The following is a 71,350-nucleotide window of genomic DNA, read 5'->3' on the forward strand; positions in this document are numbered from 1 at the left end:
GTGCAATATAACTTTTGTACAGCACACCACTTCACGAAGGTTCCGGTTCAATATTATTAAACAATTAATATAGAATCAATTGGTGTTATATGCCCATTTTCAAAAAATTTGTGCAGATGCTAATGAGTTCACTTACATATGTATGTATGCATGCAGCGCTGCTGGTGGTCTTGAGCACAAACAAGACGCAATATAATGTTGTTCTTTGGAAAATATTGAAGAAAACTTTCTAACTGAAGACGAAACTATTGAAATTTCAAAATCCAATTTATTGCTTAGCGAAATGCATTTAAATAAACATGCATTCAAATGTTTAAAAAATTTGTAAAAGGATCTTTTATCATAATTAATATACATTTTTGTAAAATAAATACGACGTACATGTGTACATATATATGTACATACAATTATGGGTTTCAATTCGTATGGGAAATGCGAAATTCCACTTTAGTCTAACGAGCTTTCGTGCACATTTGTAGAAGTCTAGCTCTTTAAAGTCTTTAAAGTTCGAATAATATTTCAGATCTTGATTTTGCGGTCAGATTTTTGATCATGAGGGACGAACTTAAAATTTATTTTTAGGATTAATGGGAACAATTTTTACCAATAGTGCATTGTCCGATATGCCTCTAAGAAGAATTAACCAACGATTGCCCCTTTTTTGTCTTTGCAGAAGAGGATAACTCTTCCGCCTCCACAAGAGCTACAATCATAAACACCCAGCTGCTCGTAAACAAAGATATGTATGTAAATACGTGTGTATGAATTTGATGTATAGTAAATTATTAATCTTTCTGATAAAATTATATATTCAGTATTTAGAGTTCTGGCTAGCTAGTAATAAAAACAGAAACTCAAAATCAACCTTGGTTGATCAATCAGCCAACAAAGGTAAAACTCCTGTTTAAAGAGGTAATATCGTAATTCGGAGAACGCAAGGAACTCGACGACGACGTAATCAAGACTCTAGACGCACGGCTCTGAGTTTTCACGGAGACATAACCGAAGACAAGCGACCCGCAAATTCGCTCAGACAGATAAGTTCAGGAAGTTGAGGAATCGCATGTCCAATAGCATCGGCACCGCGCTTTCGTTTCCAATTTCGAATGCATTTACATAATTATGAACCAGCTTTCTCTTTTTAGCAGGAGTTTTCGAAGTCCTAATGAGCTGTTCCATTTTCTCTCCCATACGTCTAACATTGCCCCGATTAGCTCATTCATCATCTTCCTCATCATCTATATATAAAAAATTGGATATTAATTTGATGCGGGTTGATACATTAGTCTTACCTTCATCTGTGGTTGTGACCTCATCCTGGTCGGTCTTGATGTTGTGCAATTGCAAACTGTTGGACATTTCCGGACGTGCCTTTGGACGAGACTCAACCACGCTGTCTGCCATATCATACAAGTCACAGATCACGGCCACTGCATCCTCTAGAGCTGTGAGTGTGTCCTGATACAGCGAGCCTTTGCCGCTGGCATTTGAATCCTCTAACCTGTTATTGGTCATCTTTTTACGAATGCAGCTTTTCCAGTCTTTCCATACCTATCAACATCCAAGTGTGATGACGGAATATAGGGCGATTGCTCGGCACCTACTCTCTTCTACTCACAAGCTTCTTTCACAGGCGGGCCCACGCTATTTAGTTCCTTTGAAAGGCGCTTCCATGAAGCCTCCGCAGCCAGCTTATCACCCTTGATGTAATTTTTGGCTATCATTGGGTGCCTCTCCATAAAGGCGATGAATATGGCATCTTGCTGTGCAGTTCTATGCTTGCCCATGGCTAAGCTGGGATCACTTCACGGGGCTATGACAGTGTGGTGCGGACTACCAGCTTGCCCACTCAGCTGCACTCCTTTTACTTGGTGGCGGTGAAGTCGAAGACGTTGGGGGCCAACATCTTTATACAAAGTAGTCCGTAAGTAAAACTATGAATTAAAGTTTTTCATCATTACTTACATTTTGCGTAGGTTTCTTATTAGTTTTATTTTAGTTGCTTGTACGCCGTGGTCACGAATCTGTATTTTTAGGTATTGAAACAAATTGAAGTCACTTTTAACCCCATTTTAACTCGTTTTTCCACAAAATTAAAAAGTTTTTTTTTTGTTTTTTTTTTGAGGTTTTAAGTTACCGCACTACCCTTGGGTAGAGGGGAATTATTTGGCCACCCGCCTTTACAAGGGGGAAATCGCCACGTCGTAATATGTAACTTGTTACAGCTTTGCTCCAATACTTACCTGGCGTAGAGGTTATGTTCCCCACAGATTTTTTTTTTAATGAAAAAATTAAAAAGTTAACAATTTTAGTTTTCTTTTTATATTAAAATCAGTGTGACCGCGGATTAATCAATAAAATATACTGCAAAACCCTCAAAAATATATTAAAATATACCTTATATACCTTATTTTAAAAATATACCATAAATATACCGCAATCTTAAATCGTATTGCTCGATTTTGCTATTATAATTAATATTACTAGCTAGTTAGGATTCAGTGCTAAAACTGTAATTTTACTCTAATCATTATTAAATTCTCCACAAAATTTGCTGATATTCAAGACTTCCTTTTATTGGAGTGTTTCCAAATTAAATTTAAAGCCTAGTACTCAGATCGAAAAACACGTTTGCTAGCAAAAGAATCCTAACTAGCTAGTAATATTAATTATAATAGCAAAATCAAGGAATACGATTTAAGATTGCAGTATATTTATGATATATTATTAAAATAAGGTATTTAAGGTATATTTTATTATATTTTTGAGGGTTTTGCAGTATATTTTATTGATTAATCCGCGGTCACACTTATTTTAATATAAAAAGAAAACTAAAATTGTTAACTTTTTAATTTTGTGGAAAAACGAGTTAAAATGGGGTTAAAAGTGACTTCAATTTGTTTCAATACCTAAAAATACAGATTCGTGACCACGGCGTTCAAGGAACTAAAAGAAAACTAATAAGAAACCCACGCAAAATGTAAGTAATGATGAACAACCTTAATACATAAATTTACTTACGTACTACTTTGTATAAAGATGTTGGCCCCCAACGTCTTCGACTTCACCGCCACCAAGTAAAAGGAGTGCAGCTGAGTGGGAAAGCTGGAAGTCCGCACCACACTGTCATAGCCCCGTGAAGTGATCCCAGCTTAGCCATGGGCAAGCATAGAACTGCACAGCAAGATGCCATATTCATCGCCTTTATGGAGAGGCACCCAATGATAGCCAAAAATTACATCAAGGGTGATAAACTGGCTGCGGAGGCTGCATGGAAGCGCCTTTCAAAGGAACTAAATAGCGTGGGCCCGCCTGTGAAAGAAGCTTGTGAGTGGAAGAGAGTAAGTGCCGAGCAATCGCCCTATATTCCGTCATCACACTTGGATGTTGATAGGTATGGAAAGACTGGAAAAGCTGCATTCGTAAAAAGATTACCAATAACAGGTTAGAGGATTCAAATGCCAGCGGCAAAGGCTCGCTGTATCAGGACACACTCACAGCTCTAGAAGATGCAGTGGCCGTGATCTGTGACTTGTATGATATGGCAGACAGCGTGGTTGAGTCTCGTCCAAAGGCACGTCCGGAAATGTCCAACAGTTTGCAATTGCACAACATCAAGACCGACCAGGATGAGGTCACAACCACAGATGAAGGTAAGACTAATATATCAACCCGCATCAAATTAATATCCAATTTTTTATATATTGATGATGAGGAAGATGACGAATGCGCTAATCGGGGCAATGTTAGACGTATGGGTGAGAAAATGGAACAGCTCATTAGGACTTCGAAAACTCCTGCTAAAAAGAGAAAGCTGGTTCATAATGATGTAAGTGCATTCGAAATTGGAAACGAAAGCGCGGTGCCGATGCTATTGGACATGCGATTCCTCAACTTCCTGAACTTATCTGTCTGAGCGAATTTGCGGGTCGCTTGTCTTCGGTTATGTCTCCGTGAAAACTCAGAGCCGTGCGTCTAGAGTCTTGATTACGTCGTCGTCGAGTTCCTTGCGTTCTCCGAATTACGATATTACCTCTTTAAACAGGAGTTTTACCTTTGTTGGCTGATTGATCAACCAAGGATTATTTTTAAGTTCGTCCCTCATGATAAAAAATCTGACCGCAAAATCAAGATCTGAAATATTATTCAAACTTTAAAGACTATAATAATAAATAGGCCCATTATATCTGACTAAAGAACTTGACCGCAAAATTTCTTAATTGTGCTGGCATTACTAATTTTATGAACACTAGATTATTAACCATATAAAATATATGTACATAGATGGGTCCGATTTGTCATATAAGCGAAACGTCACCGCTGAGTCTGCGGTAAGTGTACCCCAGGCAGCTTATGCAAGAGTCTGTGTACGTGTAAGACACAAGAATAAATGCAAATGAATGCATTGTTATTTTGTATCGCTCGAAACCGCACTTGTCTTGACTTCACACGAATAAGTGCGAATCTGTTGCTAGAGGTTTTGCTTTTGTTTCGGAGGTCCGCATAGGATCAGCATTGACCCATTTCGTACCTATTTTTGATATGTACATATATACCCCTACGGGTCATCGATGTGTAAGCGGCAACACATCAATACATGCGTCACTCACCCGGATTGCCGACCAGCCGGCTTCAGCCATGAATATGAAAATTATATCCAACTGTTGAATCAGTTTTCTATATAGTTGGTTAACTTTCAGAACTGGTCTCTGGTTTATTAGATTTTTTAGAAAATAACGAATAAACAAATAGGTTGAACATTTTCTGTTGATCGGAAGTTATATTCCTCGATTTTGAGTTTCTGTTTTTATTACTAGCTAGCCAGAACGCTAAATACTGAATATATAATTATATTAGAAAGATTAATAATTTACTATACATTAAATTCATACACTTACATATGCACACGCATTTACACACGTATTTACATACATATCTTTGTTTACGAGCAGCTGGGTGTTTATGATTGTAGCTCTTGTGGAGGCGGAAGAGTTATCCTCTTCTGCAAAGACACAAAAAAGGGGCATTCGTTGGTTAATTCTTCTTAGAGGCATATCGGACAATGCACTATTGCATAAATTTTAAGTTCGTCCCTCATGATCAAAAATCTGACCGCAAAATCAAGATCTGAAATATTATTCGAACTTTAAAGACTTTAAAGAGCTAGACTTCTACAAATGTGCACGAAAGCTCGTTAGACTAAAGTGGAATTTCGCATTTCCCATACGAATTTAAACCCATAATTGTATGTACATACATATGTACATATGTACGTCGTATGTATTTTACAAAAATTTATATTAATTATTAATTATGATAAAAGATCCTTTACAATTTTTTTTAAGCAGTTGAATGCAAGTTTATTTAAGCAATTTAAGCAATCTTAAGTCGTATTCCTCGATTTTGCTATTATAATTAATATTCCTAGCTAGTTAGGATTCTCAGGATTCTCATTATAAAATTCTCCACAAAATTTACTGATAATCAAGACTTCCTTTTATTGGAATGTTTCCAAATTAAATTTAAAGCCTAGTACTCAGATCGAAAAACACGTTTGCTAGCAAACAGTGCAATATATTTTTCTAGCGGCAGAGTGTGACCAAAGGAGAAAACCGCTTTCCGTACGGCTACACTTTTCAGTTCTTAGGAAGCCGTTTGGCTTTGTTTACCTTTTTGAACATATGTGAAAATTGAATAAAAGGTTAATAAAACAGTGAATGCGAAATGTATCCACGCAGGAGATTGCTTTTAGTGGGATTGGCGGTTCTTACATTAACGAAGAAGGAGGACAATCAACGAAATAAGCTTCGATAACTTTGATTAAACCCATATCTGCAGGAAAGAAACCAGGACAGTCGCTTGTCTATACATGTGAGTATTATAAATCATATACTATGTACATACATATGTAAATATATGTATATGTGTGGAAACCCATTTAACAATAACCTTTGCACATTCCGTTCAGTTTGAAAATATGACTCAAAGGCCATCAGTAATCTTTGAGAATTTGCATGTGTCTGGGAATAACAACTGCAGGATTCTTTGATTGGTGGAGCAGCAAGGTCGTCCCAAGGAATATTTGCGCCCTTGGCAAAGTTGTAAACGGTGCGTCCAAGCACCCTTCCTATTTAAAATTTGATAGTTTCGAATCCAAATCGTCGTAAAACATTTGACTAACAGCCTGTCGGGTCTGTGTCTTGGCACATTGGCCAGTGGATTTATCTTTATGGTTGGGTTATGGTTTGGGGTGATGTCCCTTCCTCGTCCTCGGAAAATGTCCAGATCAAGGAAGGTAGTCTTCAGTGTCCTCAGATCCATGTTGCTATTCGAAAGCTGATTACTGATTATCGATTATTTTGCCTCTCAATTTTATTGCTTGACATCAAGTATGTACATTGCCTTTTTGCCTTGAAGATGCCTCTTAAGATTTAAGATTCTTACTATTTACATTCTACTCCCGCCGTGTACTTTGAAAATCTATATCGACAATAAATACTTTAGATACTTTTTCCGACTTTCGAACATTTTCAAAACATTTTTTTGATTGGATCAGATTGGATCATTATTATAGCCATAGAATGAAGAAATTTATTTTGTAGCTTTTTTTTCTTTTTTGCACATTTCACACTCTGGAATGGACATATAGATAAAATTTGAAATCTAAAATTTAAGCTTCGAAAAAAAATAATAGGTACAGATATACCGGCTGAGAATTGGAAATAATAGTTGTGACGGGTCCGACTTTGTCGATACGGCGCGCAATTCTTCAAATTTGAAAAGTGAAAAAATAAATCATTATTTGAAAAATCTGAAAAAATACCTTTTGCTCCAAAATATTCACCCAGTTCCAAACGGCCCATATCTTATCGTTAATATTAGTATTTGTAGATAACCACAACTGATAAGCTTCGCCCCAAAGATTACCACAGTTGGCACATGGGCAAGGCTATAACTTCCTCAAAAATTTAACTACAGTCCGAACAGATCAACAGGTGGAACAAGGTAATGCTGAAAAGCGCTCGGGAGATAAAATGTAAAGCTCGAAATAGTGAGAACCAAAAAAAAAGGAAATATTTAATAAAAGCGTGAACTGTGTTAGGGTGTATGAGAAAATAAAGGATTAAACCATCAGCTACAAAAAATTGCTAACACTACCTCGAAAACTAAAAGTTGAGAGTTGCTACAAGTTTGTTATCTAATCACAGTGGCGTAAATTCTAGTGTGTTCGCGTATATGTAGTGAGTTCGTAAATTGGGGCGCGGGACCTGACTCATTTTCCTGTGTATGCATAGTTTTCCCGTATCGCAGTAATATCTGTTGAATGGCAATGGCAATAAATATGAGGCAGCAATGCAAAGGAAAAGAGTACATAAATTCGTTTTGGATCTCGTATATAGTACATACTTATGTACATACAGTGGGGAACAATGATGAGTAAATGTTCACAATAACTGACTTTCGTCGCCCAAAACTTCTAAACGAATAAAGGAAAGCACACCAATTTTTTTCGTGTAACTGTATTCTTAGCAAACTGGCAATGAAAACAGCTCGCAAGCCAAAACGACTCGCATGTACTCAATTTTGCACTTTTCGTACATTGGACTTGCAGTTTCGGGACAAAATTTCGCATATTTTCCACTATGATCACCACCGATTGGCTAATGCCAAGTTTTTCAGCATTTTTAGATATCTTATAGCCATTTTCAGTAAGCTACACAATAAAATATACAATTTCTAGTTATTGTTTCTTTAGTCTCAGGTACAACATGGGCACTATTTAATAAATTCATTAAACCTGCTTCGATTGTTTTGAGAAATGTCTTAAGTTATGGGCGACGAAAGTCAGTTATAGTGAACATGTCTCATCATTGCTCCCCACTGTACTTACATACGAATGTACATATGTACATATATATGATCTGCACTTGACTCATTCTCGTCTACAGTGTTGTATTTTTGGGTAGATATCACATCGGGACATGACGTCACCTTCCCTTCAATAATCTCGAGGATATGTATTTATGGAAAGCTCAGTATACCAGCAGATAGCAAACGTTCTATCTACACAAATACATTTCACAAATACCCAACTATTAGTCATGTATCAACCGATTAGTAACTTTTACAATAAGTAAACATTGAGACACCTAAAAGCTTAGACTGTTTGCTGATAAGGCTTCAGCGATACGGAATTCGAGGAATGTCTAAAATACTTCCAAATTACAAAACTAATGAGCCTCTGGCAGGGTAACGATATCAGAATTTCGGACTGGATTTCAGTTTCAGTTTTTGGGTCAGGGTTAACTTAAGAAGGCAAACGTTTAACCGGTTCGACTTACTTAAAACAATGCATATAAACATTTAAATACATACATACATACAAGTAATTGTAAAACCAATCAAGAGCTTAATTGAGGTAAATTTGTTCTAGGTTTCCTAACGAAAACGAAATACACACACCATGATGCTCAAAAATTTCATGGCAGCAGTCCTCTGCCTAGTTCTGACCCTCTTAATGGGGGTTGTGCAGGCACAGGAAAATGCCATGTTGCAGATACCACCGTCACTCGTGGAGTGCTACAATACATCGTATTTCATGAATCGAGACAATCGACTGCCAGCCAATATGGATACGCTCATTTCGCTGATCGAAAAGGTAGAAAACAGCTACCCCACGTCAGGCGTACAGGCAGACATTAGAACTGTGGCAGTGTCCTTGCTCCATCGATTTCGTCAAGACGGCATTAAGAAGGCCCCCGGTGTGACTGCCGTGGATGGTGTAATACCATACAGTCCTACTGGCTTCCAGTTTCCCAAGTTTCGCATTTTGCTTTCGCGCCTCATCCCCGGCAATGCCAACAGTTTCCCCAACAACTCACTAACCAGTGTGGAACGATGCTCTCTTCACTTTATGCTCTCTAGCACCTTTGACACGCGGGTTCGCGGCGATGAGAATAGCGTATGTAATCAACTCTCCCAGTATCGGGCGCACCGACTGCCGCGGTCAGCGAAGGCCGACGATGAGAACAATTTTATTGGCGATGTTGAGTTGTTGAGTGGAGACACTCGTCCAAAGCGGGGACGTTCCGCCATTCCCGATTCAAAATATGTGCAGCTTGGAGAAATGGACTACGAGTCCGACTGGGCTTATTCGGGTTCGGAAGGCACCAGCCAGTGTCCCATTGAAGATGGTCTTGTTCGTACCCCCTGGGGAACCGTTTCCGCAGGCACCGTAATAGCTGGAATAGCGGCGGGCGTTCAACAGCAGACAGTACAGCTAAACACATTGTTGGCCCTGGCCAGCCAACGACGTGGGCGAGGAAGAAGTCAGTCCCAAACAAGTAACAGCATTGACAATCGTTGGGCAGCTACTCTGGCCGGAGATTTGGCCGAAGTGACACTTGTCCAGGTGCCGGTGTCTACCAACAATGCAGCTTCTGTCGGCGCCACTGGCGGCTGGAACGACACGGTTCTGCCGCATTGGTATTTCTTGTCGCAGCGCACCAATCTCGAAGCTACTGATGCCGAGATTCGCGGAGGCCTTGATGGCTTGATTCTTGCCAAAAATGTGGCAAACTGGAGAACTCAAGCGTCTAGTTTAAAATTGTCCCAGCTACTCCGAATGTACTACTCCACAAATGGGGTTTTAAGCTCTGGAGTCAACGCCTGCAGTCGGCAAAGCCAGTTTCCTAATGTGGCACCATCTACAGAAATGACAGAGCAGACAAGTGCCTTCGCACAGGTTCTGGATAGGGAAATGCAGTTACGAGTCACCCTCCAGCCGCTTGCAATCACTCAATTTGCTTCAACCGCCGCCCTTTCCCTGGTGACGTATGTGCGTAAGTAATCTTGATCTTTTAATACTATCGCGGAACCACACTGTCTTTCATATACATTTTATCATTAAAAATAACCAATGGATTATTGCGAGATTAATAGAATGCATGCACTGCATTGCGTTACTGTCCTTTTGGACTACCCCTTTTCTTTCTCATTGAATCAGCGCAATCCTTGAATGATGTTTCCTGCACGGCGACCAGCAGTCTGGACTTGACGGATGTCATTACTCCAATGACCAATTTATATATTTTTCTGGATACCTCTTGGCAGTACAGCTCCATTGTTGACTATGTGTTGTAAGTTGAATTTCCATTGCTCTATCAACTTGTTATTGTTATTGGATGGTCTCTTTCAGCTATATTATGCAACAGCTTAATATCCATCCCTATGCTAGCACAGTTACTTTATTGTCGGCTCAGGATGGGTTAGTGATTGTAAACACCACACACTACATCACAGATGTCTCCCAACAGTGGAATGTGACAACACAGGCGACATGTAGGTTATTACTGGCATGGTATTTGGACTAAGAATTCTAAAATTATTTGGTTCCTTCTACAGATGCCCAGGGTCTAAACCTACCTAATGTGCTACGTACGATTCAGAACATTACCCAGAACCTTATGAACGCGGAGCAGACAAATTCAAGTCTGAGCGGTCATTCTTTGGTGGCTCTGATCATACCAAATCAGCAAACCATTAACGATGGTGACTCATCTTACGCTACCTCGGAAATTCAGTACATTCAAGAGCAGATTCCCGATCTGCGTTTCATATATTATGGTGGTGGGAGCATTCAACGTTTTGCAAGCTTTGTACGCGATCCCACGCAGGATTTGTTCTCACTAACCTTGGGTAGTACAGTGGCCAGTTCAGCAGGACCAGTTGCGAAGCGCATTGCTAAAAGTAAAAACCTTGTTTCGTAGCGATTGACTTGTCGCAATAATGTTTGTTTTTACAGTACCTCGTCGCATCATCAATCCACGCTGCGGATCAACCTGGATCACAAGTAGCTGGGGCACTGATCAAACGGCCCAGTATGTTGGCCCTGGCATGGTCAACTTCTATCGGGTGTCAGCCAACTATTTCTTCGGCACTGGCTCCAACCGCCTCCTGACTATTCAGACTCAGAATGGTGGGAGCTACACTATCTGTACTTCACGCAGCTATCAGTGGCCACAGCAGAACTCAACGACAAGCTCGACCACCCCAAACACCATAGATCAGAGCTGCACTCAGATTTCCGGCAACAGCTTTTCATATGACCTTTCCAGCGCTTGTAACGGCTACTACACCATCACACAGTGTCCTGATCTGTTTTTGTCAGTCCAGGCCACCACCAACACCACATCTTGCACACAGGAAGCATGCCAGACACCTGATCAATGGCGTTACATTGTGGCAATGACCAATATGGGCTGCTACAGCAGCGTCTCGGGACTCGCAGGCAGTCTTTTGACAATCATCATCGCATTGATTTTGCAAAAGCTATTGAAATAGTTGCCGACGTAGTTGTATTAGTGGTACAGTGGCAGAGTTCAAAATTTACATTCCCGTCCCTAACCGTGGGGTTAATTATCGTATTGTTTTATACTAATCCTATATTTTTTTAATTATTAGTTGTATGTTCCAGTGAAGTAGAATAAATTCCCCAGCTAGAACTATGCAAACCATTTTCATTTCTACAGTTGTTCCCGGTAGTAAAGCCCATTAAAGGAAGTGCATCTAATTGCTTTTGTTCTTTGTTTCATTTTCAGCGATAATGGACAGTTTTCCGTTTCAGCAAGGGTCTGATGTTTCCAATATGACAACAGTAATAGCGAATATCTATGTGTTCGTCGATACGTATTGGCCCTACAATTGGGTGGTGGACTACGTAGCGTAAGTTTTGGCTTGCTGTGATATTTATTTATATTTATTCATTTATAACTGAATAAATCATTGTAGGTACGTACTGCAGGGAGCAAACATACACCCCTATGCCAGCAAGGTAACAGTTTTTGCAGCTTCCGATGCCTCGGTTCTTGTTAATACCACGGACTACATTATCAATGTGTATGAGGAATGGAACTCAACATCACACTACTGGCGTAAGTTCTCGCATACATTTAGTTTAGAAACGTGTGATTTACCATTGGTCTCATAGATCCGACTGGCTTCAATCTCCCGCTGATTCTGAATACGTTAAGCACCAGAGTGGAGGAATTACTTGGAGAGGACCGAGTCGCCGACAATCTTGGCGGTCGTTCCCTAATTGCTCTGCTAGTCCCAAGCCCAACATCCTTCGTAAATGAGCATGACTATGACTACTGCCAGAATTATATAGTTCGCCTTGGGAAGAGTCTTCCAAACTTGCATTTCCTTTACTATGGTGGTGGTGCTTTAGTGAGGTTTCACGACTTTGTTAGAGACCCCAGTAAAGATTTGTTTGTTCTGAACACTGAGAAGCCACCTGAGGAGTGTGGTGATCCTGTCATTACACGCATTCGGCAGGGTAAGATCTCTTGACTTCACATTGAAGGATTTCACCAAAGCCTTACATTTCCACCAGTTCCTAGACGCCTTTCCAATCCACGTTGCTACTCCAATGGAGCCATAAGTGAGTTTGGTATGAACTCTCTCAAACAATTCGAGCGCTTGGGGAGTATTAATTTCTATCGACTGGATTCGCTCTACATGCCGGTCAGGCAGAGCATGCGCTACCTAAAAGTTTCGCCCGTAAGTCCAATAACTTTTACGGTATGCACATCCCGAAGTCTTGCATTGCCTTTCCGAAATCTAAGCGCTCCCCTAAGGGATGATGAGAGCTGCCAGTCAACGGCATTGGGTTCATATAGTTATGATCTGACTGATGCCTGCTCTGGTTATGACTTTGAGCCTTGTCCCCCTTTATTTTTCTCCGTGCAGGCTCAAAAATTTGGAGAGGTCTCGTGTACAGATGCAGAATGCCAAACGCCAGACGAAGCCCAGTATATTATCAGCTTAAATAATCTCGGCTGCAATGGCGCAATGGCTCATCAGTTGCCTCTATCATTGGGGGTTTCAGCTCTTTTATTTGCCTTCTTAAGTCACACCTAAACGAAAGCCAATGTGTCACATACATAAAAACGTCGAGAAAACCTTCATGAATTGCTTAATAAAATAAACTAGGACGCCTCTATTACCTGGCCTAGTCTACCTGGCCGAACATATGGCCTTCCTGCTGCCCTTTCTCCAGAAGAGGAGACTACAAATAAAAATGTTGCTTGTTAAATTCTTGAGCTAACTGTTGAATGGAGAGATTAAGGCAGTATTGGATGCTAAAACGCCTACTGGGGCAGGTCGATTTCGCCAAAATCGAATGTGCAGGATGTTCGAGTTGCACAGGACCCCCGGTACCAAACGTCACGAGTTGGCCTGCAAGCTTACTGCCAAGCTTTTTGTATGCCTGCAGTGTGGCTTTAGCACCATTAAGCAGAAGATTTTTGCTGTGCACTGGAAATTGCCGGGCCTACGCTTAGCCAACATTCCCCTTGTGCCTCTTCGTGCAGTGAATTATCGCATCGCTGTGTAGTTATATTTACATGTGACAAATCAAATTCAATTAAAAGACCTTATGGACTTATTTTTAAATTGTTTTATTTGTTAAATTCCAACATTTGGCATCTGTTTGCATTATTTGAAAATGTAAATAAATATTTAAACTTTTACATGACATCTACAGCTGAACTACATGACGACACCTAGCGTTGCTAGGTAAGCTTGACGGTATAAATTTGGCAAAAACCAAAGCTTCGAAGAACTACCGCAAGAATGAGACATTTGTCCTTAATGAAATAATTGTTTGAAAGTATACGATCAATTACCATTAATTCGTTATACCACTGTGATACAAATGCCACGGTCCAACATGAAAAATTAAATTGAACAACTCAACCAAAATAACTTAATTAAAACTACACAACCACAACTACACAACCACAAATATACTGGAACAGCTCAGATACATGGCACCTAGCGCTGCTTTTATGGAAGCTAAACGGAATAAATTTGGCGATGCGGCATAAAACTGCAAAACGCAAAGCTGCGATGGACTACCGCTAGAGGGCGACATTAGCCATAATGAAATAATTGTTTGAAAATATAAGATCATATCGATGCGTTATACCACTGTGATACAAACACCACTGTACAGCACGAAAAATTCAATTATTTGAACACTTTTATTACATTTAAACTTAAATATTAGATTTCAATGCTCCCCCAAAAGCGGTTTTGGCTTACGTTCAAATGAAAAGGGGTAATTTTTCAAGGTTTCGGAAAAAGGATCGGGTTTGGACTTTTAATGTATTTTACTGCGTTTCAGAGTAAGCTTTAATAAAACATTATGATTAGTTATGACTTAAATCTGCTATTTTTTATCTTGCGAAACCTCACGTGTTCTTTCGAGTCGGTTTTGCTTAGGATAAAATTCAATTGATTTAGACGGCCTGTCGTTTTTCGGCGACGCCCATGACCACCTCGAATCTAAATACATATAGATAACGCGAAAAAGACTTCTGAACGATAGATTTTTATAGCTTGGGCATTCACGAAATGCCAGGAATAAAAACCTAAAATAATTGAAGCGACATGTCACTTTAATTTATGATATGTCAACATTTTCCAGGAGCATCCGAGGCTGTCGTCCTGCCGTTGCAACATTTTTAATAATCTAAAGTTCTTTGGAGTTCCACACTACCGACTAGCATTGAAATCATAGGAGTGTTCATGGAAAAATAAAAACCAACAATTCTACATACATTTTTTTTACTTTCAAATATACATGCATACTTACATATGTCTGTAATTCTTGTTTTGCTATTGTTGCTTTGGCAGCAAACCAAAAGGCACAAAAGCCGCTTTGTTACAGATGGCAGGAGTAAGGAGGTGTTTTTGTGGGGCTTTGTAATCTTTGTAATCAAGCGCAAGGATGCACAGACAGAAGTGTTGGTGTCCTTGGGGTGCTAGTGAAGTAAAGGTAGGTAGAGGGGTGCGCCTAATCGAATATATTTTAATGAGTTTACAATAAAACTAGCATAAAATTGTTATCTATAAATAATATATTTTAAACAAGTGAGCCTCCCAGTCTTGCATGAGAATCAGGATGCAGCACCCTAAAAATTCAACCAAACCGCTCAGGGCTCATGCACATGTCAAGTGCTGCATTTGCCCCTCAACAAATTGTAAAGTATAAGCACAAACCGCAACTCAAAATGTCAGGCAACCAATTGGCATCACCCCTGACCCCTGTCCAGTAGCAATTTTCGAGTGACGTCCTCGCCTTGGTGGTTGATTTTTGTGCTAGGCAAGGGCGTGCTTACGAGTGTATTATCCAAAACTGGTTTCCTGTCGCAGTACGGATTGAGACGGTTATTAAATGACCTCAGGTCAATCTAATTGTTGCGTACCATTTAAAAAGATTAACGCTCAAGCATAAATTGGTCAGCACTTACAATATCATTTAAATATACCCCCATTGTCGCAATTTGTAGCCGTGGTCAGCCCAAGCAGTAGGGGTCAGCTCTGAATAGTTTGTTTGTTTTCCTTGTCACACGTGCCATTATGTTTGGAAACCTATCAACTAGACAATGAGAATTAGCCGGGATTAACCGGTTTGTTCATAAATACCTTTTTCCTGCAACCAAACATTAGACGTTGAAGCGCCGTGGAAAAGTCACCGAAACGTCAGCCCAAACATACTCAAGGGGGAGACGAATTGGGGCACGGTCTATGTTTTTAGTTTTTGTTTTTGATTATTACAAACTTCTGGGGAAAATGTATTTAAGCCGGGTAGTTAAAAATGCAATATAAATGAGGACCCCATACTTGAAGTACGTAAATTCATTTAGATAAAATATCTGCAAAAATGAAAAAAAAATACTTTATTGAGAAAGCGCGTTTAAGTTATGATAACCAATAGAATACAACCTCAAATTTTTAAATTATTTTGCGAATCAGTGTGGAAATAAGAGTCGACACAATTGCAAATATGAATCTAGAAATTTCATTATTTACTCTAACACGAGCAGTTGTATTTTAGAACACCGAATACATGTTTCTGCAAATTCACTTAAAACTAATAGAAAATATTTTTTGCCCGTCTGTCCACTTGGCTGTCCCATTGAGGAAAACAAACTTAATCAAATCTGTCAGAAAACCGCAGCCCAACTCAACTCATTTTACTTTAGCTGGCGTCTGACAAATGTCGCCCCGAGTTACAAAAGCTCGAGTTTCTATATGCAGTTCTCTTGCGTCTTGAAGGAGTCCTACACTACACGCTCTACTAAGCCAACCGGCTGTGACCGCAAAGCAGACCCGAACTTCTTTCTCCCCTCCTATATTTGAAGTCGAGAATGTGTCTAAGAAAATATTATTGCTGACTGTGCATCGAAAGTTGATGAAATACTTTAATAACATGCGATATAGAACTAGAGGCTGAGTCGCATATCAGTGTCCTGACAGGCAGGCACAGGAGTGGGGACACAGTACACAGGACAAAGCCAGGACGACCGCAAATCAAACTGACTGCAAAAGTTTTTAGCCCCAAGCAATGGGTAACATGTGATAAGTTTATTGTCTTACCGCATGACGCACACACTCACGTTCGAACCCAAATGGAAGTGAAAAAGGACCAAAGACCAATATCACATTTCATTGCAGAATATATGCTTTCTTGGTAAATAAATTAAGTTGTCTCGCCCACAAATATTAATTGCCTAATTAGCATATGCGTCTGTCGTGACCAGAGACCCCAAAATCCTTTTCTGACCTGAATGGCCAAGGAATCGAAACCGACAAGGACGAAGCTCAGTGACATTCTGAAAAGAGGAGTGCTTCGGGCATTTTCGTAATGAAGGGCGAAGGACAAGCTCACATGTTGACTGAACAGCACGTGACTTTGTTTACTCGAAAAATTTGCCATTCATACATTATATGTAATTGGAACTGCGAAATTGATTTATACGAATGTAAAATGGAAGAACCGCTGTGTAGTTGAATTTAGCGTGTGTAAAGTCGTAAAACAGTTGCCTAACTTTCTTCAGATGCAAGTCCGTGGATATTTTCTAACATTTGAAGCTGATTTTTTGACTGGAGTTGTATCTTTACATTCTTTCCCTTTGATCAAACGTAAAAAAAGACCACACTCGTACATGCACCACATCATCCAAGAACTTCACTGTTAGAATTGGGGGTTGTTAACCATTTTGGTCCCTTAATTATTGTTTTTCCTGCTTTGTTCTTTGGTCATTGTTAACAGCACTTTTTTTTTTCTTCTTGGAGATACTTTAAATGTAGGCTATCGATTTTTTTAATGAAATATGACAAGCTCATAAATTTAAATACGTTATTAAAGCAACCTGACAGTTCAAAAAATTATGGCTTAAGTTATTAATAAAGTGGGGTGTACTCTTAGTAATAAAGCCCAGAACAATTCAGATTTTCCCAATATTCAAGGCGCTTAACTTAATATGTATATATTAAGATGAGGTCTCAAAATATTTGTGCGGCTTTCTCCATATGTAAGTACATGAGCTTCATAATTCCTCTACCACCTACTCTCTGAAGTGATATCATTATTTCATAATGTTTGTAATTCGTACATTGTAAGAAGGACTGCAAAGGACGAGAGTACGTGAAAGAGTTTCAAAAGGCTGAAATCAAGCAGGCCAAATCTCGCGTAGCAAAAAGTTTGGCGATTTTCGGAAGGAGCGAGAAGTAGCCAGCCAGTAACTGAAACTTTTCGGTAAATACGTTCACTCGCATGGTAAGATGCCTGTACACATTTTGAAGATGCTACCCTATGGGAAATATTTAGTGGAAGCAGAGTAACAAACACTCATAACATTTTCATTAACTGCAAACGAAGCACAAGAGGATATAAGGATCCTCCATGAAGACGGAGCACCGTATTCTCGCGTTTTAATTGCAGATACCAAGGAAACCGCAAGCTAACAATCCATTAACTTTTTGCCTCTCCACTGGAAAAACTAAAGGGCATCCCCAGGCAGTTGTTTTTGCATTTTAAAAAGGAAGGGGATATATTTTTTCGACCTTTTTTTACTCAGAGTTCACATTGCAGCTGTAGTGCCTCTTCATCATCAGCACCAGGAACAAACGGAGCTGCAAATGATGAAGGATACAGAAAGATGCTACCACAGACACACACACATACTATAACAGGCTTAAATACGGTTTTGCTTGCTTTTCCCTCTCAAGGCAAAGCAAGTTTTCCCACTTTTTGAGGTTTTAAATGCAAGTTTTTTCGTGTGTTTTGACTTGCCTTCCGAATTTTAAAACAGGGCAATGGCAAACACTTTAACCCTTAGCGTAAAGAAATATTACACAACAATCACATACGACTTGAATACTGCATGCGACCTAATTGTATATTCCCTGTATCATTTGATTCGGTTTCGGCTTGGGCTCACCTTGTCAGGGTTAACAACCCTAAGTTACCCCTTTTTGTCTTATTGTTTGGTCTCTTCCCGCCTTGAGGACTTGTAGCCGAACAGCTGTTTACCAAGCGAATAAACAATCAGTGGACCGACCATGCGGCAAAGAGAACTGGGTAGGTATTAGTGAAAATAGTAAATTCGAATATTTAAAAGGATCTTTCGCTTGACTACGAGGGCTTGACATGACAGGATGATTCCATAAAGGATGCAAAGGATGTACGTGCCCTTAAATGCATGCATTCTCGCAAATGAAATGGGGAAAGCCGTTGGAAACCCAATTTTTAAAATAGCGATAAGCATTTACTAAAACTTTGGCACACACTCGCACATATCCTTGACCACAAGACGTTAGGATACGTCCACGCAGTGGTCTGTAATTAATGAAGTGTTGACCGAGTCAAAATTAATGCAAAACTTTGGCATGTCTCGGTAAGAAAACGGACCCAATAGGAAAACCCTTTTTTGGGCAACACATGTGTGACGTGCGAAGGGCTTCGATTGTGGCAGAGGATTGCTGTGGTTCGCAGACCAGGCCGTGTGCTAAGTGGCATGTGGTCAAATGGGCCAAGTTTCGGGTCCATGGTCAAGAATAGTTTCAATTTACGCCTTATGCGAAAACATTCATCAAATGTGATCCAGAAATGTGAAATGTCAAAAATTCGGGAACATATCCCCCCAATGCCTCCTCTGCAGCTGTTAGTGCAACCCTTATCGAGGCCGAAATGGGTTAACTGACCGGTTTGCGACTTTGAGCGGGTGTGAGTGTCCGGTTTGGGAATAATTAATCACAGACTCACATGCGATTTGTAAAGTTAATTACCGTGGCGAAAGCTTTCACAGAGAAGGGTTCGTTGTGGTTGTGTGTAGCTTATGATACTGTGTGTGAGGTGTCAGTGTATGGCTAAGTGCTTGGCGTGTCTCCAATTACTGACAGCTTAGCACATATTCCAACTGGACGTTGCTTGAGCATTTATTATTCATGTCCTACCCTCTCTACAACTGAACATTTTCTATTTCCACTCTGGTCCATGCGACAGGGCTAACATTTTCCACTGACAGCGACAGCGTCGTTGAGTGTACCATCGCCTGGCTTCTATCTTGGTTTGATTTGACTGCAGCGTTATCCGAGGTGATTTTCTGCTATAACAGTAACCAGTTATTTTCCTTATACCCCGAGTATGTCCCGCACCTGCTTTGCTTTAAAAGGTATCATGAAAAATGCATGGCCAGACACCGCATTGAGGTGCTTAGGTAAGAAGATAAACTCAGTTAAGAGTGCAGCACATGGCTGAATAAGTGTTTGTACTTGTACATGTGCATGTACATATTTCTATAGATGTTCTTCCCAATACGATGAAAATAAATCAAAACTCTATTCAAACACATTTAAAGAGCCCCAACAAAACGGCATTGGCAAAGGTAAGAAACCATTTATTGATTTTATTATACGAATGCGAAACTTTTGTCAACTTGGTAGGACAAACGCAAAGAATAGAATGTCCCAACGGCTTCACTGTTCAAAAGGTGTGTGGGAAATATTTCAGACTTTTAATTTAATTTCGAAAATAGTTTGGGAAGCATCACATGACAAACTCTTTAAGGAATGAGTACATAGTGTATCCTAGCATTGCTTGTTGTAATCGTTTTCGAAATACCACTTGTACTAAAGGGCTAAACTATCATATATCCAAATAAAGATACATACATAGATAGTAAATAAATATGTACACACATACATACATACATGTACACAATTTATCTAATATTTAGACGAATTGTAGTTGCACAATTAACTGAATGGCACCTTACATTATCGTTATATTACAATTATGGACGATAAAAGTGTAATTACAAAGTATGTCTGTTATTAAAGTTGCACTTTTATTGGCCACACGCAATGTTGATCCATACAGGCATAAATAAATAGAAAATACACCAAATTTCACACGAATATTCATAAATTAATCAAATATATTGTTTGCTGACAAAGAAAGGAGAGCCCTTCAGTTCGTTTAGCCCTCGTATATGAATGAGGGGAGGAAGCAAAGGGTCGCCGCCCACACGCGACAATTGACCCTTTTGTTAATTAAATTTCAGAGACAATGGAAGGACATTTAGTGTGTATGCCATGATGATATGCAAACAAGCACCAAAATTGGTAAGAAGACGGGGAAACTGTTGCCCAGCTAATACGAAGTGTATCGCTTGCCCCGATATCCATCGCAAGGCCCTCCATTAAAATACATAAAATAACTGATAGTGTGGCTGGTAGCTGCTGGTGGCCAGAAACACAAGGAAATATGTCCCATAAATTCACGACTGGAATTAAGAAAAAAAGGGTTGACGTTGACAGAAACTCGACGGGTAGTGACACCCTCCAGTTTCAGCCCTCCAACCAGAAACTACCATTGATATCCAGATACGTTGAAAGATAGAGTAGAAGAACATGAATTCCCTGCATATGATGTTTATCCTGGTGTCTATTAGCCCAAAATAAATTATTAACGCGCATTCGGAATGTGCATGCAGTTTATTAGCACTTGAGGACTCGGACTCGAACTTGAACTCTTGCGTGTGCCCTTTTGATGTCCTTTGCATGTTTTCTCCTCTTACCAAATGTACCCAATTCTCCACTTGTATTAATTTACATACGACACGCAGTCTCGCACTTTGGCAATCATATACTAAGGAGAGAGGACGAGAATGACATTCGTTCTAATGGACTGACATTTATGATATATGCGTGAGGCCAAATGTTGGGCCGTTTTAGGATACATTTTATGCTAATGGTGTGTCTGAGTGCCTTAGTGCGGGATATACATAACTATCTAATAAATTTATTTTAAAAATGCTTTTCTTGGCTTTTCAGGAAGAAGTTAACTTTGTATAATCTCATTTTAAGATCCCAAACAACATTTTTTTCTTATGAGAGTGTTCATTCACCTTCGCTTTAAATGTAATCATATGCATAGCTTAGCAATGCCAAGGCCCAGCAGGAATTCTGGAAACAAAATAGATTACACAATTACGGCAAAAATATATACATACATACTCGTATATATAACTATAAAGAAATCAGCATAAATTAAAGTCAATAAAAGTCAAAGCAAGTAGAAATAATAATATTAGATAAATGATATTAGGGCTTCTTTAGATGCGGCCAGAAAATGAAACACCAAAGACCAAAATCAAATCAACGGCCAACTCAGAGAGTGAATAGGCGGACGTTGCCGCCGACAAGAAAATGGAGAAGGACATGTCATAGCCACAGTTATCAACGAGTGCCGGACAACGCACGAAACTACCACTGAAACACTGCCATTGCCAGAGTTTTGTCAATAATTCATCTTATCACCGGCGGATATTAGAATGGTAAGACCAAAGGACAACACATCCGGACCCCCCGAGGCCGCGTCAATAAAAACACATTCAAATGTTGCAGTTTGAAATTTCGTTCTGGTGCCATCTTATAGAAAGGTGTTGACGCTTATCAAAGCCAAGTGGACCAGTATCTTGAAGTAGCTAAGTGAAGCTCGCGCACTTCACCTTCAAACTTTTTTGTCACTTCTTTGAATCTAGAGTTTGCATCTTAAAATCTTGTTTCCACCCCAAAACTCTTATTCAAAATGGAAATCCTTTAAAAAAGCAAACAAGAAACTCACCCTGTCTGGGAGAGAACCTTCTATTTACATTCGTTTACTTCGATCTGTGATTCAGGTTTTCTTTTTGGCTGTTGTATACTTTGGAGCATCCTTTAAAGTGCCAAGGTGCCGGTTTGTAAATATTTTCCTATAACAAACTTGAAATTTTGTGTGGGCCCAGAGCACAATGTGGTTTGGAATGTGGGAACAAATTAAAGATAACTTTAAAACTTACAGAATCAATAAAGTCAATCTTTGACTGTCAGATCGAAAACTTTTATAGAAAAAGTAATTTTAATTTCAGCACAGTGGAATGGCAAAAAAAATGTTGGAAAATATAATTTGGGATTTTATTTCAACAATCAGAAAGAGTTTCATAAAGCTGGAGCGGTTGACAGTGACTCGTCTAGTTCGTCGAGGTCGTCGACTAGTCGAGGGTCGTTAATATTGAAAATGGGAAAAAGCATATACCAGTTGACATATCTGGTGGAGAAACGTTTTGGGATAACTAAAATTAAACAGCTTTCAGCCCGGTACTCGAAGAGTAAATAGGGAATTGTTTATTTGTGCACAAAAGTGGATGTATGTAACGCACAGATGGAAACGTTTCAGACCCCATAAAGTGCTTACATTCTTGATCAGCATCAATTGTCGAGTCTGTATAGAGCCACCGAATTTTGCCTCCAGACTGCTGTGTTATAGCACTGATACAAGTACATTTAGTCCCGCCCCCATTCTTTCCCTTCGTGCAGTGTGAGGCTCTATGGGAGAGGATCGAGCTAAAAGCGCGAATTGGCGTGAGAAGTAAAGTAGTTGTACATGTATATGACGCATATAGAAAAAATGTAAGTTGTAAAATTTGTACTCAAATACGTCTGTCCGTCCGTCCTGTTGAGCGCCTGGATCTCAGAGACTATAAAAGCTAGAGCCACCAAATTTTGCATCCAGACTACTGTATGCTCACACTGTTACAAGTGTATTTCAAAACTGAGCCACGCCACCTTCCGCATCCGAAAAAGGGCGAAAACCTCCCAAATCTACAATTTTGAAGATAAAAGAAAACTAAAAACGCCATTCCGTAGGGAATGGCCATATATATCAGATCACTAAACCAGATCAGATCATCCGATTGGATCATTATTATAGCCAAAATGAAGAAAGTAATTTGCAGTGGCTAAACCCTCCCTGTCCCGCAGCTTTTGTTGTTTTTTTCACATTCTCTCATTCACACTCTGCTTCTGCTTCACTCGGCCCCTGCCTCTGCTGTCCCTCTGCCTCTGCCTCTGCCGACTTTTAACCCACCCCGTCTGCGGGTGGGTAAGCTGCGGTTATATTTGTTTTTTTTTTGTGTGCGGGCGCTGCCTCTGCCTCTACCACGAGCCTGCAGTGTGTGGGTCTAGGGAAGGGCGGCGAGCTAACGGAGCGTGTTGGTTTGAGAAGTTTTGTAGATGTAGATGACAGATGAAGAACAAATTTAAAATTTGACAAAACACCGCTAAGGTGCAGATGTAGACTCAGTACCACCGGGTATATAAGTTATGACGTGTAAGAAGCGTCTCACACGTCCCTTCTCGTTTTTATTAATATTTAGTATAAATTGCAAACTGTTGAAGTACACTAGATCAACTCAAAATAGCTGTTCAATATTTCAAGCAAATTCTGACCTATTCTAATGATTCGCTTCAGTTATAAAAATGTCACCGGTTTCTTAACGGTTCTTACGGTTTCTTAACTTTACAGTCTACTTGTGCATAATCACAGTTCCAATCTATATTCTAATTACCCTGTGCTTCTACTATAAAAACTACATCTAAGAAGTTTGAAAATATCAGTCTTGTGTCTCTCCGGTTCTGCTATGGCGCGAAAATTGGTAAGCCACTGTTACGAGATAGTACTTATCCATGTAGTATTCCAACTATAGTGCCTGGTTATTTTGCAGATACTCGTCCTGTGGCTGGCTTTGCTCTGTAAGAGCTCCAACGCTATTGTTACCGAGTTGGCCCGCCAGGGCGAAAATGCAGTTCAGGGCCTGGCAGCCATTCACTTGGCACCTTTGCGCTATCTAGACGTTCTGTTCGGCACCAACCATGGGATAGTTCCATCTGGCTATCCAACAGCCATACAAGCGGGCAAAGCTGCTGCCATTGGCGCTCAAATTGGAGCCTATCGTCCGTACAGTAGGATCTCTGCTGGCGTAGGTCAAGGAAGTGATTTGATTACCATTATCAAGAACCCACGTTCCCCATACAGTTACGGAATTCCAGGGTACGATTATCCTACATATCTCAAGCCATTTTATCGGAAGGGCGTCCGTATTGGAGCTGGTGGAGTTCTTATTGGCGCTAATGGACTACCTCTTGCACCCAACGGCCTACCTATTGGTCCAGATGGACTACCTATTTCACCTTTTGGTCCAAACGGTCTACCCTTTGGACCACTGGGTCCAAACGGATATCCTTATCTGCCTTTCGGTCCAGTGCCTGGAGTGGTGCACAGCTTTAGTGGTCCTAGCATTTCTGTGGATAGATCTATCGGAATTCAAAGGAGCAGTCCCTTGGGTGGAGCTGCCGTTACTCTCGACAAATCTGTGGGGATCAATCGTGGCAGGATCCAGACCCACCCAGTCCCAACCGTTAATGGTGGTTGGTTCGGGAACGGGGGTTTCCTTGGAACAGGACTCTTTGGCCGTAAGGGATTTTTAGGAACAGGATTCTTAAGCAATAACGGTTGGAACCTGGGCCCCTTTGGATTCCTTAACCCATTTGGAATCCCATTCCCAAACATATTCGCAAACCCATTTGGAAACATATTTGGAACTTTGGGCAACATGTTTGGCCTCACTACATCAACTGAAGCGACTGCAGAGGCGGGCGTTGTAGCAAAAGCTGGAAGAAGAGGACATCAAATCGGCTTGGGACTACCAGGTGTCCAAGGAAGTATCACTCTCGATGTCGGCGGCTCAATAGCCCCACCAACGGGATTATTGGGGCTGCTACACCCCTGGCTGAATGTGTTCGGTTAGAATATTATTCATGCCGCATCCACCACCGTAACGAACAATTGTTCGTTGGATATTGGATATTAATTGGATATTGCAAAGAAATGGAACCGATGGTTTAACGCATAGGATTAATATTTTAGTATTAAGAAATGACACGTGTATGGGTTAAATTAACATTTGTCTTGGCCAAGCTTTGTAATTGTAATACCCAATAATAAAATTAAGAAGCATTCCAAGTGCCAGGTGATTATTATGAACAAAAAACCAACGAGCAAGGTAACCATCCACCAACGGTCTATTGGTTTCTATTTCAGTTAAAAAATTAAACATTTATTCTCTATTTTGAATGTCCAATATCTGCTAGAAGAGTTCCGAAAAAATTAAGGGTACCAGTTTTCTGAAACTTTAATCAGTTTTGACTCTCAAAAGACTGGACCACCAAGTCCAGTAACTTTCGTCAAACCAGGTTTTTATACCCGGTACTCGAAGAGTAAATAGGGTATATTGTATTTGTTCACAAAGTATGTAACACACAGAAGGAAAAGTTTCCGACCCCATAAAGTATATATATTCTTGATCAGCATCAATAGCCGAGTCGATTGAGCCATGAAGAGTGAAGAGCCATGAGAAGTGTTGTAGATGTAGATGACAGATGAAGAAAAAATTTAAAATTTGACAAAACACCGCTAAGGTGCAGATGTAGTACTGAGTGCCGGGTATAAAATATACTATTTTACTATTTTATTTACTACTATACTATTTTATTAATAATATTATCTCCTATAAGAAAGGTGATACTTAAGAAAAGTTCTTCCAAAGTCTTTCTAAAATATTAAAATATCTAAATGATAAATAACTAATAAAAAAAATTTGTTTAAATAAAATAATAAATAAATAATAATAATCTAAAATAATAAATGGTAAAGTCTCCTCGAACATGCATATTTTAATCTGTTTGTCCCAGTGTGATATGAATCGTGCGACAGGGGCTTCAATTAAAAAAAAAGTACGACTTAGTGTTTTTAAAATTTTAGTTACTTTTTAGAGACAACCATGACCTAAACAAATTGGTAAAAATTTTTGAAAATCCGTCTTATTTTCAACGTTCTACCGCTTGCAATGCGTACAAACGTCCTGTTCGACATCAGATAATTTCCAATATGCTTTAGCTATCAGAACAAGTCAGTGACTCGACTGGAGAATATTTTCAAAGTTTTACATAGTACTTACTTCTGCATGTTTTAAACGTTTCACCCTAGTTCATTTTAATAAGAATTTAAAAATAAAATATTAATTTTTCCTAAGTATGAGAATCCAAGCGAATATAGCAATCTCAATTTTTATGGAAATTGCTGGAAAGTTCTACATGCTAAGTTTAAGTGTAAAATGTTACGTATGAACTTCTGTCTTAAAAGGTTTACGATTACATTGGGCATGCAATGGGTATATGAATATTCATATTCATGCATTGGGTATAAAAACGCTACCTGTTAAATCAGTTGCGGATTTATCTTCGAAGTTCAATTTATAAAATGAGGCGTCTGCTGGTAAGTTTGCATTCCCATATATGTATAATTTATATGAATCTAGCTATAAATATTTTTCCCAGGTGCTTGTCCTAACATTGGCTTTGCTGACTGGCAGTGCCTTTGGCTCCCTTGCATTTTGGAGAAGTTTGCTTGGAGGAGGCTCTGTTGGATACGGTTCAGCCGGATCTTCTGCGAGCAGTGAATCCAATTCCGTTACTATAAATAGGGGAGTTGGCTTAGGCGGTGGCTTAGGTGGTGGCTTGGGCGGTGGCTTAGGCGGTGGCTTAGGCGGTGGCTTAGGCGCTGGAGCATCATATTGCTGTGGTATTCCCCGAAAACAAGTGCAGTTTGGGATTGGCTACTCACATTAACTGCCCGAAGTTGTCGCCAGAAACTCCAAAAGTTAATTTGAGCTGTGGCTAGATATTTTCAAATAAAATGGATTTGTGTATAAATAATTAATCAATGCAAACTGGAAATGGTTAACTTTTTATTCTTGGAGGTGATTTGATAAGGGAGAATTGTAAAGAAAGTCTTAAATTATTTTTCCTGGAATCAAACTCCGATATTCCAGCTAAAACTACGAAAACTAAAACTACTAAAACACTCATGTCTTTCATCAGCCAGGAACACAATACCATTTAGAAATGTCAACATTCACTCAATTGTAGAATCGAAGCTATAGCCAACTTCAATGCTCAGACGTTTAGGGGTGAACGTTTAACCGTAAGACGTCCTTTAAACATTTGTATCTGCATATACAGATACACCTCTTGAAAGTTTTAGGTGTGCAGTTTAAGATTTAAACCGCCTTCTGTTAAATCTGCGATAGCTTTAGCAATAAGACAAATAAACGAGCGGACATAAAAAGTTATGATGACTTCACTAGTAACAGGCTTTCAAACAAGCTGGAGTTTACCTACAAAAAAAGTATTCCAATGTGAATTACAGGTCTACCATGGAACTTATGCAATTCGATGGTTTTAAAACTTCTATGCGATATTTTTAAGTGTGAAATGTTAATTTTAATATCGTAGCAAATCAATTTGTTTAGTATATATAACTCTGCAAAAGGTTAACGACTTACATTATCATATTTTCAATATGCATTTTATCTATATAAACGCCAGAGGCACTACCTCTGGTCACCAGTTCGGGAACTGCCTTCCAATAAGACTGTCGAGTAAAATTTTTAAAATGATGCGTCCTTTGGTAAGATCACAATTCCAAACATATGTATATTAAAACTATACCCACTTATCAATATTATTTCCAGGTGCTGATCCTAACAATGGCATTGATGACCGGCAGTGCCTTTGGATCTCTGGCATTTTGGCAGAGTTTGCTGGGAGGAGGATCGGCTCGAGCAGGAGCCAGCTCAAGCTCTAAATCGATATCCAATTCCTATACCTTAAACACTCCCGGTATAGGCGGTGGCTTACCCTATGGGTTAGGAGCTCCTCAAAAGCAATTTCAGCTTGGGGTTGGATATACATGATTTTCCCGTGTTGGTCGCGAAAATCTTTAGCAGTGCCAGTGCACTGTGGTTATGTTTAATCATATAAAATGGATTTGTGTGCGAATATTTTAAAAATAATTATTACCCAATGCAAAATGTAAATGAAAAACAAATCTATAATGGGTGTTCTTAGATTAAGATCGGTGCTTATTGGTAAGTTATAGACTTCAGGGAGAATAAGATATGTCAGAGATGCAAGGGGGCCAGACACTAAGGAAACCCCGACTGGCCGTTGACTAGCGTATTCATTATTAGCTCTCTCTCCCCTACGGAACCCTCATTTTGTTGTTTGATACCCTAAGGAGAAAGGCTTACGAACGCCAGCATGAAAACTTAATGACGGAGCTCTCCTTTCGATGATAACAAACGACAAAGATTTAAATTTGACATATTAAATGTAGGATGCCCGTTGGTGGCCATTTTAATTTCTTGCCACATAAACCGCCAACACGCGCCATTCGCGTCTACATCCTTTCGCATAGCCGTAACAACCAGCTCTCCCCCCTGGTTTTTAGGTATTGTCACCCTAGTCCTCACTTTGCTTTGTTCACCCACCTTGTTAGTTACGTAAATTACTTTGTTAGGCTTTCCATTGTTGTCTTGTCCTTTTCCTTGGCTCCCAAAGATAATACCCCCAGCAATCTGGCAACGCTGTTATCACAAAACACACACACGGCTCACGCTTGTTTTCGCTATTCGAGTAGTCACAGATTTTAACCCTTTGAAAGCATTACCACCCTAAAGCGAAGAGTCCCTTTGACTGCCCACCTATGTACTTGCCTATGTACAAAACAGGGGAGATTTTCTCGAAACTACGCATGAAAGTCGCGTACATAAGTAGTCTGTAAATACGATTTCTGTGTGTATAAAAGCACATCGACATGCGTAGTATTTGTCTTCCCTGTTTCGGCGTTCCCGTTCCCGTTATCTTTATGTTTTCCATTTTTGGAAGAATTTTCTTTTTAGGTTAAATTTTTTGTTAAGCAAATTGAGTTTTGTGCAAGTTAAATCACTGTCCAGTACCAAAAAATAAGCTCCTATTTAAAGAATTACATGTATTTTTTTTATTTTGGTTCGGTACATACATTATGTATTGTATGTATGTATGTATTCTACACTCATATTTTTCATTTTCTCATCAACCGTCTGCAGCGTGAATATCCCAATTCCAGCCACACATTTGCTCTAAGCGAAATGTTAGAATTTAAAAGAAATTAAACCCCAAGGACAGCGTATCTATATCTTCCCATGCAGTCTCCTTGGTTTTTTCTATATTTTGCTTTGATTAACATTCGCTGCTGGGTGCGGGATGGAGGCGGCAGTCTTCCACCATCTTCCAGACAAAAACCGAGGGCTTTAATTACTTTTGGGGGTAGTTTTTGAATGTACTTTTTATATATTTTCCAACGAACAGAGCGAAAAACACTGTCCCGTCATAAAACTTTAAGAAATGGAATTTTGTTATGCATCATAGGCATAATGTCTCAACAATGATCCCTTATGCATGCACGCCCTAGCCAGCGGTTGGGCCTTTTTTCTGCCGACGAAATAAAGCCTCCAAGCGTGTCCTATTCAATTACCTTTTTCTATCTATTCACATTGTACAATATGCCAGGAAGAGGCTTTGTTGAAGTACAATTCAATCCGCTTTTATGTATGTGTGGCATACTCGTATTCCCTGGGGTTCATTTTGCCACGGATCTAACCACTTGACCATGATATTTCAATTTTTTTGCTCGTTGACCACATAAAACCGGAAATAACTTAATTGACCTCGGGGAATGGACAAGCATGAGGGAAAAGCGGTGGGTATCGTTACAAATCGCATCAACTGACCAGAGCCTTAAGTGATTTGTATCTCTATCTGTTGCGCCTGGCTATGGACAGCAAGGAGGGTCGTCCTGGTCAGTCGAGCCCACGTCGGCCTTCCCTTTATTGTTCCGAATCTCCCCTGTGAGTCCACGGGTCTGCTTGTACTTGCTTTGGTCGGCCGAGGGTCTGGTCTGGTCAGTCAGTTGGCCAGTTGACGTGTCTGTCGCGTGTGTTGTGTGTAAACAAATCAATTACTGACGCTAAATGCATTTCGTGAATTTGAATTTTAAATAAGATATGTTCCCCTTATTCTTGTTGGCCTTTACGATCAGCTATGTTCACACCTCATTATTTCCGAGGGGTCACTCATGTTTGATTGTTATTTAAATGGATTTTGAAATGGCTGAATGGGTTGGTCATTTAAAGGCTTGATAGCCAAATGACAGAGTGAAGCTAATTATAATTATCAAGCTAATTAAGCTTCCATTGTCATGTAATGTTCACACCTTTACAGTCACTTCACATTCACTTGTCGTACAATTAATTTCTCATTTTAATTCTTATTCATTATTCATTAGAATAATTTGCCTCATCAAAGGCCTCCTGTGGCAGGCTTGACAAGTGTTCATCATGTGCATATCCCACTTGAACTGGTATTTCTTTACTCTCCCACGGCCCTTGCCTGTTGCACACCACTTGACTTAAGGCTGATTCGCATTCAAAGCATTGAAGTGCGAAATAATACTCCACTCCTGCCGTGTGCAGTAGCGCCTGTGCGGATTGCATGCTTGCGTCCTTGCTGCCTAAATAGTCCTTTATTACAGTCAACGCGAAGTCACACGAAGTGCAACAGTCAACGTGCTTGTGCATATGCATTTCAATGCAACTCAAAAGTTCTGCCCCTGTCCGTGTCCCTTGCCATAATGCCACACCAAGTTCTCTTCTCGTCGTGTTGCACATGGTGCAGCCACAACCCCAGCTCTGCCTCAGCTACCGTGCATTATCCTTTACAATTTGCTTTCTCTTTGTTTATTTTTTACTTTTTCATTGTGCACTTGAATGCTTTCCGGCCTGCCCCAACAAAATGCGCTGGTTGCAAGTTCCATAGAGTGGAAGCACATTTAGGGGTACATCGAACATCCTTTGCAGTTTTCGCATTTGGATATGTGGAGACGGCAGAGAATCTCTGAGATGTGTACATAGTATATATCCATATATCCTTTGCAGATCTATTTTATTAGTTGCTGGTGAGGGAATTTTTGTAAGTACATAAATAAATAAATTAGTCAAGTCGTGCTAGTTAGACAATCATTTTTTCTACTAAATGGCGAACCACATTCTCATCATAGTCCTCAATATCGTCATCTCCATCGTCGATGTCAACACCATTGGGTCTCGTTGGATAGCTCTGCTCTGGTGGGACGATCTTGACGCCATGATCGCCAAAAAGAAGACAATCAAAGTTCCTGAAAGTTTACAGAGAATAGTGGATACTAACTGATACTCTTATAATTCCCTCTCACCTCTCGAACAATTCAAAGCCTTGAAACTCCCCAGACATGTACATGCAGACGTGCATGTTACGACCCACAAACCAAATGTCATGGAATTGAATGCAGGCCCTGGCGAAGTTAAATCGGGGCGGTCTGAAACAGAACGGCGGAGGATTCTGTCCAGAAACTTTTCGACGGAACCAAATGTTGTTGTTAACGCGCATTCGCAACTCAAAAGAAAACTCATCCGGACGGTAGGCTACTTCTGTGCAGCTGTTCATGCCGATCACCGAGAGGAAACCTTAGGTGGTTTAGATATTACACCTTACATAGGATAATTACTGGAAAGCTGTCGACTTACCCGCACAGCATTTGCACAGCCCAGTGTCACAGCTGCAGGGTATGCGATTCACAAGATTGTTCAATGTGATATTGGGCAAACTAAGTTGCCTTGACTCCTCCTCATGAGCAAGCACGTTGAGACGATGGTTGAGCAAGCCCAATTGTAGAGCAGCATCGTATGCTAGATCGTCAACAGGAGCCTGCAGTGGTACTAATATAGCGAGAAGTGGTACTAATATGAGAGAAGTGGAACAGGGTATTTTTGAAAGCTTAAGATTTAATCTACCTTATTTTCCAAACCATCGGCAGCCACCGATATAAAGGTCTCTTGAAGTATAAATCTTGCTTCAACTAACTTCTGTTTTATATTGAGATTAGTAGCTCAAGTAGCTTAATAATACAACTAACAAAAAGTAACACAAAACGTAAACAAACGGAGAGAAACAACCAACTAACTTTGCCCAATCATCTTCGACTTACTTCCGCATTGCATGTCCAACAGTTCCGCGTCAAGACAGCAGGCTGACGTAGCCGGCAGCACAACACAAGATCAGACTCAGCCAGCGCCTAACAGTTTAAACTATTAACCTTGAATGTAGCTAACGCCACAGAGACAACCAAACCAGTCGACTGAGCCAAAGAAACGAAAAGATTTTTGATGTCAATGAAACCAACGAAAACAACCAGATGCTGAAACGAGCTGGGTAATAGTGCGAGAGAGAATTGGTCAAGATCATGGACAACAGAGAGAAAACAGCGATGAGAGCCTCAACGGCTTCTCTGAGATGAGTCTTTTGAGATGAGTATGTACGTACATATGTATTTGTGTAGAAAAGTAAGTATGCTTTTTTCTCGGCGTGGTGTAAATCACTTGAAAATTAGATCTACCTTAAATGTAGAGAATAAATGTAACTGAGCTAAATGATAATCAGAAGAAACACTCTCCCTGTATGGTCAATTCTTTTGTGATAGGTTGTGAATCGGTGTTATGCGATTACAAGGCTGGCATTGAATTTATGGTACGTCTTTTCTTGTAACTTTGGAGTTCGGCAATTGTAAAATATTTAATTGGCTTCGCAAACTTAAACGTTTATCAGATGGTGGTTGACATCAAAATTGTTCGCGTGTATGTATGTATTTTTATGAACAAAAAATGCAACAGCTGCTGGAAAATAAAAGAATGATTTTACAGTATTGTCCACGAGAAACACCATCAAAACCATAAGAATACAAATTACATGTTTATTGTAAAGTTTAAATAACACAGTGCCTCATATTAATTATCACAAATATTACGAGCATTCAGATCGAAGTTCTCAAAATTCCTGAAATTTAAAGCTTAAGATATTTACATATGTACATAAACGGCAATATATACATACATCGATTATTTTAAGAAAATTCGTTAACCAGGGAAACTATATACATTTTCCATACACCCACGGTATTTTACGTTAGGCAAACATTAACAAAACGATAAAATATCGGCATTGCAAAAGGATTAATAAAGTTAACAGCTAAATAGTAGAAGTAGGACGAGAAATAAGAGTTCTTTGTAGTACCGGTGTCCGATTTGGAAACGGCAAAAAGCGATGCGGCGCACAGCAAGTAGAAGAACAAGCGGGGATGTGAGCTGGCGGCTGGCATCTTGAGAAGACCAAGATCAGGAAAAGGAATTCAAATCTAAATCGGAATGAAGGTTGCTGCTGACCCGCTTTGCAGATAATGGTTGAATAATGGTTTGAATTTATGTTTTTTCTCTTGTTTATTGTGTGTGTGTTCGTTTCGACAATAAACCAAAATTTAGTAAGCTTCACTTGGGCACGCAACTTTCGCTCTCGTGCAAAAAACGACGAAAATGTGTTAAACACCAACTTCAATTAATTTGTATTTTCTATATTTCGTTAACATGCGTTTACTCGCATTTATATGTTTTTCACACTTGGCTCATACTCTAATTTGGACTCAAGGCGCGGGCGCAGCTCCGTACGTGCTAATGGCCAAAATACAACTGACCAAGAAAATGGTAGCGCATGCGCATGCTAAGTTTAGAGCCGGCCAGCAGACGGCGAGCGCTCACACGGTCGTACGATTGACCGTTGGCCATCGACAGATTCGATACACACTCTTTGAAGCAGAGACGGGCCCCATACACCGGCGATGATGACAGTTTCTATCCTATACACTACAAAGAAAGTTTGTTCAATTTGTTTTCATACTTTAATAAATCACAAAGAGTACTTCATATCCGATATTTTGACTCGAATCCATCATAATAGTTATTATAGTTATTAATAGTAATAGAAGATGCAGTCCAACGAAACACCTGTCCTCCTTTCAGAGTATCAACTCTTCGTCCATGGAAATCTCTCATTTCATATTTAACTTTTAAGCAAGAGCAAAAACCAGTATTTTTATGCATATTTGTAGTTAGGTTTCAAGCTGCTTCGTCGCCTTTTTAAAATCTGTTATAATTTCTCTGAGAGCATCTTTGAGGGAGACTCGACTCTCACTTTTTACTGTGTGGCTCGATTAGGCAGCTATTGGCTTGAAAAATGTACGAAATTTTAATTAAGTTGTCACCTTAAACGGCGTCTCGATCTCGGCGGGTCTTTTGGAGCTGTTGCACTTTTCGGAATCTGTTGGATTGTCTTTCGATCCGAGTGTTGGTTTACCATCGCTAAAGATTGTATTCGACCTGTTACAATTGTGTCAAAATGGACACTCGGAAGTCACTGGAAGTCTCGATTCGATTTTAATGACGTATGGCAATAGTAGGTTGGCCAGCCAGAAGTTGTAATTGTAATACTCGTAAGAAACGGCTTGTCAGAACTTTCACACTTAATTTGCCTAAAGATATTTGCTGAATATGATAGTTTCTTTCTTTGCTGAAGATATTGTCTTCAAAACCGGTTTGCCGAACAATTTTGCTCCTGCGTTCTGCTGGTTTCCGCGCGTGACAGGCTTCGGCTTGGTATCGCATATCAACGTCGACACACAAAAAAAACATTAAAAAATAGAAAGTTTTCTACTCAATTGTACGGCAAGAAAACAGAACACTGTTATGACTAAGAGCAGAATAATTATGCGAGCCTCACGGTTTACGTAAATCCATACGATTTTGTTTTAACTTTCGATTATGGTTGCATTTTTGCATCCTTTAATCATACATTGCGTTACTGACTACGCCATCTAAAATGGTAAGACCGGGAAACGAGCCCAAGCTACGACCATATGATTATCTTTTGTGATGCAATCGAAAATTGATTTGTGATGCTGGAAAAGCGGCCACCCCGAACAGCAGCCACAGCATGACATTCAAAATGTTTACTCAGATGAAAAAATCTGCACGTAAATCATGTGAAATCAATTTCTCTTGCACAATTTTCCACTTTTGCCAAATATGTCAAAAAGGCCAAGGGAGTACTACTCCACGAAAGTCGTGAGTGAACCTTTGGTTAGACTAGGCTCAGACTCGCTTTTGTAGTTGCTTGGTAGCATCTTGCGGTCTGATAATAGCATGTTAACTCATAACATGCTTTCAATCACTCAAACATCGTATCTGATTACTTTGGGCGATGTGGATACTGTGGAAAAGAGTACTCGTTGGGGCGTACCAGGCTGATAATTCGCATATGAAAATTGGAAAATCGTTGTTTGGCCTATTGCTGTCTAAGTTATATAGGCTTTCTAGGCTGGAGTCTATCATGGAGTCAGCTGCATGCATGGTTAAACAAATGCAGTTGCTGCAGGGAAATATGATTTGTGGGGTCTTACTTTTACTCATGGCGCCAGACTGTCAGTCAGTCCGTTTCAGACTGATAGTTTCCAACCACATTCACAACAATTTATATGTTTACTTTATTCATTTATGCAACTCTCCTTCCCCATATTTATTAAAATATACTACAAATCGTGAAAACACATCTTTAATTCAGGCTCGCCCTTCAACTTTCACTCTGTTCTTTTTGATTGTTAGCCTCGAGCTTTACATTTTCGTTTTTATTTATGCTCTCGGTTCTCTTGATTATTTCCCTCTTTTTTTCTGAGAGTCATGTTTTTATTTGCCTTTAAGTATGCTTTGAGTGCGCTATACAAAATTTGTATACAATTTTGTTGTTCATTTGTTTTTGGGCTCTCAAAAAAAACCAAATAACAAAATGAAAATAAAACATACATTTTTTTGTCTGTCGTTTTGTCTGACTGTTCGGTCAATAAGAGGCAGGGTTCTGGCATTGTGAGTGCTTTCCAGCACACCTTACTCCTTCTAACCATTCTTTCGTCATCAGGTGGTGCAAGATGCCTCCACAGGGATCTCTTTGTTGCCTTGTTTTTCCATATTTCTGGCATTGCTTTGTTGTGTTAATTAAGAAAAAATTTGATTAAAGGAGCCAGAACGACGGAAAAAACTCTAAATTAAGACATATGAGGTTCCGGAAATCTTAAATCCAATTGTTTTTCTTATATTCTATACCGTAGAGTCGGTGCCTGCAGTAGAGTACCATATGACTTTGTTGGTCATGTAATTATGACTGCAAGTACAGCTTGCTACGTGTCTTGACACTATGCAGAGACTAATGTGAGCTCTCTTCTAACCGTTTCCTTTGAGGTTCCTCACCAGCAATAATTCGTTGGTTATAATTAACCCTTTGTGCATGAACAACATGCAAGAGACTCTTTTGCGATTTCGCGTTTCCTCAGCCACTCCACTGCATCCAGCGCACAACAGATGCCGAAAAAATGAGGATATGAAAGTAAGGTTCAAGGACAGAAATCAGTTTCTTCGTTTTTTGTTGTATAGCTGCCGAAAAATGAAAGAATTGCAAAATGCAAGCCACATATTCTCCAAGGACACTTGACTTTCAGCTTTATGTTGCTTTCTAGAGATGCAGCGAAGTGCTAAAGGATTGGGGCTGGGGCACATTCCCCTCTGGTTGTTGACAGCATTCTTTCTTCGTTTTGTGTAGACTCCAGACTTTTGGCTCTGCCAATTAATTAAGCGAAATAAAAGCCAACCAAGCTGGAAACGGGAAGAGCGGTAGCGTTCATTAGTAGCTTTCCGAAAATGGAAGGTCGAATTTTGGAGAGTGGTGAGTGGTGAGTGGGTTGCACAGATTCTACAATTCAATTTGCTACTCATGTAATTTGTTCCCTCAAAATGCTGCGCTTTAAAATGCAATTGGTGTAATTAAATCAGCGGAGCGAAGATCTGCTCTGTTGGAGATGCGCTCGGGCGTCAGTTTGACACAAAGGTGGACGATGGGTTGGGGTTACCCACGACGCCATTTACCACCTGCGGCTTGCGGTGATTACGAGCAACATGAGCATAAAAATTGCTTACGCTTTGAAGAAAAATGTTAGGCTTCAGGAGAGGAGCACTGGCCGATACCTTGATTCTGTGGTGTCGTTTGTGGAAATCAGAAAACTGGAACGGCAGATCTGCATCTGCATTTGGTTTATTTTTTATTGGCCATTGGCCGCGTATTCAAGCTACCGATGGGAGCGTGATGGCTCGTGAAATAGTGAGACTATCGAAGGGACAAAATAAATTGTGGTTGTTCTGAGTTCAACAGTTTTGGTTCTCACCATAGTTTACAAAGAACATAATGAAGACAGTAATGATAAGATATTTTGTTCTGTGTTCCGAAGCAAGGTGCCCATTTGGCGTGTCACGAGTCCATCTTAAATGAAAAAAAGAGTTTTGTCGGCGCCTTGCAACTTGCTTATGACAAATGATACAGGAGAGGGAGATTGCCGTTCGATCTGAGCCATCGACAATCGTCTGTGCGCCAGATACAGATACTGGTGCTTAATTTAGATTAAACGACTTACTGCTCACAATTTATTGGCATACGATTTAATTGAACAACAACGAGAAGGGACGTGTGAGACGCTTCTTACGCGTCACAACTTTTATACCCGGTACTCAGTACTACATCTGTACCTACATCTACTTGACTTTTCCCGCCAACACGCTCTTTAAGCTCGCCCAACTCCCACCACCCTTCTGGCTATAATGATGATCCAATCTGATCCCAATTCGGCGATATGATAGATATAGTCCTTCCCTGTGTAATGGCGTTTAGTTTTAGTTTTCTTTTATCATTATAATTGTGGCCTTGGGAGATTTTCGCCTTTTGTGGGGGCAGAAAGGGGCGGGGCTCATTTTTTAATTACATTTGCAACAGTGTGAACTTTCAGCCATCTGGATGCAAAGTTTGGTGGCTCTATCTTTTATAGTCTCTGACATCCAGGCGTCAACAAAAGGGACGGACGGACGGACAGACAGACATCGGCTACAGCTACTCGGCTATTGATGCTGATCAAGAATATATATGGTTTATGGGGTCGGAAACGTTTCCTTTTGTGCGTTACACACATCCGATATTCCCCACAAACGCAATTAACCCTATTTACTCTTCGTGTACCGGGTAAACAAGCTAAGAGTGAAGTGGAGACCCGAAAACAAATATTTTTGTAGGTGGTCTGTCGGCAGCTTACAATCAAATCGGGAACTGGAATCACTATATCTGTAACTCATGTGCCCCTTTGTGACTATTGATCACGACTCAATTGCTCTTCTTGTCTGTTTTGGCTAGACATTTTTTTCTATTTTCCTGCCAGACACTGTTGAGACGCTCGAGGTCCCAGTGGGTGAGATTAGTCAAGTTTCAGCAGCTTACATGTTCTTTGATTTGCTAAATGTGCTTATATGTGGGTTGAAGAAATTTCTTGTTCGATTTTCTTGGCAGCCTGGCGCTAAGTAGAAGCGGGGAGACTGTGTTTCGACAACGTACCACCTGTTGGGCGACTAGTCGGGGTCATATCCACACTGGGGGCCCCTGACCATCCGAAGCTTGTTGACTTGATGATCTTAGGCCGCCTAATGGCAAGGTATTAATTTTCCATCTTGGTCCGCTTGGACCATCTTATCTTGGATTTAACGTTTGAGAAACAAGCTAAATAATTTGTAGGTGCAGCTCACTGACCCTCGTGCCTTAGCTGCGGCTATATATTCAACAAAATGCAGTTTCTATGTAGATTCAATGAAACCATAAGCTTCGTAAGACTCATCTCATTTCCATGCAGACTTTTAAGATATGTACATACATTCTTGCTCAAATTTCCTTGCCAATCGTAATGCAGTCACGTCCCATATGATGACGATGAAGACTGAGGCATGGCAATCACTGGAGAATCAAGAAAACCAATCAACTGTGCCACTGGTGAAGGGCTTAGATGGATGGGTGAACAGTAAGATAGAACAATCTATCACGTATGTAATTCCCATGAAAAATTTGCACTGGGTTGCTACGATGATGCCAAATACAAAAAACAGGAGCCAAATTGTTGTAGGTGAAATTATAATTTCGTGCAACTGAAAAGCATACAGGTCGGAGAGCTCATCAGTAACATAGTAGAATTCGAAGCGTTACCAATCGATTCGGTAAACGCAATGAGCAGGGCACATGATTGAAGTGCACTAGTTTTAATGCATTTGTCTGGACTGCTGGGTCTCAATGTTTCTCTCTGCCAGTATATGGTCTGGGCCGAGCACATTCAACCTTAAGTTCAGCACAATTTGTGGTGGATCAAATCAAATGCTATCGGCACGATCTCCGGAATCGCTCGATTGCTGCCCTCGGTGCGTTGCTGTGGCAACACGTAGAGACCCAATTCTTTCCAATTTCCCCAGCTACTTGTTATGGGTCAGGCAGAGAGCGAGCTTCATCGTGAATTTTGTTTAGCCTTTTCAGTCGCATAACCCCATGTTTGTTTGCATTAGCTACCGCAGACAAGGTGCAATTATGTCGTTTGGAGCTTAGATGGCAACTGAAGCTGACTAACTTGTGCGAGGAGTGCTCCTTGGGTTCAGCTAGGAGAGCGAAGAGCTAGAGAAGCGAATTTCATCAATGACCACCTCAGTGAAACAAGTCATTAATATTTGGTTACCCTAGCTGGCAGTGCTATAACTTTGGCAGAACAATTGCAAGGTAAGAGATTTTAGCAACATATTTCGTAGTTGCTTTTGTTTCCCGGTACAGAGAGGGTATACAGTCAGTTGCGTTCTTCCTTCACCTTTCTGTACTGTTGTTTGGTATTTTGATTGCTGCAGACTTTGTGGCGCATATGAATTATGGGCTCAGTTGGGTTTTGAATTCGGTAGTCAAGTCACATTCCTTCGGTCTGCACTTTGGCTTTGTGACTCAATTGCGATTCTGGCTGGTTTCGCCATTGTCGGTTAGTGGACCATGGGAAGCAGTCTCCTCTGCAGTCGCAGATTCGTTGGGACGCGTTAAAACGCGTGCAAAACGCTTCGCAGCAATCAACAATCCGCACGCTTCGTTGCCCTCACAGCCATGTGTTTTTTCTATGCTTTTTGCACATTTCTCAAAATTAACACTTGGCCACACTCCTACCATAAACTCACTCTTACCAGAATTCATAAATGTGCATAAATTATGCCAAAAACACAAGCCAACCCTGCGCTGTGTTCGTCTCTGCGGTTTCCCTTTTCACTTCAATGTTAATGAGTAAAAAATCATGTTGAACATTTAATGCACATGTCTACTACTCTTTGGGCGTTAATATTTCTCAAAACTTAAATCCATACTCTCTTTTACTGTCTTGTAGGTGAAAGTGAGAATTTAATAAAGAAAGGGTATTATAGGCATCGGATTCGTCCAGACTTTTACTTTGTATACCTATTTATTTTGCAAGTGCTGTGCGCTTTTTTTATCGTCGCCTGTGGTCGCGTGTCGCCTTCCTCTTTATTTTACTTTTCTTTTCCATTTTCTTCTTTTTGTTTTTGGATACGTGAATTTTGTTTGCTCGGTTTTTTATCATTAAATTAGCTTAATTTTTCGAGCCTTGACTTTATATGTACGTAGTTATATGTATGTACTTAAATTTAAATTGTTTGTTGTGTGTGCAAATGTACGCAGCGCATGGCATAGCAATCCGTTTTCTATTTGGAACGAGCAAAATGATTATAAGCGAATATGCGTATTAATAGCAGTAAATTTAAAAAAAATTAAGCAATTCAAATCTTACAGAGTGAAAGTCTCAGTTTAAAAGTCACATTCCAGCGATACGAGTAGTATGTACATTACAGTTTTTATAATTCCTCTATTTATTATTGAATCTTAAGCTAGTCAACCACTCGCCGTCATAATAAATATATTTTTTATCGATTTTGAATATAAAAGCACGTATTTTCGCCAATTCATAGAAACACTCGAAAAATAAAGAGAGGTAAATCCACTCTGAATAGCAAAGTCATCAAAATGTTGCATCAAATCTCCATGGACACGATTTAAATTGAGTGCAGAGAACCCAGCTCCGAAACAAAATTACGGGGCTGACATTGGCAGTGCAAACCACTGAGCGGTGCTGTGTCCCGAGCCGTCTAGGCACGAGAGAGGATAAGCACTGAACAATTTGGGGAAATCAACTTTTTTTGCATCTCCGAGAATGCTCTCAATGCTCTGCCTGACTGCCTCGGTGATTTTACATTTATATCGAATTTAAATAAAGTCCTCCTCAGCCGAAGAAAAAGTTTCGATTTTCACGCGGCAAATGAGTTTGCAATTTATTTTTGGATCTACTTGTACATTTGCTTGTTTTTTATGTCTGCATTGCAAATAATTTGTAATGAATTGACAAAAACCTGCAGGGATAGAAGAGTAGAACGAGAAACGGGATAGCTGAAAACATTTACCTATCTATATAATACGCTTTTAATGAGAATTCATGGGCCGGTGTGGGCGATTGAGGGATTGGGGAGTACATCCCCTTGGGCATGTAGACACGAGTACTGTCCGCGAAGTGACAATTAAATTAAGTGCTGATTTTCTCCAGAGTTCGAGACTTTGCTTAATTTCGATTACGCATCTTGTATCTAGGCTTCGTGAGTGGTTTGGGTTTTCGCAGAGTCATGCGATGACAATACTTGATTGCCAGGGACACGTCAGGCTATCGTGCAAATGAAACACCCAACGATGGAGCGCTTCGTGTATTTTAAGTTCAGGCCAAGTTTAATTACTTTCTTACATGCAGCGCGCATCTGTGCGCTGTTGTAGGTATTTTTATGATGGTTGCTTTTAGGCGCCTCTTAAAGTGCGAATGAAAAGTATGAGCCACGTACAGTTTGTTATAAAAATTGAACCAAATGCATTTAAGCACTTCAATTTTAGCATTTTGGCAAACAAAGAACAAATTATATGAAAAAGCAAAATTTGAGTTAAGCCAGACAGAACCATACCTCCTGCCTTTTTGCCTGAAGATATTCAAAGTCACCTCCCAGCACAAAAGTTAAAAATTATCGCTGGCGCTCATACAATGCTAGACGGCAAGAGGAATTGCAGATGAAAGTACCTTACACTCAAGCAATTTCGTTGGCTTCTAGTGTTTGCCTAGCTTATTCCACTTTACCAAGGTCTAAAAGGAAATAAAAATCCTAGAAACAAGTGTCTATGTGAGAATGGGTTCGGCTCGGACGTGGGACTGGGTGTAGGGTGGGCGGCTCTTTTAGGCGTCTGCAAATCTCAAAAATGTGCACAGACTCCGCTTCATCCGTTTCCGCCCGCTTATCCACGACGGTAACCAACAACCCCAACTTCCAACTCCAGAGACGATGTCTGGCAAGGCGATTTAGCAAATTAAAAGGTTTTTAATGCATGGAGTGCTCCCTTACTTATTTCATAATTTGATGCCAACTGTGCCATGCAAATGCGACTTCGGCTGAGTCCACAGGACGAGCCAGGCATCCGCCTTTGCATCAGTGCTGCCTTTTATTTTTCTCTAAGACTTTTGTGTTTTTTTAGAGTTTCTTTTCTCATAGAAGAGTTTCCGTCCCCTATTCGCTGTGACTGGGCCCAGTTTAATTTCCTTTTCGGCTGCTGAAAAGTGCAAGCGCTTCGTACATAGGTGAAAAATATTTACATTCACAGGATAAAGGAAATTGGATTTTTTAATTGTGCAATAAATTGAAATAATATTTTATACCCCTGAAGCTGCAGTAATCGAGTGGGTGTAGGCGTCAATATTCAGAAAATATCTCAAAACATAAGCATATTTGAATGAAATGAATACAGTCTCTTTCATTAAATATTACATCCGCTTAGACGATTGATTAGCCCCCACTTCTTGTCTTCATCCACTAGATCTCAATGAAAAAATATATTCGAATAAAACCCTCTTAAAAAGCCACCGCAAATCACAAACCTGAATGAGACTGCTACGCACGTACGTCACATCAAGGGGAAATGGAAAATCGCAACCTTTTTTCGCGAGCTCACACACTGAACAGTCGAAGAAAGTGTCACGTGTCCCTGCTGAGTGCTTTCTCCTGGAAAATTTCGCCAGTGAGAAAATTGCCAAGTGGCTTGCGGGCGTTTTTGGATGCGTACCCCCTGCAAAACGGTCGCACCCCTCTCTTCATCGCAAATATGTTAGCGAATTTCGCAAATTTGGGTTATTATGTTTGGCACTTTGTATATGTACTTTTGCGGGTGCCGGTAATGGAGATGAAGTCACAAGTAGAGGCGATTCCAGAGTCGCGGCTTATGAATGTTCAATTGCGTGATTCGGCAGAGAGGTTGAAAAATAAAACAGGCATCGTGAATGCAATTTATGACATTTGAAATTTTGATAAATGTTAACGCGTGTGCGTAAGAAAAGCATGGGGTTCCCATCTCCAGGAATCAGTGGTATGGGTGACAGTTGTAATGATTTGATTGTTTGGAAAATGGTTCAAGTTCTCCGCCTGTGCGGCCGTCCAGGAACTGCCTTTGGCAGTTTAAGGGCGGGACTTTGTGAATATTAAGCCAATTTTAAATATTTAAATATTCCTGTAGTAGACTTGGTATAACAAGGAATAAGAAAGGCCCACCCCCAAGGTATGATTTTATTTTCCACAGTATAGTCAAACAGAAAATATTTAAAAGATAAGATAAAATGTGCTGATATGTACATATGTAAGTACCTAAAACACAACAGAAGAACTATTTACATGGATTTTTGTTGAGTTGGTACTTCTGCAAAGCCTGAGCTTGGAGAATTCGCTCGAAATGTAGCTTTAAAGATTTTGCTACAAACAATTCACACACTTTGGGAATCTTTTCCGGGAAATCTCATGGAAATGTAGACAGTTGAAAGATATCCTAACTATGCACTACTCGGAAAATAAACTAGGAAAAATAATTTCCTTCTTATGATTCCCGTTCCTTGTGGCTAAAAACCAGAACAATAACCGCAAAAGGTAAAGTGAGGCCTCAAGGAGCGTAAACCAAGCGCCTGCCCCACAGACTGACAAACTACAAGAAGCGACTACAAATTCCTCAATAAACAAATAGCAGAAATAATACTGTTTTGTGCACAATCCCAGGACCCAGCCCTTTTTCCCAGGAGATGTCGGACCTAGTCTTTGTTTATGAAGCAGTAATATTGAAATCAGGATAATTGTGCAAGAGGATGTGAAGAAAAAACCGCAAATACTTTGCGTCCAACGAAAGGGCAGCTCACCAGTGAACCCCAAGTAGTCATTCATTTCGTAACGAAGATATCTTGAGAGCAATTTTAATGCGACAAAAACTGAAAAAGGAGAAAGAGTAGGATGGGTAGAGCAGCCAAGTGAATGGTCATGACTGAAGTAGAGTGAAAAACGCTGCCAAGCAGAAAGTGGTCAACAATTTTGCCACAGCCATGGGCAAGAATAAAAGGCGTCGCCCAACAAATGCAATCCGAATGCAGCAAAAAGGTAGCAATCATGGTGCCGAGTAGTCGCCGTATAATAATAACCTCAATTCATACTTGTTTGCTGTTTAGAAGTGGCATATCTTAAGGTAATAACCCATAAGTTAGTCTTCAATGCATATACTCGTAAATTTTGCAGTGAAAGCCGAGTTAAGAGAGAGGTCACAGAAGTAAAAGTAGTTTTCGTACACTTCAAAAATTTCCCAAAAACAAGTGTCAGAGGAATTGAGGAAAGAAAACTAGTCCAGTAAATTCAACTAAAATATTTCAGCACTAAATATACAATTTCATTCTATTCGGCAAACAACTCTTTTTTGTGTTCAAAATTTCGAGTGACACCCTGGGGTCGAAACAAAACATCTCCTTCTAACCCCATTCTAAATAAAACATAAAAAATTTACCTTAAATTATCATTTACAAAGCTCCTGCTCATCATGAAAGCGGTCGACATCTCATCGTGGTCGTCAAGCGTATCTCAAATAACTTGATTTCATAATTAATGCTCACACAGAGAAATGTTCAAAGATATTTGTGCACTTTTGCACAAGAACCCCCACCATCAATTTCCCTTTGGCCACAGTTCGCTTCCTTTAAAAATGTGCTATTTGGGGAACGTCAAAAGCAACCACACACAGCACAAAAAAAGGCAAAATTCTGTAAAAAAATTAAAATGAAAAACCGCAAGCACAAAAATAGAACAACATAGAACCATTAATAATTTGACTGCTACTTTTTTAAAACGGATGGGTTGATATGCAAATTGTAGGTTTGCATTTTGGGGTCCCATCTGGCAGTTCGTGCACCTGGCTGGCTCTGCTGTGCTGCCTCTGCTTGCTCCCATGATATATTTACTCACGGCGAGCGCTTATTTATCAAACTCTAATTAATCGTTGATAAACCGATCAAGACGCTAAATGCTGCACTACACGAAGAGGCCAAGACACCGAATACTTGGTTTAGACTATGAGAGCTGGAGTGGACTACTCGTGGAGTGACTGCAAACGGGTTTTGAACACCTCTTCCCAAAAATGTAGCTTCGATTGCTTTTTACGTTTCTGTTTCGTAGTGCGCCGATTACCATGTGATTTCCTCCTCCCGTCAACATTCCCTTCGACCTTCATCCCAACGAGTACGAGTATTCGTATTTGTTGAAGCAATTTGCTCTTCTGAATCTTTTGCTGACCAGGCGACTGCGATGCAATCAATATATGCTCGTGTACAGCAAATAATAGACTTCAAACTGGCCTTTTAAGTGTTTCTACTTTTTTCCTAACCGACGTCTTTGTGTTGAGTGTGAGTGAGGGTCCAAGGAGTCCAGAAAGTCTTTACCATGGGTACGGGATACGGGTAATCCATTCCTCTATGCGCATAACTCTATGCGGCAGACTTTTGTCTCAAATCCCAAAACTAGCTGACTGGTTGGATATGTTATGGGGTACATCTTAGTGTTTCAACTTAGTGTTTCCAGCTGAACAATTCAAGCGTTCTCTGCAAATCTGAGATAATATTATTTGGAGTAAGCCTTCTTTCCGCCCAACGAAGCTTGAACCACCCTGTATATGTCAAAGCACTGAACTCTAATCCACTTTAGCAAATCAATTTATTAGACACGTATGACTTATGCCTTCTTAAATGTGCGCTTGCATGTGTTGTCTGGTTTAAAGTTTAGCGATTGGAGCGCTTGTAGCGTTTGGAGGTTGTCCCGATGCTTCAGAGGCGAGTCTCTGTACAGAAGATGGAAGGTCGGCATGGTCAGACCTGGGCAGGGTGGTAGCTAAACTAAGGAGGTGCAAGAAATTTATGTTAACATGGCCTACGTAGCGCCCACTAGTATGTAATTTGGCGTTGTTTAGGTATCACGATTACCTTTGCTTTCGACTTAAACTGAGTTGGCAGCGGCCGTTTAAGGTATTACCAAATGGGTCATAAAATACGAGTTTAAATTTACCTATGTGTGCACTACCACGGATGAAATGCTTGGGTGTAAGCCATAATTATCGCAGATATCAATGGTATATATGTACGTATGTGCATACAACTATGCTTAAGAGAACACCATTAAGTGTCGATCCAAAGCGTGTTAAATGGTCAGTGAACGTACTTTATGTTCAGGTCTGATCTTGTAAATATTTATGGATTACTTTCCAGAGGCTTCCCAGAAAGTCCCATGTTAGACTAGAATAAGTTTAAAATATCAATTACCCAGCTGGGCGCCACTTGTTGCCAAAAAAATGAAGGGGAGACAAAGTAAATGTTGAGTTTGCTGGTAAAACTTTGTGGAAGCATCTACCCGCATATAAACGTTAAGTATAAATTGAAAAAGCCATTTTACTGCCAATTTAGCAAACACTTAAAGCAATTTTGCACTTCAATCCACCAACTCACACACAAAAAACTCACCCAGCTCCAACTCTTCGCACTGCGGAAGCTGAAGCTGCATATCGGTAGAAAGTCCGTGCAGGCTTGCATCGATGTGGACGTCCAAATTGACGCGGCAACAAGGACGAGCCAAAAGTCAGTTGACTCGGCTTGGAGGAAGGAATGTGTGGAAAGCGTTCAAAGCGTTGCCAACAAAGTGTGAAAATGTCAAGTCGTAAAGTGTTCACAGGCCAGGACCCTGATGGAGTCGGGGGCCTAGACTGAAAAAAAAGTACACTTTGGGGGGAGCTGGAGTTCTTGACACCCTTATCTGCCCAGTGAGTTTTCATTTAATAGTGTACTTTGGAAGCAGCAGTGGAGCGTGGGCTGCGTCTAAGCGATGCCAAGTCTGTCATTTGCTGAGAATACTGTACTAGTATCTAGTCACCTGTTCGTCTCTTTTCAACTCAGCTACAGAATCTACAACCGACCCGAAAATGTCCTGTATTTGCCAATGTTATACGAATGGCGTAGACAGCGGCATGGCTCAAGTGGGCTTTCCTTTGAAAGCTGATAAAGAAAGCCCATCCGAGAACGTCGTAAAAGAGTGAGTTTTGCTTTGATGTCCATCTAAGTTGTATCCATTTGATATCCCTTAGTGCGGAAAAGGAAACTTCTGAGATGACTCTACCTGCCTCTGACTTAGCCGACTGTCGTGCAGAGAATTGGCTCCTCAAGAAAAAACTGATGGACTTTGAAATCACTATTGAGAATCTACAACAGCTGGTGAATATGATAGTGGAGAAGCAGCATCGCAGACTGAGTGTCATCTTCAGCGAGAGTACCACTCAATGGAAAGAAATGCGTTGATGAAGCAGCTACATGATATTCACCCTTTGTCCAGAAATCGAAGCTTGGAATTGGTAAATTATCGGTTCCAATTAGATCAGATAATTAATTATTTCAAATCACTTTGAATAGGGGAGTGGATTTATCGAAAATGATGCTAACCGTAGCCCTGAGGTTCACAAGGAAGCTGAATTATCCGCTGAAGAGCAGGATGAAACTGATGATGAGCGTGAGAGTGATATTGAGTAGGACAGCTATGGCGATCAGGACTCTTATACCGACGACGCAGACTGCGATGCCCTTTCGACAACTTCACCCAAAACTTCACGATGCAGTTCACCCTCTTCAAAGGGCTCAGAATCGGAAGACACGGATTCACAGACGGCCAAAAATCCAGATTGTGAAAACGATAACGATAGCGATACTGATAGTGACCAAGAAAGCGATGGCGATTGCGATACTGGCTGATGCAACGTTGATAAAACACCAACTATGTTATATTTACAACAATGCGGCGTATTAACCGCATATTTAAGATCCGAAGGCGCTTTTTGTCTTCATCTTCCAGAACGTCCAACAATTTATTAAACGCATTTAATAATCAGCACAAAAACGTGACAATGGCTCAAAACAAACAAAAATAAATTTGAGATAACGTGATATAGACGGTGACGGTGACGGTGGGTCGAACAGACATCGCAGTGAACGCATCAAATGAGTAAAATAGGAGGAAACCTCCAGCAAGTATTTGCATATCAAAATGGCAGTGGGAGGTGGAAAACCATTTGCGAATAGCTCTTCAGGTCGTTGCCAAACACACACAAATGATTAAAGGGTTGACAAGAAGGGGAGAAGCCTTTAAATCACTGGCAAAAACGTGTTAAGTATTTATCTATCGAAAAATGTGGAAGCAAAAACAGTACGACCTCGAAGCCTGCAGCCTGGAGCCACAGCCAACAACATTTCCCCAGTAAAGAGGTAAGATGGGAGACTATATATGTTGTATGTGTGTGTGTGTGCTGTGGCAATTTATCAAGAGGAAAAGTTTTTAGCACAAATGAGTCGTGGCGCGGTGGTGTGGTGTCGTCAGCTGCTAAGGGTCCTGACCCTGGTGCTGGCCTCCGTTTGTCTCCAGGATTAATGAGTCTCGTGTGTTTCAGTTGCTGTATATCCTGCGTCCCATAATACATCCTCGATACTCTCCCAACAACACGTACCAATAATCCATCACCGGCCCTTTGCAAGTACCATCGTGTGGAAGCTTCCGTTGTTGCTCGAAGGTATTGGTTGTGTGAAGTTTCTCGATGACTTACGATTACTTAGCAGCAGTTATACTACTAAAATGAGATAGCCTAACAAAAGCCAAAATAACAAACTGGTGTCAAGCGCAACGTTCTCTGTTGGCCTTCCGTCCCGTGTCTTCCATTATACCATAGCGATTATTAATGACCACCAGCAACGGGTCTATGCATATCCAGTCAGGAATTATTTGCCATTTCATTTATCAGCTGAGAATTTTTGTTGAAAAACTTGTTGCGCACAAAAAAGTTGTTCGTGTCCAGGTGGGAAACCAAAAGAGATCCCTCTACTCTGACCGACCGGCTACTGAAGACTACCGCAACACAAATGGCTTGGATAAGAGATGTGAAACCGAACATGGCATGAAAGGAACGCGCTACATTTATGACTAAAATATATTAATACGCTACGGCGATGTGGCAAGCTAAACGCTATGCAAAGCGCATCATGAGAGGTGAGGCGATTTCACGCTCCAAAGGTGTTGGCTCTGTCGACGGTGGGTCGCGGCTCGGCTCCTTCAGCATCAGCAGGGGTATCAGCAGAAGCAGTGGCAGAGGCAGCAAGTAGCAACAATTGCATTTGATTGGCCAATGAGAGTGTAGCCGTGGGGTTATTCTTCTTGGGGCTTGAGATTAATGGTCCTGTGCTTGCTACGACATTGAAATATACTGAAGAGTTTGTTGCAAGTGGACATACGTATGACACCGAAAGAGTTTCTCAGTGACTAAGCGCTAAGTCTCCTTGAATCTGCCTTGTTAGCCTATACGCTGAAGGTTCACACGTGCTCCCAATTCCATATTCAACGTCTTGTATCGTAGAGGTAAAAACAACCGCTCGCTAACCCTTCCGCCGGATCCACAATGAACAAACAATATAAAAACGTATTTTCTGGATCAACGCCTACCTATTTACTCGAGCGTATAAATACACGAAACATTTGCAGAAAAAACTACCAAAAACCCACTTGTCTCGCGTGTTCTAAGCAATTTCAAACCAATAATCGTTGGGTGTCTTTTAAATTAAGTAAGTAGAGCCATGCAAGCCAAATAATACTCGTAATAAGCCATATTGACATGCCTGTCAATTCGACGACGATGATGACGTGTGTGATGGGAAACGGCTGCAATCCGAGTATGGGGAATAGTCGTTTTATTTCCATTTAACTAATCTAAAATTAAAATCATTTTTCTGATGAAAGCAACTGAAAGTAACTCTGGCAGAACGATAGATGGATGGATTGATTCATGAACGATGTTTGGCGATTGATAAACATTTTGTGAAGTGAGTTTAGGAGGGATACACCCTCGCTCTGTCAGAAAAGATATAGAAGCGTATCTACACCTAACTGAGAATGACAAACCAAGAATGAAATGCGAAAACCGCAAAGAAAACGCAATTAAACAAAGAGCGAGAGTTTTTTTTTGGTAGTTTTCCAAAGGTACGAGTAAGAGTGTGTGCATGTCCCCAGGCAGGGGATGTTTTCTACCCCTAATAAACAGTTTGATTTTAATCAATGAACCACAAAACCAAATACATGAAAATGCCATCCAATGAAGTCAGACAGACAACGTTCCTTTCTCTCTTAATTTCAAACCTTTTCCGGCTATGTTGCGAGTCTCATTAAATAACTTTCGTATTTGCTTAGACACGGTAACTGAGTAAACAGCTTTCAGCTGCAACTATCACCTGGGGGAGAAAAGGTGGCCCGCGAATGGAGAACCTTCCGTTCCATAAATATACACTCATTTCTTCTAAAGGGGTTTCTCATGCATATTTATGGCACTTAATTTGTTCGTTAAGCGAATGAATGCATTCAAAGACCATTTATTTCACTCATTCTGTACGGGTATGTGCGTACATACATATTACACACACACATGTATGTATGTATGTATGCATAACGTTTTGTTTGATTTGTATTCTGACGCCGAACCCCTTTTTGGTGTAATTAGGAGGTACCTAACTCCCACCAACTTCTTTCGTTTTTATATTCTCCCTGTTCCCCATGCATATTTATGAGTATGGATTTAATAAATATTTGTATTTATTTCTCTGAATACAGTCAATCTGGTTACTTGTAGCATTCCAATGAACATCCACCTCAACCGAAAATTGGCCATTTACCAACAAAGAAAGATGAGTTAGTAAGGGCTGGTAACCACTTTCGAATTCTATTTGCCCCAACTATGCAGAAATAGCTACGGGTCTCATAGCCAACACATAACCATAACCATATAGGAGCCAAATCACATGTTTCCCCCGACGGTTTGATTCCAATTTGGCTTTTCAGGGAAAGCGACAGGCAGGCACAGCCGATTTTAACAAGGCGAACGTACGATAAATGCGAACAGCGAATCATACTAATTTGTGCTGCAAGAACTATTTTCTAAATTAGGGAAAATAATATAGCACACTATGCTATATTCCCCGTCATGTTGGAGGGTGGGGGAACCAAGTGCAACATGTGTTGCACCTAGAGAACCGCTACGATTACGATCGTTATCACCAAATCAGCGGCAGGGGTTAATAGAGCCGTACACAAGAGGCCACAGAAAAGGCGACTTCGTTTTTCGCTTAAGGAACGGTAGGGGGTGACCACGAGATCAGCCAAGCGGGCTGTGTCTGGGGCTGGAGCTGCGGCTGCGACTGCTTTTTCCACATTATTTGCAGATCTCGCACCTTGGCTACCAGCAGAGTAGCAGAGTAGGAGAACGGAAAAACGATCATGGAACAGATCAGCAGCTTGCATTTGACCACACTTATCCATCTTCATTGCAAAATGTTGTGATAAAGCTGGGCGAGCCTCCGAGGTACCGATGATCAAACTCGACGTCTGATGGCTAGATCGTTACACCATACTTCGATTATGCTTAAGTAGACAGCAAGCTACTTAACCTCCAGCTAAAGCGGTTGGCTTTGACGGTCGGCAAGAAAGAATAGCAAGGGTAGATCACAATGGGATTATCTTGTTTTGGCTGGGCGTCATTTTTCAGTAAATTACTTTAACAGTATAAACATAATCATTTATATTGCGTCTGCTACTCAGTAAAATTAAAGCAACTAAGTCCCCACCCATGGTGGACCAGCGCTCGTGGCTCGGTTTTGTCAGGTTCTAGTAGTAATTTCTTTCTCTTTAGGACGATGCGATTGATCGGATCGAAGCACAGTTATCTGTGTAACAGTGAAAAATATAAAATTGTATATATACGATGAAAATGCCTTTGCTTGCCCATCGATCTTTGAGATGCTCATATTTAATGAAGGTTTTGCCAGTTGCGTGCTCTCCACTTTCTTTTTGCGTCCATCCACACACTGCGAGGTCGAATGGTGAACTGAAATAAACTTAGGCAAGCGATCCACAAATTCGAGAAGTGAAAACGCAGCTGTCAATGTTTTTGGCTCTTTACGAAAAAGGTTCCCTGCCAGGGACCCTAATTTAAATATTTAATCAAACTAATTTGAATACGCAGCAGGGTCATGCTTACCTGATCGCTAGAAAAACATATGTCGGGGAGATCGCATATCGCGCAGAAAAAGGATCAATGGATGCTGTGTCGGATCTTTCTAAAGGGTTGATTTTTTCATTCCTCCACAATCATTCATGCCCAATCGCTCAAATAACCAAATCCTTCTGCGTTGCATTTTGTTTTCTTTGCGAATAAAAAATGCACACAAATTTGAATAAAAGAGCAAGTAAAAGGTTACAGAAAGCAGAGAAAGGAACGACCAAGGGAAAAGCGCGAAAACCACGAACATTTTTGCATAATTTATTAAAATTTCGTGAAGCAGACAAAGGAGTCGAAGGAAAGGGCAGGAAGAACCCGAGTCCGAAGTTGCATGAAATGTGTTTCTATTTTCTCGCTGCTCTGCGGTGCTCCTTGCTGTATTATCCTTTTTGGCTTGTGTGCATTTATTTTTCATTTGCATGAATTTTTCATTGTTTTCCCAGACACGAATGGAGCGGAGCTGAGCTGAGCTGCCGCCTGAATGCACTTAACGCTCCACAGGATCAGGGACAAACACGCGATATTTGTCAGCGGGAAATCATCTTGAAAATCATGTTGAGCGAAGTTCTCTGTGGACTCTCTAGGCTTTCTGGCATAAAGTCATTTCTCCAGCGGTATTGATGAACCCAAGCAAATAATTTGCCTTCTCCGATGCAGAAAAATCTATAAAATTTGGCAGTTGCCGCCGATTTTGGATGCGGCTAAAATGTCAACAAATTTTCGGCCAATTTGTTGTCACTTTTTAGAGCGGCAATATCTTTGCTTACATAGAGTTTTCCGGACTTACTCTGGACTTATATTGGGGAGGTAAAAATCAAAAAGGAAAGTTGTTAAGCGGGTGGCCCAAGCATTTATCAAAACCCCAATCCCTGCCTTGTCTGCTAGGTATCTGTATATGAATTTAATGGTAGAGTGTTTCTATCGCTATTTTTAGTGAAAGCATGTACATACATATGTATGTACGTAACTTATTTTGATCTAAATATATATTTTCGGCCATTTTCCAAGAGTGCTCTTAAGGGTGAGCAGAAGCCTAAGTTTTAATCGAAAGTTAAATCCTTTACACGAGTGTGCTCATATCCAAACAACAATAATGGCAACGCATGCACACTTCACCCACACCCCATTCCTATAGTTGAATTTGTCTAGGAGAGGGTGGCAGTTTTGGGTTGGTGGTGCTGTGGTGGTGGCAACTTGGCGTCGGTGGTTGCTAAATGCAATTTATCATAAAAAGCCAAAAAAAATATAAAGAGGAATAGATAGAAGCTTGAAATTGAAGCGGGCGACCCCTTCAAAAGATGAGGAGGGGCGCCAGTCAAAGTTCGCTGGGAAAAGGAGAGGTGTGGTGAGGGAAGCCTTCCCACACACACACACACACACACACACACACACACTGGCACACAGCTCATCTAATAAGACGCATTTAGCGTCTGTCAGTTTCGAGTGTGGATCGGAACGCAGAGAAACGACGGAAGAAAGCAAATAAGAAAAAGTTATGCAGCTGTAATAAATTGGATTAGTTCGAGTAGCGACGCCATTTTGTCTTCCACAGAACACACAAAACAGTAGACAGGAGAGGGGACAGAGAAAACTTACATGCATATTCAGGCAGACCGCACGCTGCTTTTCATTTGGAACGGATCAGCAACGACTTTGGAGTCCACAGAGGGACATTTACAGATAGGAAGAGGCCGAATGAAAAAAAAGTGAGAGTGATGTGGAGTAGAGTAGAAGGAGGTCTCAAGAGCACCACTTTTATTGGAATACAGACAGGGCAGTCTTCTATCAAATTTTAGGCTACGTGCCAAATCCAAATCAGATTTTCATTATGATTTATATTCCACTCGCTCGGATTGCACTTCAATTTGCATATGAAAGCAATTCATTTCCCCCTCTTTGTCCTGTCTAATATATGGCACCTTTCCTTTTCCGTGCGCTAAATGATTTCATTCCTATGTTCGCTGACTGTCATGTGAAGTGTGTTTTTCCCTTACTCTCAATGCCTGTATTTTCTGGCAGCATCCGAAGAGGGAATCAGTTTCGTTTCTCAATTTTCCTGCCTTTGCAATTGGTTTCATATATGCAAATTTTTGTACCTTTTCTCTATCCCATTAATCCACCATATCAGTGCCTGCTTGTTTTTTTTTGTATTTTGCAGCTGCTGTTGATGCTGCTGTGAGTTTGTTAAATTTGATTTTTTTTAGTTTTACTTATGCCGTCGGCACATAGATACATACATATGAATGTACAAATGTACATCTATGTAAATATGTATGTATACACATATGTTTTGTTTCGCTCGATGCTCGAGTTAGAGCAGATCATTTTCTTATACTATTCTTAAAACGTGCTCTTCTCCTCCGCTAAAAGATTTACTTTCATATTAATAATAGTGAAGCAAAGTATAACTCCCTTGTGACAGCTACATTTCCTCCTTCCATTGTAAGATTCGGCCCGCTGGCTGTTAATTTATTTAACTACCGAGCTGCTGAGGCCGCGCTTAACCCACATATTAAAGCTTCGTTTGCCTTCAAATGGATTTCATTTTGAAATCCAATAACTGCCAAGAGGAATCCTTCCCTAGCCAGGCAACATTTTCCGCCTGTAGTATGTATCTACTTCAATAGAGCCCGTGCACTACGAGGGTACATGTTATATAATACCGTAAAATGAAACATTTTGAAGTACATAATGTAACTCGTAAATGTATGTGTGTACGTGCATACTGAAACAGCCACACCAGAGCGCGCCCCAGTACATTTCGCACTTTACGCAACTTTTCCCCGCCAGCGCGAAAAGGGTTGAAAGTGCGTATGGACTTAGAAGGACAAACACCCCAACAGTGCGCACACACTCACTAAAACACACACGATTTTCTGTGGCGTTGCCAGACTGTCATCAATGGCATTTCTCCTTCATCAACATCGACAACGGTCTAAGCATTTTCGCACTCTTAAACCCTTCCGCTGGGAATCTTGGCCCTTGGTCGCGGGTTGGCAGCCATTATTATTTTCCATTTCAGCTCTTTTACTTTTACTTTTTACCCACTCCTTCTCTCCCACAGGCCTTTTTCCTCGACGTTATTGTAATTTTCTTAGAAATAATTTGGCAGTCAACTTTTTAGATTTAAGCCCTTCCCTTCCAAGCAACTTTCTCAACTCCTCCCCACCCCTTGAATCCCTTCTCGGGGTTTTCGGTTTTCACGGCAGCTCCCAGTCAACTCTTCCATGGCACCATCCAAGCCCTCCCCGTTCCTAGACGTCCCACAGAAACCAAGGAACTCTCGATTTTAATCTCATTTTATGAAATGAAAATTTTCAATTTTTCGACAAGAGATAAACTTTTTCTACTTGAATGCGTAATTACTTGGCTTTGGAATGAAAAAGCCTGTGAATTTTTGTTGAGTTCTTTGCTGACTTTTGGTGGCCACCAACTCCGCTGGATGCTGCTGCGGTGAGCGACGCTGCCGTCACCACTGTAACCGTAAGCTATGATTCTCAAAATGGCGGACGATGGAAGCCTAACGGTTATTAAGATTATTAAAATATGTATACTGAAATACAAGCGGACTTATTATGCGGTTGACTGAACGTTGCTCATTGGATGAGACCCTCTCTAAGGAGTGGAAAACAGTTGGCTGCGTAGTTGATGTAACTTCAACATTAAGGTCGAGGGTATTACAGACTTATTAGCTTCTATAAAATCAAGTTAGAGTAGGGACACAGACTGATAAAAAGTCTATATTAAAATCCTATGCATTTCCTTTTTTTATTTTACAAAATTATTGTAAGTACAGCCCATAACTTTATTCTAACCTGAATACATCTCATTCTCAACCCAAAATGAAATGCAAATTAGCAGGTCCATGGTAGTGCATGGTTTTAGGAACGCGTCGATACATACATGTACATGTGTTTATGTACATCCATGAATTCATGAACCTAAAATGTACGCGTATACTAGTGAAATGAAGCACGTAAATAAACAAGTGGCGGTGTGTACACGTTTCACGACGTCAAGATAAGCAAAAATTAATGAGGGAAGCTTCAGCTCTTAGGGCAGTATATAAATTACAGGGTGCGCTCCACCGAAAACCCCAAGAAGGTCCTCTGAACCATTCCTTATGCTTTCAGAGCAGTTCTGATAACTGCTAGTCTTCCATGAAATGTATGATTCGATTAAACCTGTGACACCCTGTGTCTTAACAATGGACGCACATTCAAACGCAGTAAGAAAAAAATGCGAAAAAATCCCCACAACGAACAGAAAAATACAAACAAAACGGAAAAAAAAATATGTCTGAAGATGGTAAAAAACTTTTCTCAAACTTTGTTTTTGCTTAATGAGCAAATACACACACACACGGGAAAAAACGAATTAAAAAAATGCGTTAAGGGCGCGTTGCCAAGAGCCGAAAGAACAAAAATAATGGCTGGGTTTAAGCGACGCACACCCCGACAGACCCCCAACACACCCAGAGTGTATAGTATATTTAAAAAATTTCGGATTTTGGAGAGTTTGTGGGTCTAGAAAATTACACTTGCTGTAGGGGTTGATGATACCGCGTACGCGGAGAGAGGATTGGAATTTCACGCTTCCAGTCTACGTTTTTAGTAAAAACGAGTAGGAACGTTTGTGACACGCTTCATACGCGTCACAACTTCTATTCCTGGTACTCAGTCAGTACCTAAGTTGTTTTTTTTCGAATTTAAAATTTTTTTTACATACATATGTCATCTACATAGTTTCTACAGCAAAACGCCCTTTTAGCATGCGACCTACAGTGCATAAGGTAGAGTGTCCGAGCGAGAAAGAATGAGCAATCAAAAAACAAACCCTAGCAAAGCTATTGAGCGGGGTAGCCACTGCAAATTTATTTCTTCACTCTGGCAATAATAATGATCCAATCTAATCCCAATTCGGTGATCTGTTAGATATAGTCATTCCCTACGGAATTTTTTATTTTCTCTTATCTTTAAAATTGTGGATACAGCAGATTTAGCAGGGGATAATTTTTTAAATACACTCGGATCAGTGTGATATCACAGCAGAGTGGACGCAAAATTCAGTGGTTTAGCTCTTATTGTCTCTGAGAACTAGCTGACAAACAAGACGTACATACGTACAGGCGTTGTTTAATCGACTCGGCTATTGATGCTGATCAATAATATCAATAATAATATACCATCCAGTTTGGTGCACAAATACAATTTACCCTATTTACTCTTCGAGTACCGGGTATAAAAATACCAAATCTTTCCAGGCGGAATGGTACATAAAATAAATTTAGATATGTTTAATGTGTTGGTGTTGCCTCCCACTCCTCTTACACAACTGTCCTGGCGGGCCACCTCACACGCATACTTTTACATTTTGCCCCACCCTTTGGCTTTGGCATAAATTATTTAGACTCATTTAATGTGCTGCTGCTGAAGCTTCATTCGTTTTTTACGATTTTAAATTTGTATTGTCGCTTTTCTTTACCACCCTTCGAATGAGTTTTGTGTTCTCTCTTTTGCTTACATTTATTTTGGGGTATTTTTTTGTGTAAAAGCAACGATTTTTTTTTTGTAAAATTAAAATAATGTGTCCCCTGTCGCTGCCAGACACGAACTCGTATTTTCGGTGGAGCGACGTAATGAGAGGTACAGTGAGGGTACAGCTGTTTTTATGCCTAGCCTGAATCAAGTCGATAATCTCCCATTACGAAAGAGGGGAATAAGAAGTAGTCTGAAGAAAATAGCTTTTGTTGTTCCCCGAGATGTCAATTCATGTATGTATGTACATACATACATACAAACAAGGTAAGTCAATTCCAGTCCATGCAATCAATAATATCGGAATGCGAACGCCTCACTACTTGTAAGTCTTTCCCTGTGCACTTTTAAACGGTCAACCAGAAGTCCTTACTGCGGAATCTTCTCCCCTCTCTCTTTTTCAGCTTTCTAATGTGTAATTACTCACACTTTAAATGATAATGATATTGCGATTTAATGGCAGCATAGTCATATAATCATATAATCACACCCTTGTTTGTCTGTGTTCACGCTGACCACACGGAACTGATACAGAGGGGAGAGGTTAATTGAAAAACAGGAAGTGATCAGGACCAACCCAATGTGAATTGGTCAGTGGCTGGGTCAACTGGTTTACGGCTGACCCGCTGACTTCTGAAGTGTTTTCAGGTTTATGGTTTAATTCTGTTTGACTTTTCGTTTGGGCAGTGCATACATTAGCATTATTTAAGGCTTGCTCTACGCACTGGTGCGACACAAGAGGGCTTACGGTCTATACTGGCCATAAAGCAATTAGCAATGTAATGGATGGGCTAATGGCGTTATATAATAGTTGTATGTATGATACAAACAAAAACGTAGTAGAACTCCCTCCCACCACTACCCTGAAGAGCCTTGGGATTGGGCTTTTTCAGCAGAAATACGGCTCGATCGTATTTTCTGTGAGAATGTGAGGATTTCCGCAGGATGTTCTGCAAAACTTGTACTGCATCCGGCCCCGGCACACGATCCGAAGGTTCCACAGCAGGAAGTGTAGCAAGGTATTTAAACCGTGCTTTTCCAGCACTATACACAGCAAAGTCAAAATAGATTCGGGAAAACATTCCAGTATGTACAAGTATAAGTATTAAGTAGAAGGTGTTCGAATTCGTTGGTCCGAAAACAAAACAGATTTTGTAAGCCTGTTTCCGTTTTCATTCACAAAATCATTACTACCGTGACTACTAGTAAACCTCACTTTTGTTGGTGAAAAAAACGCTGGCACGTTCCATCACGTAATACTTAGTAAAATATGACCGAAAATGCCTTCGTTTTCATTAATTTTCCGCTGTATCGTGCCCGAGCCCATGCTCCTGTCCATTCCCCTCCAACGCGACACTTATGCAAATTAACGTTGTAACTAAACTTGGCATAAACTAACGCATATTCCAGGACAATTAGCTGGGGCCATATTTCCTGAATGCCCTGTACTCATATGGTGACTGTGAATACCCACCACTTGACAATTTAGCGCACCAGTAACCGGCACGCGTCCAAAGGGAGCCACATACATATACTCCCATTTACAGACCTAATGACCACTAGGCATTTCCGCCTTGGCCCTCAAAGAGCTCAAGGACTTTCATGCGTATTTTTGTGACTCTCTGACTCAGATATTTGATGAATATTCAAATTGTACTGGGCCAGAACTTTGGCCAGAGTATGTCGCGTATTAAAAAGTAATTTTCCAAGCAACATTTTCCCTATTTTCCCCTGAGAAAAGTATAAGCATGAGCGGTGGAAAAGCGGAAGGAGGACGGAAGCACATGCTGCTCGACATAAGCTTGACCGGAACTGCCATACATGCAGGAAATGCGTGTTTCTTGTAAAAGAATCTGATTATATTATGGTCGATATGTAAGAGACTTGGAAATACAACCGAATTCATATCCACAAGTAAGCACTAAAATACTGCTAATTATACCCGATACTCGAAGAGTAAATAGGGTAAATTGTATTTGTGGGGAATAACAGATATTTGTAACGCACAGAAGGAAACGTTTCCGACCCCATAAAGAATATATATATATATATTATTGATCAGCATCAATAGCCGAGTCGATTGAGACGTCTGTTACAAGTGTATTTCAAAAATGAGCCCCGCCCCTGCTAAATCTGCGGTATCCACAGTTTTGAAGATAAATGATATCTAAAAACTTCATTCCGTAGGGAATGACCATATCTATCAGATCACCGAATGTGGATCCAATTGGATACCCAGAATAAAGAAATTAATTTTGCTGTGGCCCATATACGCCCATACATTCTCTCATCCACACTCTGCTTCGTGTAGTGGGTGGTTTTAGGGGAGGGGGCGACCTAAAAGGGAAGTGATGTCGATGTAGATGTAGATGACAGGTAAAGAAAAAATATAAAATTTGATGTACAGATGTAGTACTGAATACCGGGTATAAAAGTTGTGACGCTCAAGAAGCGTCTCACTCGTCCCTTCTCGATGTTGTATGGGTTTTTATCCGCACTTTCACGTCTAGCTTTTAACAAAAATGCGATGAATATTAATGATTTGAAACCTTTCTTCTATTACCGAATTGAAACTCACTCTTTTTCTATGATTCGACGTAAAATCCTTAAAAATCATAAATATTTCAAAGTCTTCCCTTGCTTGTCTTCCGATTGCCGCATCTGATTGTTGATGGTTGGGTCTGTTGTGGATCGGCTTAGGATGTTGACTGATGGGTGATGGTATTTTGGTCCTGCACACAGATGCCTCCTCCTTTTTAATGATTTTTACGCGTATCCTTGAGAATCATTTCAGGATCGATTCGCTCTTTCATTGGCATCGTCCCGTCTTGTGTTTCTTGTTCGGGCTTGCCATCTGTCTAAACTCTAAAAATTAATGATGCGCGGCACATTCGAGAGTCGAGACAGTTCCCTGCTGTCATGGGCTGGGAAGGATATTCGGAATATCCGGCATACTCTCGTACGTATGCAAAAAACAGAACAGAACAAACACCAAATTCGCATTCTCCTAAGCTGCGGCTTAGTTTCGTTTTTTCATTGATGAAAATTAATGAGTGTGCGTGTTGTGCTCTGGCCCTGTCTGTAAATATGCAAAATGAATATTTTCGGATATTCTTTAGTTTTTCCCCGATGCCCCGCTCATTCTCAGCTATCGCGCATTTGGTCGCACAGACAATGGTACAGACTCAAGACTAATTTGCATAATTACAGCCCGTAATTTTTTTGTCCTTTCGAATAAAAGCGAACTGGTGGTGGGACGGCTATTTCCTTTCCTATGTGTAGATACGAGTATGTACATACATACATACATACAAACATACAGATGTGCACACGATAAAGGCACTTTTTTGTGACTTGATATTTGTGTACTACGCAGCCAACATATACTATTGTAAAGTTGCCGATATACATATAACGAACAAAATGGAGAAAAAAAAGCGTTATTAATTTTCAAATTCACATTTTATATCAAATAAAGGTTATCTTTCTAGTGAATGGAACCATTCGGATGACAACTGAAAGGCCTGGCTTTATGCGATACCTAGGCCGCAATAATACACACTTAAATTATTTATAATTCGCCGGCTCCTCACAAATTTCTCATTAACTTCGGGTTTGACCAGAAACTTTTACTACTCTCAACTTTTGCAGCAGTTTACAGACTTCTCTTCTACGTCCATCAGCAACCCTCAAAGCTATTTTTCTTTTTTAGGAGTTTTTCAGCGAACATACACAGATTTTTAAACTAATTTCAGGACGCGCTGCGCTCTTCTCTCTTTTTGGCTTGGTTTCTCTCGATTCAAGGATGGAGTCCGTCGTCGGTCTTGGTACAATTGTAAACAGGGTTCCGAGAGTTCATTCCACTCATTAGCATGTGCTATGCTCTGTCTAAGATAAGAGAGAAAGAAAAAGAGAGTAGGGTTTTTTCCTCGTGTCTGCCTTTTCCTTTAATTTTATCGATTTTTCTGGATAGTCTTGGGTTCTGGTGCTCTTCTTTGCCGTTCCCGTTGGCGGATAATGAGCTGCACTTGTGTTTTATTTTCCTCGGACTCCTGGCAGAATCATTCAGCTTTGCTGGCCTCGCTGATTGTAATCAGCATAATGTGTACTCTCTTACACTTCAATAGTTCACGCCACGGATCAGTGGAGCCCGTTCCCCTGTGGCATCAATGCGTAGCAAGAGAATCACAAGACGATAGGCCAACGATTTTTGCCATCTTTCTTATAGGCTCTAATAACCATAATCAGGTTAACGTTAACGTTCAGTTTACCCACTGATTTGCTGCCACTTCGAAATCTGCTCCTATTTCTGCGGCAGCTCAAAACTCTGCCAAGTGAATGTGTGAACATTCGAGCTGAGTTTCAAAGAGCCATTTTTTGTTTCCTTTTTTTTTGAATGCCCCGCAGATAGATACTGATACCAAGACGTACAATAGATACCCGATTTTAATCAAAATGCTGAGCCATTGTCCAATCGAAAGACCTTTCTCCCGCACGTTAGCTGTTTATATAATTATGATATTTGATTTAATGACGACTTGCTTCCGAAACAATCCAATCAAAAAATTTGATTGAAGTGGGCGTCATTGCAACGAAACTGCCAAAGTAACTTCTGGTGCATGCTGCTTCCAGGCGTGAAGCTATTTCTGGGGTCAAGCTCCTTATAGGAGTTCCTTACACTTGCTAATGGCTAACTAGTTCAGCCAATTGCCTCAGCTGATTTACTGTTATGGCCCACACCCAGAGCGAATGCACTTCAAAGAAAAAATATACCCGCATGATCAGCACCCAGACTCTCACATGGTCTGGCGGCGATCCTCAGATATAAAATTCTTAATTTTAAATCATTAAGAAGCGCTATGCTCTGTACAGTGGAATAGGTTCCAGAGTCCGAATAGTAATAGTATTCTTCGTATGAACCCGTGAAACTGAAATAACCCACTGTGCATCGCCATGAGCAAAGTCAAGGCGGCAGAATTTAATACCCATATATTTTTAAAGGGCTGCTACACACGGTCATGGATGGCCATGGCTCTGGGGTTCTTCGAATCCACATCCGCGTGCACCTTCCGCCTGCTTATGCTTATACCCGGTACTCGAAGAGTAAATAGGGTATATTGTATTTATGGGCGAAAACTGTAACAGGCAGAAGGAAACATTTCCGAGCCTATAAAGTATATCAGTACCCTAAAATCTCCCACATCCACAATTTTGAAGATAAGAGAAAAGTAAAAATTCCATAGAGAATGACCATATCTATCAGATAACCGAATTGGGATTAGATAAGATCATTATTATGGCCAGAATTAAGAAATTATTTTGCAGTAAAATGTAAAATTCGACCAAAGTCAAAGGTTACATAGTATGTAAATATATATGTGATACATATCTTATATGTGTAAATATGCATCACACAAAGGTTACATGCATATAAATGTACATAAATACATATGTATGAGTGAGTACCTGGTATACAAGTTGTGACGTGTACGAAGCGTCTCACAAACGTTCCTACTCGTTTTTAAATTGAAAATAATAATTTTGCGCACTCAATTTTCAGCGATTTGTCAAAACATTGTTTATTGTCGACGCCAAGTCCCGTCCCTATCCTCCACAACCAGCTCCACTTCGTTCTCTTCTTATGCCGCTGCACCCCGCGCTTTCTGTGCTTCGTCGGCGTACTTTAAGTTAATTGAAATATTTCAACGATTTTCGCCCTGTGGTTTCTTCTACCTGCCGTCGTGTGTCCGTCTTCGGGATCAAAGGGGATTCCTCTCTGCATGCGGCTCCGATCAAAGAGCTTTTGCATACTATTCTTGGTTTATCCCTCTCTAAACTTCTCTCGCAGTCTTTTAATAGAATTCAACGCTCATTTCTATCGCATGCGATTTATGTCCAACGTATTTCAGTTCACGAGTCTCGTCTCTCGCGTTACCCGAGTCTCCTTCCGATACCCGATTTCCCGTCGCTGTGTCTTGACTTCAATATGGATTTTTATTGACATTTGACCGCTAGACGGCGTATTGCTTTCCAATTGAGTGATTATTGTTCTCGTAGGATGTATGGGAAGACGTTTGCAAGATTTTGAATAATGATTTATGTCAATTCGACAAGGGGATCGTGAATGGTCAATGATTGGCATCGGTGATAAAGTGAGCCTTTCTAGATATTCTGGTAAGCAGACCTATATCAGAACTCTCCTCAAATGATTAACTACAATAATCTACAATACAACTTTTACAAAATGTCCCAGACACTTACAGAAGGGCCTGCTGTGCACTTTCTTAGGTAATCCGGAGGCTTTGTTTCCTACAAATTGTAGGCTTGCTGTTGTTCTCAAAGACTGCATCTAATCATATTCCTTTAAACTGTCTACTTGAAAACGGTTCCGTCTTGTCCTCTGTAGACTTTCTCTTAATGTGAGTGTATGACTGTCATACGCGTCCGGCTAAAAACTGTATACAATATGAACGCCATCCAGCGAAACGAAAGCTGCCAACGCCCCAAAAAGTTTCCAAGTCGTCGGCGGAGGCAACGCGTAAATCTTTTGCATAATTCAGTGACTGTGTTTCCTTCGTTTCGTCCGTTGTAAAGCCCACTTGAGGGTCCATTCCCATCCCTATTCCCATGCCCAACTTCTATTTCAGCAGCTGCTTGTCACACCAATAACCTGTGCCACCCTTACGCACTCTTCTCCACAGACTTGTTTGTGTCCATTCAGTGCAGAGTAGAGCCCTCTGTGCCCAGTCCCAAACCCTGACAGCATCCTCGCTCTGTTGGGTGGTCGATGCAAACCTCGGCTGTCCTTCATTTGCACCCTCCCTTTGCCTTGTACTCATCCTCATCGCGTGCGTTTTATAGTTAAACATGCCACCCATTTAATAATCATCCCTCCACGTTTCTGTAATGTCTCAGCCACATGTAAATGATTTTTTTCATCTCACTGTTCCTCCGACGTCGACTCTGCGTCACTCCAAACGTTTCTACTTTCTCGCAGTCTGTTCAAACACATCCTAGATGTTCCTTACTTATATAGATGTAGCTTTATGTATGTATGTATGAATGTAAATTTTTTCTTAACTTATCCCATAGCTCATGTTGGAAGCGTGCTCAGAGACACGTTCTTGCGTCCTTTTGGGTTCGGTCTCTCGGGGCGTCATTTGTATAAAGCGAAGGTGAAGGATTTTTCAATTCTTGTTGCTGGCCCTCAGTTTACATTTGGAGTTTCTTTGTTTTCAATTGTGCCACACAGTGGAATGGAAAAAAGGAGGGATGGCGGTAATTCTACTTGATTGAATCGCGCTCTTCGCCCCACTGTTCACTGCTAGCGAAGCCAATATATTTTCATCTACGCACTTCGATCCTTCTTCATTCACCTTAATTTTTATTGCATGTAAACAATGCAGCGGTTGGGCTGGAGTTTTAGGCATTGGTGGTAGGTGTTTCTTTTTTTGACTGGACCTGGAGACGGTGCGTGACATTAAAACACACCTCGGGGAAAACATTTAGGATGATGAAAAAAAAGTATTTCCGTTTTGAGGTATTTCCGAAACAATATACGTATATCTTACGCAAGAATCATTACCTGTCAGCGATAAACATCAGAAAAACTCTGTACAGAATGACTTTCTATCATAGAATCTCACGTGCAAAAAACTCTACAAAAACCCGAAACCTTTATCTATGTCTATGCGTTTGTAAGTGCCCAAGATTGTTATTTCATCCAAATACTCGCTGCTCTAGGAGCTTTGGTATATTGGAAGTGGAAGTTGCGCACGCGCAGCTCGCGTTCTGCCGGCGATCGTATCACAGTTCAGGCATCGATGCTTGCCTAGCATGAAGCATGAACTAGCGTAGCCTTAAATATAATGCGTTGTGGGCACCTGCTCTGTCCATGAAGAGGTGGGAACGCAGATCGTTGGGGAATCGTTGGGTGCAGTTGAAGAAAGGCTAGTTAGGTTTCACTTGGCCAGCCATGGCTATGGCCATTGCCATCGTCGTGGGCAAAGCAGGCATTGAGTTGTGAATACAGGTAACTGTGGTTCCATCCTGTGATAGCTTGAGCTGTAGCTGTATTTGTAGCTTAGGGACCCCGGGGTCATTTAGCTTCTTCAATGCGATTCAGCGTGTTCGTGCGGTGTTTTTCGGCAACACTTTGCAAGTGATTCTGCCACTTTGAGGCTGGTATGCTGACTGGGGATGCTTCCTGAAATCTTTCCCTGACAGGGTTGCCGAAGCGTCGCTTTTTGAAAACTTGAAATGTCCAAAAACAAGAGAAAACTCTAAAACTGGAAAACAGGAAGTTCTTTTAGTTCGACCTTCGTCTTAAATCATCTTCTTGCCGTTTTCCGATTTTAGGTACCCTTACAACCCTTTCTACGCCATAATCGAACTGCAACTTTTTTTAAGCATTGGTCACTGATAAAGTGGACAGCGCCAGGAAAAGAATTTAACAACAAAACTCAACCAAATGGCTGAACAGATGATCGCCCGAGGTCCAACTCCAGTCAATTTCATTGTTTTCCGGTGTCTAAATTGTTATCCTTAGCACCGTCCAGAGCTGCTGCCGCTGCTTGCTCCTGCCAACAGTGGTTTTCACTGTGGCTAACTCCCCGTCGCACTCCACATACGATTTCCTGCACCCTCCCTTCCGTTTTCCAGCTCTTTAGCTCCAGTCGCCTGCCAGTCGTTTACAACACCCACAATTGTGTTTTCTCAGTTGCGTTGCAGTTCTTTTGTTTGCGGCAGTCTTTCACTGGATATGAGATCGCCAATGGATCAGACACTCGAGTCTTGGAAATGATTTATTTGAGCACGCGCACTTGAAAGCACAGCCCCCTAAAGCCCCTAAAGACTATTGGAAGTTTTAAAACGTTGTGCTATCTGTAAGCAATTAATCCGTGTGATTGGTAATTTGTGGCCCACACAAAGTTCTGTCTTTGTAGAAGTTCAGTTCTGAAAGTAAGGCATGGAGCAGGCGCTCCCCATGACCAAATGTACCAACGATGAACGGAGATTCGCCTAAGGATATTAAATTCTCACCCACAAATCTCAGCTAATTTTCTGAATTTTTTCTCCTGGTAGAATCGTGCAACGAATGTAAGCGAGTGCACCCCCTTTTTCTGCAGCATGTTAACATCTCCGACTTTTGCCACAGAGCAGATATAAATGACAGCAATTGACTTCATTAGCAGTAAATGTCAAGCTTCGCAGTACATGGCGAGTGCGTGTGTTGTTTTTATAACAACAAACAAAACGCCGGCATCCACCTACTCAGCCAAGAGCTAACGCCACCCCTTGAGCAACACCCTCAACCACTCCTAGCCCTGAGACATTTGCCAAAACCCAGCCCCCGGACACGGCGTACCAGAAATTTGCATACGCATTTCGCTTGCATCGCTTGGTCGTAGTGACTCCATTACGGGGCATCCCTGGGACACACAATGAAACCATCAAAATCCAATGAAATAAAATAAAATTCCAATAAAAACATTTTGGCAAAAGGGAAACAAGGGGTAGGGCTCGTCGTTTCTCGTCCTTGGTCGTACATGGGTCCTGGGTCCTGGAGTTCTGAAGAAATCGCACAGGGGGGAAGATGTGTGCAACCAACCAAAAATCTGCTCATACACAGAAAAGCAACCACCCGCACCCGGCATCCCCTTATAATCCCCTACCATTTGACGTGTGCCTGGGATTTTGCAAATTTTTGCAATGTTGTGGAAAAACCACTGGAAAAACTGTTTTCTTTGTGTTGATGTTCTTCTGCTGCTTGTCTTTACCCTTGTTAGCGGTTTTTTCCATGCGGCACTGCTAAACTGTCAAATGCGTGAAATGTCAACATGACACTTGGTGGGTTTTTGGCCAGCGAGCAAGAAACACTCGGCGGTGGAGTGGGGAAGGTACTTCTAAACGGAACAGATTACAATATATTGTTTCAGCATTTACAGCTTTTCCATTCAAGTACTCTGTGCTTTCACGAGTTATTAAAAATTAACATGAATTCCATGCGCAATCAAATGCAATTGCCATGTTCCAGCGTGCGAATACGTGGCGAGTGCCACACCGACTTTGGCAGAGCCACAGAGCCAGAAACAAAAGCCGACTTCCAGCACACAATTACACTTATATATGCCACACATATCCATGACCAGATGACCATCAGACAAAGGCAAAGTAATTCATTCCTACTCCGATCCAGTCTGCAAGCCCGGCCTGGGGTCGCCTCTTTTTTTTGGAGCCGCACAATTTACGAGGCATATTTGGATCAGGCGCATTATTCGGTGTAATCGTTTCACAGACGGCCGCTGCACGTTTCGTGCAAATTGGAGCAGAGCCATACTGTTGATTTGAAGAGAGCACCAGGCGATGGGCAGGAGGCATTCTTTTTTAACCTCCTTCGCTGAACCGCTTTCAGACTAGGCATTTCGCTACATTCTTCCGTTCCTTATACGCGTTTTCTTATGCTTTGAATAAGAGTTCTCTGATAAAGTGACCTTATGGAATCTAGAACCATATTGGTAAACTTCTCCCACTAATTTTCTGACTACATTCTCGATGAAACATATTATATGTATGTATTTATGTAAATATCTACGTACATATGTAGGTATATATAGCCAACAGCTATTTAACACCACTTAGCACACGTTGAAAAGCACCTCCCCACGGAACCGGTCCGACATTGCCGGTCCCTAGCCGGCCCTTCCTTCTCTTTAACACTTTTCTCTTATCTACAAATTACAACTTAATTAGAAATTGACCCACAACTTGAATGAGATTCGAGTAAGAGTGAGTAAAGGGAGGGCAGCAGGAGCCGCAGCAACAGCAGCAGGGAAAAACAAGCAAAGGGGAAATGGTGACAGCCAAAGGTCACTCAATGTCCATGACGACGAAGGGGACAACGGTGTCGACGGATTGCAGGCAGCCAACGGGCGTAGAGTCACGCGTCGCCCAGACTGACCGCACAAACAAATAAATGGACACGGAACGGTGGTAAAGGTCAGTTTCAGTTTTTGTTGTGTTTTCGGGGCGTTCGTTGTTCTTAGGGGTGAGTGACTTGGCGCAGAGAGGCAGTGGCAGGCCTGTGACTGCAGTGCCCGCAAATCAATTAAGGTGGCGACTTATACTGAAAAGAGCCAGACGGACCGGTTTTTGCCTGAGCTTTAAATCGTTGGCTTTTTAACAAGTTGAGTCATTTTAGGGGAAACAGAACAAGAGAGGAAATGAGGAAGTGTACGGGAATCTGCAGGACCATTAAATAAAGCATCCGGAAATAAACGGAAGCGATGGCTTTAAAAATGCCAACGAAGGAGTAGGCGAAACAATAAATAGCCAGAGTTTTGCCCTAGGCATGGCCAGTAATAAAAAATTGAAAAAAATGTTAGAAAGACGTTTATTGCATTTGGCTTTGATTTTCGGGAGCGTGATCTGGCAGTCTCAGTCAATAGAAAAATCGTATACAAAAATCAAAAACGACGGAGCGAATTTAATAGATACTCTGATGTAATGTCTTTTCAATTGGGCCCTTTGCATACATTCCTCTCCAACCCAATACAGCAGACTGGCTCCCACTCTCACTGTATCCAGCACGCCTCCACTCAAATTCATATTTGTACATATTTGTAAAAAGCCAGAGATAAGCATAAGCACAGACAAAGCAAAGGATCCAACATTTTACACGCTCAAGAACGTGACCAATGCTAATGCATACGAACCCAACCAGAAAGGGGAACAGGGCTGAGAAGTCAACTTAATTGAACTTTGTAGTCCAACATGTTGCTTCTGCAGGCTTGGCCTGCAACTGCGACTCTGGCTGGGACTGGTGCTGGCTTTACCCTTCATGTAGATCATCTGGCAGGCAGGCAGGAATAAACGCTATGCTGTACTCTTACTCTGCTTCAGCCTCGCGTGTGTATCGCGGCTTGAGGATCAGCAGTAGGGGCAGTATTGACTCGCGAATGGAATTATCGGTCACGTAGTAAACAAACATTTTTATAAAAATGCAATACGTAAGCTTCAGTTTCAGCTCCATCGCATATGTACATGAACGATGCAGAACGAAGGTCGGAGCTCGCCATGGAAACCACTCATAATGGATGATAATCGTTTATATATTGCATGGGCACCCGGCACATTGAACCATACCTTTTTGGCAATGCCTTTGTAGCGCCACTTGCTCATCCCGTGGTCTGCTCACAGCTCGATCGTGTGGCTCGCTTTGGTGTGGGAAGCGGCGACAACATCAACATCTTCGGGCACATAAAAGATCTAGCTCGCTCTCCTCCAGCCTCAAGTCGTAGTTGGCTTAGCAAATTCCGATTTCTTTGGTGCCACCATTCACACTTAGGTGAGGATCAATCGGAGGGAACTATTAGGCGACTGCTGAATCTATCCTGTTGTTAACACAAATTCATTCAGATTCTTCTTCTGGTGCCTCGTCTTACCAACCAGTTCCCATCAACAACCCACACTCCGCAGAGCCGGATTGTTGGACAATCTGATAATAATACCTCTGAGATACACGCACAATTCCCTTTATAACCTTGAGCTGCTGACAGGAGCCGCATGCTGTCGTCGAGCGGATGGTGGGGATGGGATGGTAGTAGGAAAAGCCCACTTCTACTTTGTCGGCGTGCAAATTTACGCTGAGAACAAAAATTTATGACACGCAGCTTCGCACAACCGACCCGCTATACGTAAACAAACCTACACCACACCCTCCTCGTCGAGGAAAGCAGCCAATAAACTAAACGATGGGTGAATCTCACTCCTGAGCGACTACTCCCACACACCCCCCCCCCCCCCCCCCCCCCCCCCCCCCCCCCCCCCCCTTCTCCACAGCCATGACTGCCATTGAATGTTTGCAAAAAGCAGGGAAAGAAAGAATCAGCCTTACCCTAATTTAGTTTGGCTTTCACTTTCGCATTCTCTTGGATTTTTGGCAAACGGCAGGCGATACAGGGTGAGGGAGGACTTTCTCTCTCCATCTCCATATCCCCTTCCCTCTTCGACCCTCGGTAAAATGAGCATCCACCCCTGCGAGCCTTGGGTTTTCTATTTCACGTCATCGCTTTGATTGCAATTCAATTGCAAAATTGGCAAAAACATCAATTTCATGCCGCCACAGAACAATCATCAAGTGCCGAACCATTACGTAATCAGAATCAACAATGGTGGGGGTTTTGTGAGGGTGTGGCACAACAAGTATTAGGCAAACATGTTACCCATATCCTAATCCTGTGCCCTGCTCAACGAACCCCATAAGGGATACTTAACTCGACTTTACACAATCTGATTTTCGGCTTGCGAATTTCTCCTGTCGCGAATCCACAAGGATGTGTGCGCAGCGCATTTTCCAGAGTTTGCCAATTTTCCTATCTGGTCCCAAG

General features: G+C 40.9%; 6 protein-coding genes and 1 pseudogene across 8 annotated transcripts; 5 read left to right on the plus strand and 2 right to left on the minus strand.

The window, feature by feature from the left end:
• Window positions 1-1,029: 1,029 nt before the first annotated feature.
• LOC117592199 lies at window positions 1,030-2,139 on the minus strand (annotated as a pseudogene).
• A 688-nt stretch (window positions 2,140-2,827) lies between these two features.
• Window positions 2,828-3,916, plus strand: LOC117592210. Its single transcript, XM_034285822.1, has 4 exons — window positions 2,828-2,980; window positions 3,040-3,341; window positions 3,395-3,653; window positions 3,708-3,916. The coding sequence occupies exons 2-4, from the start codon at window positions 3,159-3,161 to the stop codon at window positions 3,914-3,916; spliced, it is 651 nt and encodes a 216-aa protein (XP_034141713.1). The 5' UTR covers window positions 2,828-2,980; window positions 3,040-3,158.
• A 3,027-nt stretch (window positions 3,917-6,943) lies between these two features.
• LOC117584677 lies at window positions 6,944-13,096 on the plus strand. Of its 2 annotated transcripts, none has more exons than XM_034273718.1 (6): window positions 6,944-7,005; window positions 8,435-9,842; window positions 11,601-11,724; window positions 11,791-11,933; window positions 11,990-12,337; window positions 12,395-13,096. In XM_034273718.1, the coding sequence occupies exons 2-6, from the start codon at window positions 8,465-8,467 to the stop codon at window positions 12,919-12,921; spliced, it is 2,520 nt and encodes an 839-aa protein (XP_034129609.1). In that variant the 5' UTR covers window positions 6,944-7,005; window positions 8,435-8,464; the 3' UTR covers window positions 12,922-13,096. The 2 variants fall into 2 exon arrangements, with proteins under 2 accessions (XP_034129609.1, XP_034129601.1); XM_034273710.1 differs by lacking the exons at window positions 11,601-11,724; window positions 11,791-11,933; window positions 11,990-12,337; window positions 12,395-13,096 and adding exons at window positions 10,007-10,139; window positions 10,199-10,341; window positions 10,405-10,749; window positions 10,805-11,513 and having other exon boundaries at window positions 6,958-7,005.
• A 10,658-nt stretch (window positions 13,097-23,754) lies between these two features.
• On the plus strand, window positions 23,755-25,198 carry LOC117590022 (ejaculatory bulb-specific protein 1). The gene is made up of 2 exons (XM_034282319.1): window positions 23,755-23,831; window positions 23,901-25,198. Exons 1-2 carry the CDS (start codon window positions 23,817-23,819, stop codon window positions 24,981-24,983), a joined length of 1,098 nt encoding a protein of 365 aa, XP_034138210.1. The 5' UTR covers window positions 23,755-23,816; the 3' UTR covers window positions 24,984-25,198.
• Window positions 25,199-26,457: 1,259 nt separating this feature from the next.
• LOC117590044 (keratin, type II cytoskeletal 60 kDa, component III-like) lies at window positions 26,458-26,953 on the plus strand. The gene is made up of 2 exons (XM_034282363.1): window positions 26,458-26,509; window positions 26,572-26,953. Exons 1-2 carry the CDS (start codon window positions 26,495-26,497, stop codon window positions 26,860-26,862), a joined length of 306 nt encoding a protein of 101 aa, XP_034138254.1. The 5' UTR covers window positions 26,458-26,494; the 3' UTR covers window positions 26,863-26,953.
• A 4,139-nt stretch (window positions 26,954-31,092) lies between these two features.
• On the minus strand, window positions 31,093-33,648 carry LOC117590032. Of its 2 annotated transcripts, none has more exons than XM_034282331.1 (4): window positions 33,220-33,648; window positions 31,677-31,868; window positions 31,346-31,616; window positions 31,093-31,288 (listed from the first exon to the last, which is right to left on the minus strand). In XM_034282331.1, the coding sequence occupies exons 1-4, from the start codon at window positions 33,302-33,304 to the stop codon at window positions 31,123-31,125; spliced, it is 714 nt and encodes a 237-aa protein (XP_034138222.1). In that variant the 5' UTR covers window positions 33,305-33,648; the 3' UTR covers window positions 31,093-31,122. The 2 variants fall into 2 exon arrangements, with proteins under 2 accessions (XP_034138222.1, XP_034138232.1); XM_034282341.1 differs by having other exon boundaries at window positions 33,118-33,648.
• Window positions 33,649-47,223: 13,575 nt separating this feature from the next.
• Window positions 47,224-47,867, plus strand: LOC117586087. The gene is made up of 3 exons (XM_034275945.1): window positions 47,224-47,378; window positions 47,431-47,694; window positions 47,753-47,867. Exons 1-2 carry the CDS (start codon window positions 47,269-47,271, stop codon window positions 47,639-47,641), a joined length of 321 nt encoding a protein of 106 aa, XP_034131836.1. The 5' UTR covers window positions 47,224-47,268; the 3' UTR covers window positions 47,642-47,694; window positions 47,753-47,867.
• The last annotated feature ends 23,483 nt before the right edge of the window (window positions 47,868-71,350 follow it).

Source organism: Drosophila guanche, unplaced genomic scaffold (assembly GCF_900245975.1).
Source record: "Drosophila guanche unplaced genomic scaffold, DGUA_6, whole genome shotgun sequence".
In the NCBI taxonomy this organism is placed as follows: domain Eukaryota; kingdom Metazoa; phylum Arthropoda; class Insecta; order Diptera; family Drosophilidae; genus Drosophila; species Drosophila guanche.

Coding starts and splice junctions, on each gene's coding strand:
- LOC117592210 (XM_034285822.1), top strand. CDS start 3,159: ATGGGCAAGCATAGAACTGCACAGCAAGATGCCATATTCATCGCCTTT. Junction 3,342..3,394: donor AAGCTTGTGAGTGGAAGAGA/GTAAGTGCCGAG, acceptor GGATGTTGATAG/GTATGGAAAGACTGGAAAAG. Junction 3,654..3,707: donor GGTCACAACCACAGATGAAG/GTAAGACTAATA, acceptor TTTTATATATTG/ATGATGAGGAAGATGACGAA.
- LOC117584677 (XM_034273710.1), top strand. CDS start 8,465: ATGATGCTCAAAAATTTCATGGCAGCAGTCCTCTGCCTAGTTCTGACC. Junction 10,140..10,198: donor TCCATTGTTGACTATGTGTT/GTAAGTTGAATT, acceptor GGTCTCTTTCAG/CTATATTATGCAACAGCTTA. Junction 10,342..10,404: donor TGTGACAACACAGGCGACAT/GTAGGTTATTAC, acceptor TTCCTTCTACAG/ATGCCCAGGGTCTAAACCTA.
- LOC117590032 (XM_034282341.1), bottom strand. CDS start 33,304: ATGCCAGCCGCCAGCTCACATCCCCGCTTGTTCTTCTACTTGCTGTGC. Junction 31,869..33,117: donor TTATCGTTTTGTTAATGTTT/GCCTAACGTAAA, acceptor TCGCTATATTAG/TACCACTGCAGGCTCCTGTT. Junction 31,289..31,345: donor GGCTTTGAATTGTTCGAGAG/GTGAGAGGGAAT, acceptor GTAAACTTTCAG/GAACTTTGATTGTCTTCTTT.
- LOC117586087 (XM_034275945.1), top strand. CDS start 47,269: ATGTCCTGTATTTGCCAATGTTATACGAATGGCGTAGACAGCGGCATG. Junction 47,379..47,430: donor TCCGAGAACGTCGTAAAAGA/GTGAGTTTTGCT, acceptor GATATCCCTTAG/TGCGGAAAAGGAAACTTCTG.